The sequence below is a fragment of the Euleptes europaea genome, chromosome 5, assembly GCF_029931775.1.
Source record: "Euleptes europaea isolate rEulEur1 chromosome 5, rEulEur1.hap1, whole genome shotgun sequence".
Lineage (NCBI taxonomy): Eukaryota > Metazoa > Chordata > Lepidosauria > Squamata > Sphaerodactylidae > Euleptes > Euleptes europaea.
Genome location: NC_079316.1, coordinates 5299519 through 5371196, shown reverse-complemented (window position 1 = coordinate 5371196; position 71678 = coordinate 5299519). Strand labels below are relative to the sequence as shown.

The following is a 71678-nucleotide window of genomic DNA, read 5'->3' as shown; positions in this document are numbered from 1 at the left end:
GTCAAACCTTGAAACATTGGCTTGCCAGAGTGGAAAGGCAAATAGATTTGCAAGTGGGAGCCATTCAAAGCGACAGAGGCGGTGAGTTTATGTCTCAGGCCCTGATCCAATGGCTGGAGAGTAAGGGGACTGAGCACCGTCTAACTAACCCCTGTGTGCCACAAGAAAATGGGATTGCTGAAAGGAGAGGAGGGTACCTATGAAGCGGGTCGTGCTGTTCAGATGACAGGCTCTTAGAATATTGTCGAAGGCTTTCACGGTCAGAGTTCATTGGTTCTTGTAGGTTATCCAGGCTGTGTAACCGTGGTCTTCGAAAATTCCAAGACCACGGTTACACAGCCCGGATAACCTACAAGAACCAATGGCTCTTAGAATGTTTCACTTACTGAGAAGTGAAGGTATCTTATTCAGCCAGTCATTGTTTAAGCAGGACTGAACAACTTTACTTACTTTTAAAAAGCAAGTCTTTTTATTGATATACTTCTAGTAGAATATATGTATAAATGCAGATTATCAAGTCTTTAACACTTCTATAAAAACTCTTGTCAAAATACAATGTATGTATTTCAATGTATGCAGTAAAAGCAAGCAAGTCTTACATACTATTCAGTTTCAAAATCCAACTTCTAAAATATAACAGTCAAATTATTCTGATTCAGTTCAAAGTATCTAATTCACAAAGTCTAGAGTAAAGTATTTAAGCCATACATACCAGTCAGACTTTTCTGAGAGCCTTTTGGAAGGTTCTAATTCTCTAGCTGTACTGTGGCTGTATTTATACTGTTTCAGACTCATTAAGAGTGATGAGAAATCTTTTATCCCCACTTTCAGACAACATTTTCATCCATCAAAAGGAATACCTTTTATTCCCTCTATCAGATATCATGAGCAGTGCAGTAATGCCATAGTTACAGCTGCTCAGCTCCCCATGACCATATATGGGCTTCCTTTCCTTTCAGTCTATTTTGCTTAAAGTATAAACACTCATTTCTGAGTTTCATGATCACATTATATACTTAATTTTTATACCATTCTCTTCATTAGGACAATACACATTAAATAAGACTACTTAGAAATCTGTAGCACAATATTTAATTATATATAACTCATAAAACACAAGTATTGCTTACATTGTCACTTTGTGACCATCTGGTTAGTAGCACATAGCCTTGAGCAAGGTTACAGAAAGCAAGGAAGCATATTACTCATATCCTTGATAGGACTGCAGGAATCTTTAATGCCTTTAAGTTATAAAAAGCAAAGTTTAAGCTATTAATGCACTCTCAGTACATTAAGATATCTTCAGTAGACCTTGAGGAGGGCAAAACTGTTCTGCCTTCAAGCCTTAATGATATTCCCTACAGGGTACTTTATGGGAAGAATCCTTCTTTAAAACACCCGAAAGTGTTTGGAACCAAAGCGTGGGTCAATATTCCACTTAAGCATAGAAGGAAAGGTGGCAAAAAGTCAAAGTAAATGCTGTTCCTTGGGTACCAGAACGCAGCTAAATCCTACAGACTTGCAAATGACCAAAATAGAATTTTTTTCAGTAGGTCTGCAAGCTTTGTAGAAGCTCAGAATTGGCAAAGGCTGCATGGTGTAGAAAAGGGAAATGAAATGGTTACCTTGCCAATTAGTGAACAGCCTGAAGTTAAGACAGAGAATGTTTCCCCACAAAGGTCTTTCAGAAGAGAAGCTAGCAGGCTTGAAACTTCAGAAGGAGGGGAGTCAAGTGGAACACCTGTTAGGCTTTCAGAGAGAGCTACCAAGGGCATTGGTTATGATACGTGTTTGGTTATGAGGTTTGGTTTGGTTATGATACGTGTGGTCGAATTTGCAATGTGAGTTTGTGAACCAGAAAGCTATGAACAAATGTTAACCTTATGTGAAAAGGAAAAACAGGGATGGTTCCAAGCTACGGGAGTAGAAATGAAAGCTCTGAAGGAGCACAAGGTATTCACTCCCACCAATCTACCAGATGGGAAGCAGGTGATAGGCTGCAGATGGGTTTATAAAATCAAGAAGCTTACAGATGGCTCAATACAACTTAAGGCCAGACTAGTTTGCAAGGGTTTTGCTCAAAGGAAATTTCAGCATTTTGATGAGACCTTTTCTCCCACAGTCCGGGCTGAATCTGTGAAATCCAGTCTGGCAGTAGCAGGTTTGAAAGGTTTGGTAGTTTACCACTATGATATTCAAACTGCCTACTTAAATGCTCCCTTGAAAGAACAAATTTATATGACTCAGGTACCTGGTTTTGAACTGAATAAAGGAAAGACAGTTCTAAAACTGAACAAGGCTTTGTATGGGCTTCATCAGTCAGACAAAGAATGGAACAATTGCCTAGAGAATGCAGTAAAGCAGTTAGGCTTTAAGCAATGTGTATCTGATTCATGTTTGTACACAAGGGGAGAGGGTAATAAACTCATTTACCTTCTGATTTATGTTGATGACCTGATGGTGATGACAAGCAGTAAATGGGAACAGGAGCAGTTCCAGAAGGAGTTGGGTGAACGATTTAAACTCAAGTGCTTGGGAGAGATTACTAATTACCTAGGGGTGGAGGTAAGGAGAGACACTGATGGAATGTTCTCCCTATCACAACAAAACAAAATTCAGCTGTTGTTAGAAAAGTATAACATGCTGGAAGCAAATGTTGTGGACTCCCCTATGATAACTGGCTATGCAAAAGATGAAACAGAGAGCAAAGGTTGTGATAAAACGTTGTACCAATCTTTGATTGGAAGTTTGTTGTATCAGGCATGTTGGACTAGACCTGAAATTTATCAGTCTGTACACTGTCTGAGTAAACACAATGTTGATCCCAAAGACAGGAACTGGAAAGCAGCAAAGAGAGTGCTGAGGTATTTAAAGCGTACCATAAACAAAAGGTTGTATTTGAAGGCCTAGTGGAAACTTGGAAGGATATGCAGATGCTTCCTGGGCTGATGAGAGACAAGCCAGGTCTACCACAGGGTATGTAATCTATTTAGACAAGACACCAATACACTGGAAGTCACAGAAGCAATCGTTTGTGGCTACTAGCACCTGTGAAGCGGAGTACAGTGCTATCAGTGAATGCAGTACTCAGATTGAATGGTTTGTGTATCTGCTAAAGGAATTAGGTGTAAGTGTGCCACTGCCTGTAGTGATATACACGGATAATGAGGCAGCGAAACAATTAGCCAACGAGCAATGTTTTAGAAATAAGAGTAAACACATCAGGATACGATATGAAAATGTATCAGATGCTGTGGAGAGAAACCTGATAAGAGTAAAAAAATGTTCAGGTGTGGAAAATGTGGCGGATCTATTCACCAAAACAATAGACTGTCAGAGGTTTGGAAAATTGACAGACCTGATATGCATGGCTTGAGAAGGAATGTCAAGATAGCAAGTCATTGCACATCAGGAACTGTGAGGTGAGGAACACATTGCACTGTGGAAACTGGCAGACGTTTTCCTCCTTCACTTGTTTAATGAGGTCTAATTTTACTTTAAATGCTTTCACATGTGAATGCATATCACAGATGAGCTTCCCCTTTCCTTGAAGTTGAACATTGAAACTGTTGAGTAGCTCTGTTATATCTGTCAGAAAGGCAAGGTGCCATTTCCATTCTGCATCTTTGAGCTCTGATACTTCTTTGTTTTTTGAAAGCATAAAAGCAGAAACCTGTGGAAGTAAATTATAAAAATGTTTCAAAACTCTCCCTCTACTCAGCCAACGGACTTCTGTGTGGTACAGAATATCTTCATAGGCAACATTCAGCTCAGATAGAAATTCCTGAAACTGTCTCTGGTTTAGTGCATGAGCTCTAAAGAAGATAACACGATACCACAATTTTCATGACAGAGTTCAACTTCAGTGATTTACAACACAGTGCTTGTTGGTGAATGAGGCAGTGTATGGCTATTGGATGTGAATAGTTGTGTTTGTCCATCTCTTTGTTAATGCGTGCAACCACTCCTTACATAGACCCCACCATTCTAGGAGCACCATCAGTTGTCACACTGGCTAGTTTTGCCCAGTCCAGCTCCAAATCATTCACAGTTTGGCAAACTTTTTCATAGATATCCTCTCCTGTTCCTTTGATGCTTTTCAGTGCAGCAAGCTCCTCTGTGACTTCGAAATAATCATTTGTCCCACGAATGAAAATTAGAAGTTGTGCAGAATCACGAACATCATTGCTTTTGTCAAGTGCCAATGAAAAATAGCAAAGTTTTTTGAGGAGTTTTGCAAATGCAGATGCAAATCTCTCCCCATTTCTTCAATCCTTCATGGAATTGTAGGTCCTGAAAGACTCACTGTACTAAATAAATCAACCTTCTCTGGACACATCTCTTTGGCAACAGAAAGAAGGCATTCTTTAACAAATTCTCCCTCTACAAATGGTCTGCCAGTGCGCGCTATGAGCTTGGAAACTTGAAAACTTGCTCGCGATGATGATATATTTAGCTGCTTTTGCTTCACAAAATTATTTTGCTAAGTTGTCAATCCATTTTTCAGTTTTAATATTTTGTCTTTTCTCACTTGTCCGACCAAACAATCATATTTATCTTTATGTTGAGTTTCGTAGTGTCGACGCAAATTGTATTCCTTGAACACAGACACTAAATTCTGGCATATTAGACAAACAGCTCTTTCTTTGTACTGCATGAAAAAGTAATCATAAGTCCACTGTTCTTTGAATACCCTGCACTCAGAGTCAATGTTTATTTTTTTGACATAATGATTTCCTAGGGATTGAAAATTGCTATTAGTAAAATACCAATACACAGCTACAGCTACAAAAACAATATACCAGCAATAATGACGAAAATAAAATAAAAATTGTCAGCATTCAGCAATAGTGCAAATGATTAGTGCTTAGCAGTGACGTAAATGGTCAGTGCTCAGCAGTAACACACAAGCTCACTCACTAGCAAACACACACACAAGCTCACTCACTAGCAAACACACACATACACAAGCTCACTCACTAGCAAAAACACACATACACAAGCCCACTCTGGGGGAACAGGTGGGGGGAACGTGCCTTTGGAGAGCGGTGACCCCAAGGCCAAACCTCCTGTGCGCCTTCGCCCTCAGGAAGCCTTCCTACCCATCTCACGCTCGCCCACGATCCCACTCCCCCACCCCCCAAAGTCCCCAGCCGAGCCTCAGCGGCGGCAAGAGGAAGTCCCTCTTACCTGCCGCGGCGGGCCAGGTGTTGCGCCAAGCCCCGGCCAGAGTGCGTCAAGGCGCTTCACAGCAGTAGCAGCGGCGGTGGCAGCAGCAACCACCAGGCGTCCGCCTCCTCCTCCTCCCCTCTCCCTCCCTCCTCTGCCTTGGCGAGGCTGCCAGCGTGCTGCTGAAATATTCATAAGAACCCCCTGCTTGGAGGAGGAGGAGGAGGAACAGGAGCCGCCAGCTGGGGGCGCCTTCCTTGCGGAAAGGTGACCGGTCTCTCTTCCCTCCCATGTTTAGGGAGCAGGGAGAAAGTGACCGGTCGTCACTTCCTCCCAGCATTACCTTGAGGCTGCAATTTTTGAAAGGGGCCGGGTTCAGGACCCTGACGGGACGGATCCGGCCTGCGGGCCGTAGTTTGAGGACCCCTGCTCTAAGCAAAGGCAGTAGATTATAGCAATCTGCCTATCACTGTTTTTAAACCTATACTTATATCTCTATGATATAATTAATTAAACCATTCAATTCGTTCAAACCTAACATAACATAGGAATTAAAGTACAGAAACCCTTAAAGACCTGTCTAGAACCAAGAGCTGTTTAAAACAGGATCCCTCCTTATCTCAGGCTAACCGTTTCACCTTTGTTTTCTGTTTTTGAGACCGAGGTTTGGCTTGGTATTATAAGCTTAGTGCCTTGTGTTGCAGGCATAAGGTGTGGTGTTGCCGTCGACCGGCTTTGGGATGATAGGAACTGTGGTGTTATGACTTGATGTAACTTATTGGCGGTACGCCCTGATTAGGAGGTATTATATCCTAAATCATTAATACAGAGTATCAAACACAACTTACATGAAGAAATGCTTTTCCCTTTTTATTCAAAGATAGGAAAAGACCATGTAAAAGTAAGGCTGAATCAAAAATGCTGAATATGTGCACAAAAAACATCATTTTGAATAACTGAGAAACAGAATGAAGAGCAGGTGAAGGGAATAAATGGCTGTCATATCTATGAGGCCCTAACACACCCATTTCAGAAAGAGGAAAAAGATTAGTTGTATAAACAGTCATTGGTTACAAAAGGCAATGCATGCAGTGGAGAGCAAAAACATATATATAAACACAGTACTACTGAGCAAAGGGGAAAAAATCGGGAGGTGAAGGGCATCCTCTCTGCTTGGATCGAAACGTATCCCTGTAATGTCGAAAAGACAGGCAGAAATATCTTATTGGTTTCCTGCTTAGGCTCCATTCTCATCTTTTAAGCTCTTTGATACTCATATTCTCTAATAGCTGCTGATTGGCCTACCCTCCGTGATTTCTCTAACACCCCTTTAAAGCCATTTCAAGCAGTGAAGGTCACATCTTGGGGCACTGAAATCTATACATTAAGTACAATTAAAGTAGATTTACTTCAAATGTCTCTGCTTGTAAGTAACTCCAAGCACCCTGGAAAGGTTTTGCCCTTGTTTTTATGAAAATTACCCTTTTCAGCTCTTCTTTGCGCTTCTGAATGGCTGCAGTCTGCTGTTTAAAATGACTGGAGCGCTTCCAAAAGGTCAGCATTTCCCGCCCCCACTGCCTTTTTTCATGGCACATTCGACTTTGGAAGCATCTTAAGATTTGCACTGTAGAGCCAGAAGCAAAGGAAGAGTTGGTTTTTATATGCCGACTTTCTCTAACACTTAAGGGAGTCTCAAACTGGCTTACAATCTCCTTCCCCTCCCCACAACAGACACCCTGTGAGGTAAGTGGGGCTGAGAGAGCTCTTAATAGAACTGTAACTTGCCCAAGGTCACTCAGCTAGCTTTGTGTGTGGGTGTGGGGAAACAAATCCAGTTCACCAGATTAGCCTCCGTCGCTCATGTGGAGGAGTAGGGAATCAAACCTGGTTCTCCAGATCAGAATTCACTGCTCCAAACCACTGCTCGTAATCACTACACCATGCTGACAGTCCAATGCTGTAATGGCACCATTGACATGCCTGCAGCTGTTGTTAGGTGGAAACAAAAGGTCCTTTTCAAGATCATTAATTCATAAGGTCGCCATGAGTCGGAAATAACTTGATGGCACATAACACACACACACACATATGGATTGGCTGTGGGGTCATCAAATAAATTGTTAAAATGTGCCCTTGGCCATTTTTAGTTTTAAATTAAAATGTTTTTAAGTATTAATGTACAATGCTTGAACCGCAAGGGAAAGCACAATAAAGAAGTTTTAAAAAAGCAAACAAAGAAATATAGAAGGAAGTCCTGAGATTTCCACACTTGTACACATTTCTTCTAAGAATGCCCCCACCAACACTGAATCCTCACAACTTCTTGCCGAAAGGCTTCCAGGCCTAGTGTGGATTTGAACCTAGATCCACACAGTCAAAAATCAACACTCTGGTTCTTGAACTCAACTGACCACCATCATGAATGTGAGCAAAGTGGGTCGGGTTCAATCCTGGGCACCAGTTGTGAAACGAGGCGCCTGTCACCAGCGTCTGCAAGAGGATTGCTTTCTTACAGCTTTATACACAATTTAAAAGAGACATGCCACACTAATATAAATGTAGCCCAACTCATTAAAAAAAACCCGCCACAAACTACAGACAACACAAAGTGTGAATTATCTCCCTATGAGAATGTGGGAGTGGGGGGGAACAAATGTGACTGGGAACTGGCAGCTCATGACAGTCACCTGCCAACTTTTCTCTAGTCTGAGGTTGTCTTTGAGATTTGAAATAAGAAAAAAGCTCTTTTCCCAGACTAAGCAGTTACATGGTTTCTCCTTGTGTGGGTTCTTGGCTGCTCTGAAGATTGTCATGCTGAATGAATCTTTTCCCACACTCTGAGCATTCTTCCCAGTGTGGGATCTTAGATGCTTTCCAAGGTTGCCCCTCTGAATCTCTTTCTATCCTCTGCTTCTGAAGAGAGCCATTACAACTGAATGTCTTTCCATACCGTGAGCTTTGGAAATGTTTCTACCCTAGATGGGTTCCTAAATGCTTCCGAAGAGAGTCACTCCGACTGTATCTCTTTCCACACTCTGAGCATTCAAAAGGCTTCTCCCCTGTGTGGGTTTTTCGATGCTCTGCAAGATTGCAACTCTGACTGAATCTCTTTCCACACACTGAACATTCAAATGGTTTCTCCCCTGTGTGGGTTCTTATATGCTGTTGAAAAGAGCTACTGTAACTGAATCTCTTTCCACACTCTGAGCATTCAAAAGGTTTCTCCCCTGTGTGGGTTCTTCGATGAACTGCAAGACTCACACTCTGACTGAATCTCTTTCCACACTCTGAGCATTCAAAAGGCTTCTCCCCTGTGTGGGTTCTTAGGTGCTGTTGAAGATTGCCACTGTGACGGAATCTCTTTCCACACTCTGAGCATTCAAAAGGCTTCTCCACTGTGTGGATTTTTTGATGAACTACAAGTTTGTCACTCTGACGGAATCTCTTTCCACACTCTGAGCATTCAAAAAGCTTCTCCTCTGTGTGGGTTTTTTGATGGACTGCAAGACTGTCACTCCGACTGAATTTCTTTCCACACTCTGAGCATCCAAAAGGTTTCTCTCCTGTGTGGGTTCTTTGATGTACCACAAGATGGCTGCTACAACTGTAACTCTTTCCACACTCTGAGCATTCAAAAGGTTTTTCCCCTGTGTGGGTTCTTAGATGCTTTTGAAGATAGCCACTCCGACTGAATTTCTTCCCACACTCTGAGCATTCAAAAGGTTTCTCTCCTGTGTGGGTTCTTTGATGTACCACAAGTTGGCTGCTACAACTATATCTCTTTCCACATTCTGAGCATTCAAAAGTCTTCTCCCCTGTGTGGGTTTTTTGATGGACTGCAAGACTGTCACTCCGACTGAATCTCTTTCCACACTCTGAGCATTCAAAAGGCTTCTCCCCTGTGTGGGTTTTTCGATGGACTGCAAGACTGTCACTCCGACTGAATCTCTTTCCACACTCTGAGCAGTCAAAAGGCTTCTCCCCCGTGTGGGTTCTTATATGTGTTTGAAGAGAGCTACTGCAACTGAATCTCTTTTCACACTCGGAACATTCAAAGGGTTTCTCCCCTGTGTAGGATCTTAGATGCCATTGAAGACCGCCACTCCCACTGAATTTCTTTCCACACTCAGAGCATTCAAAAGGTTTCTCTCCTGTGTGGGTTCTTTGATGTACCACAAGATGGCTGCTACAACTATATCTCTTTCCACACTCTGAGCATTCAAAAGGTTTTTCCCCTGTGTGGGTTCTTAGATGCTTTTGAACATTGTCACTCCGACTGAATTTCTTCCCACACTCTGAACATTCAAAAGGTTTCTCTCCTGTGTGGGTTCTTTGATGTACCACAAGATGGCTGCTACAACTATATCTCTTTCCACACACTGAGCACGGAAAAGGTTTCTCCCTTGTGTGTGTTCTTTGGTGCATGAAGAGTTGTGATCCGTATTTGAAGTACTTTCCACAATGGAAGCATTTATGTGACCTCCTTCTATTGTGCTTTGGGGAACGTGCCTTACTCTTTCTTCCATGTGACAACATTCTTCCACTCTCTGAGCAGATCAATGGCTTCTCTCTTGAATGAATCCTTTGGTGTTGAAAGAGGTCTGACTTCTGTGAAAAGCTCTTGCCGCAGCCTGAACAGCTAGGTTTCTCTCCTGCATGTGTTCTTCGATGTCTATGGAGCTCTGCTCTGCAAAGGAAGCTCTTTCCACACTCTGAACATTCATGGGTCTTCTTTCCTCTGTGCGTTTGCAAATGGATATCATATCGGGTGTGATCTGAGAAGTTCATTCCACACTCCAAGCACTTATATGCTTCCTCCACCATGGGGATTAGCTCACTCAAATCCCGCCCTTGGCCAGGAATGGGTTCATCTCTCTTCTCAGCCATGTGACTTCCTTTCTGCCTCTTAGGTCTGCCTTCATTCTTTAGGTTTCCTTTCACATCTTCATTCTGGACGTTATCTGGCAATACCTGATGCAGTTCCTCATCGTTTTCATTCCACTGATCATCCCCTGCTGGAATAAAAAGAGACATCCCATTAGCACACACACAAGGAGGTCTTACCTTCCCTTGAAGAAGTTCCATCCGCAATCAACACATTGCAGTGGCTTTTCCCTGCTGTATATTGAAGTGTACATTAATAGACACTTGGAAAAGACATGAAAGACTGCTGCCTCAGTAAGGCTGGGTTTGCAGTCTAACAATTTATACATTTCCAAGTGGCTGAGCAGGCCTCAAAATGATATATTGTTGTTCAAGACTTTGATCCATGCTTCATCCCAATGGCAGCCATTTGCATGTACAGCACCTAGGAAAGAGCCTTACCCAGAGAGGCCACATTCCCATAGTTCTCCTGCGTGACTTCCTTGTAAAGAGCTCTTTGGCCCGGATCCAGCAGGGCCCACTCTGCCTCGGTGAAATGCACGGTTACCTCCTCAAAGGAAACCGGAGACTGAAAGAAAAAGCAGATGCCCTCGTCAGAGATCAAGCCAGGCAGACTTGGCACTCTGGAAGGGGGCATTCTGGGAGGGTGCAGGATGGAGAGCTTGGCATGGGTAAAGAGAGCTTGGCATGGGTTCAGGCCTCTGTCACTTGCACATCCAAGCAGCAACTGCAGGGGAACACCCCCCCCCCAAAGAAAGGAAGGGGCATTCAGGCGTCCCCCATTCACCTCCCCTACCTGGACCAGAGGGGAAGCAGCCGCTTCCTCACCTCCGCAAAGACGATGGCTTAATAGCATCTCTCCACTGCCTGCGAGGGAGACAACAGAGGAAGGAAGAATGTTAATCTAGAGTTCCTATTTCATTTACTTGTTTGAATCCTGCTTCACACACACCCATTTCCACGGTGGATGTATTACTTGGCTTTTGTGCCATCAAGTCACAGCAGACTTATGGCGACCCCGTAGGGTTTTCATGGCAAGAGACATTTGGAGGTCATTTGCCATTGCCTGACTCTGTGTCATTCCCCTGGTGTTATTTGGAGGTTGCCCATCAAAATACTAACTAGGGCTAATCCTGCTTAGCTTCGGAGATATGACGAGATCAGGCTAGCCTGGGACATGCATTATATACATTCGAATCATAAAATCATAGAATCCTAGAGCTGGAAGGGACCACCAGGGTCATCTAGTCCAACCCCCTGCAAAATGCAGGAAATTTACGACTACCTCCCTCCCCTACCCCCAGTGACCCCTACTCCATGCCCAGAAGATGGCCATGATGCCCTCCCTCTCATCATCTGTTTAAGGTCAGAGAATCACCATTGCTGACCAATGGCCATCTAAAGGTAAAGGTCCCCTGAGCAAGCACCGGGTCATTCCTGACCCATGGGGTGACGTCACATCCCGACGTTTACTAGGGAGAATTTGTTTACAAGGTGGTTTGCCAGTGCCTACAGGGAAGGAGAGCTGACCACCTCCCAAGGAAGCCCGTTCCACTGAGGAACTGCTCGGTTAGAAAATTCTTCTTAATGCCTAGACGGAAACTCTTTTTATTTAATTTAAACTCTTTTTATTTAATTTCAACCCGCTGGTTCTGGTCCAACCTTCTGGGGCAACAGAAAACAACTCGGAACCTCCTCTATATGACAGCCCTTCAAGTGCTTGAATATGGTTATCATATCACCTCTCAGTCTTCTCCTCTTCAGGCTAATATTCACAATGATTTTTTACTAAATAGTGGGAGAGGTGGGAGAGAAGCACCAGATACCCATAAGTCTTGGGCTGCTCTTAAATGCTGCTGATTCTTTTCAGACTTCTGTGAGAGTTGAAATTTGCCCTGTGAACTGTGGAGTTCAAAAACATGACAGCAATCCTGCTGGATCAGACTAAAGGCCCAGACAACTCATTCTCCTGATGAGTCTAGGCTGATGGGAGAAAAAGGGGGGACAGAAATGAGGTTGCACGATACGTCTTTGTCATTTTTGTCCAAAAATGCACATGTGACTTTAGTGCATCTCAAAACTACAGGGTAGAACGTAGGTTCCAATTATTCACCATGGCGACCCAAATTTGTCTAACTACTTTTTGGAGATGCCTGGAGTCCCTCTAACGGAAGGAAGGAGAGAGAAGAATATTTTAATTAAGGTGAATAATAATGTGATTGCTTTCCATGAATCTGTCTAATCCCCCTTCAACTGAATGACCATCACTACATCCTGTGGCACCGAGCCCCACAAGCTCACTCTGCGTTGTGTGCAGACTAGGGCTGTTGAAAAAAAAAATCGGTATAGTTCGGATTCGGCCGAATTCGGCCTGTCTGGATTCAGGATATGCCGAAGTTCGAACTCCCAAGCTTCAGGTCCGTGCAATTCTGCGCAAATTCAAAGTTCGGGGAAAAAATTTGGCCGAATAAAGCCATTAAAAACACAACCGCGCCTTTCCGTGGCTCCAGGGAGGGCATTTTTTGGGGGTAAAGGTCCCAAACTTTCAGCAAGGACCCTTCTTGCAAGACCCCCCAAGTTTTGTAAAGATTGGGTCAGGGGGGGCTGAGATATGGGCCCCGAAAGGGGTCCCCCCACCCTTAATGTGCATCTCTGAGCAGAGCTTGCCGCCCACGCACAAAGCTCCCAGCCCCAACAAACAGCTGAGAGCAAGGGCGGGGCAGGTGCTAAGACGTTTGCAAAGCAACACAACTGCAAAGCAACACTGCAAAGCAACACAACTGCAAAGCAACACCTGACACCTGGGAGTTTGCAAACCATGGAAAGGGACAGAGGCAGCTAGCTATGCATAATGAGCAGGAGGGGGTGGAATTTCCCCTTTTGCATGGGACTCGGGACCAGGCAAATGCATTCTTTAAGTCACCATTTGAAAAACAGTTTTGAACAAGCATCAAAATAGACCTAACCGATCTTATGAATGAGGGAAAACCCGAGGACACACAACTGAAGCCCCCGCTCAAACCAGGGAGAGAGAGACTCGAGGGGGCACACACACCCCAGGCAGAACAGGCGAAAGCCCCCTTTGCTTCCCCCCCCACCCACAGAAACTGCTCCCTCCCCACACACACACACAGGAGAAAAATTATTGATTAAAGCCCCCAAAGGGGTCTTACTGTGGCTGTCTTCTGTTCCATCAGGAGGGGCTTGGAGGACTGGGTAATCCAATATGATTCTATTTAAGCATGGGAGGTTTGCCTTGGATGTGCCACTCTGGAGATGCATACAGGATCGTGTGATCCATTCATCCCAATAAGGAAAAGGGGAAAGCCCATATCTCGGGACCCCCTAACCCAATGTTTACAAAACTTGGAGGGTCTCTTAAGAAGGCTCGTCTGAAGCTATGCTGAATGTTTGGGGGCTGCACCCCAAAAATGCACCCCCTGCAGCCACGGAAAGAGAAAAGGGGGGAGCCCATATTTCTGCCCCCACTGAACCCATCTTTACAAAACTTGTGGGGTCTCTTAAGAAGGCTCGTCTGAAGCTATGTTGAAAGTTTGGGGGCTGCACCCCCAAAAAAGCACCCCCTGCAGCCACAGAAATGGAAAAGGGGGGAGGGAAAAGGGTGGAGCCCATATCTTGGGACCCCCTCACCCAATGTTTACAAAACTTGGGGGGTCTCTTAAGAAGGCTCGTCTGAAGCTCTGCTGAAAATTTGGGGTCTCTGCCCCCAAAAATTCACCCCCTGCATCCACGGAAAGGAGCGAATGTGAACAAGCACTCCCCCACGAGGATTTCTCTCACTCTCTCTCTCTCCCCGGCTGGGCTGCGCAGCAGCTGATTCCTCCAGTACTCAATCCTGACTGATTGGCCAGAAGAAGACCCAGCTTGGCCACTGATTGGCCGGGGGAGGAGAATGCTGCTTACTGACAGTTATGCTGCTTACCGACGCCCCAAATTTGCCGAATTTATTTGTGAACTCCCGAACTCGCTGAATTCGGCTCCCCCGTTTTCCCGCCATTTTTGAGTTCGGTTCGTCCCGAACTAAAAACCGCCGAATCAGGGGAAATTCGGCTGGTTTGGGCCGAACCGAATCAACAGCCCTAGTGCAGACCCACTTTCTTTTTCTACCCCACAGCTTCACCATGTGCCCCAATCCCAACCAGCCACAAAGCACCTTTACCACGTGAGATGGCATCCTGTGCCCGCTCCTGGGCCTCAGCCCACAGCCCTTCCTCTGACAGAGCTCCTTCTGCTTCAGAAAACTTTGCTTCCATCTTTAGGGATGGTCCCCACATCTGAAAGAACAGCAAGGGAGACAGGTGAGGTAAGAATCTTCACCCCTGCATCGACCATTGAGTGTATTCTCGAGAGGTATCAATATCTAGCAGAGAAGCCCTATGATAAAGACATTGCTTGAAGGGTGTGAAGGAAACCCCCTCACCTGCTCTGCCTGCCTCTTCTCCTCTGCTTGACTCAGGAGGAAACCTTCGGCCAGGGCCACCGCCTGGGAACTGGTCTCCGGCCCGCATCCTCTGACCCAGCACTGCATTTCCTGGGGCAGGATGGTCAGGAACTGCTCCAGGATCACCAGGTCCAGCATCTGCTTCTTGGAGCGCCTCTCCGGCTTCAGCCACTGCTTGCAAAGTCCATGAAGCTGGCTGCAAACCGCTCGGGGCCCATCGGCCTCATGGTAAAGGAACTGCCAAAAATGTTGACTATCTGCTGTCCTCTTTTCCTCAGCCAGGTTCTCCAGCACAGCTCTTTCCCAGAATTCAACACCACTCTCCGATTGGATGAAATGGGGACCTTCCCTTGATCTCTTGCCAATTCCAGGTCCTTCTGGGTCCTGCTGTTCCATCTCTTTCTCTATCCTCGGGTGGCCTCTGACTGAAAGATGCTCTTAATCTTGTGGCTATGAAGAGGGAGAGAAAAAGAAAGAACACCTACATCATCTACCCTCCTTGTCAAGAGGCACCTAAGGATTGTCCTCGTGGATCAAAAAGGAGCATCATTATCATCATTTGTGGATCAGGATTAATGATTAATCATGGTGGTATAATATATTGCATCTTAGGCTTTAGATACCTGTTTGGTCCTTCAGGAAAGTAAGTTTCTGTTGTGGAAGCTATGAGCTTAGCCAACATGGTGTAGTGGTTAAGAGTGGTGGTTTGGAGCACTGGATTCTAATGTGGAGAACCAGGTTTGATTCCCTGCTCCTCCACATGAGTGGCGGACTCTAATCTGGTGAACCGGGTTGGTTTCCCCACTAATACACATCAAGCCAGCTGGGGACACCCTGGGCAATCACAGTTCTCTTAGAGCTCTCTCAGCCCCACAGACCTCACATGGTGTCTATTGTGGGGAGGGGAAGGGAAGGTGGTTGTAAGCCGGTTGGATTCTTCCTTAAGTGGTAGAGAAAGTCGGGGAACTTCCGCTAGGGTGCTGAACTGAGTGCCACGTCTCTTGAGGGCTCTCAAGAGAACCAAGATTCATTCAAATCTGGGGTGTAATCCTGCACCCCTACCCGATCCTAAACAGTGGATTGGGAAACAGGATTTCTCCTGCTGCCCACGAAGTACGGTTTGACCCCCAGTTTTGCCGAGAGAGCCATCATGCGACTCTTGGAATCCTGGAGGAGGTCCCGTCTGGCTGAGGGGGAATCATTGCCGTGAATGTTTTCTTTGGAATTTAGGCTCAGCTCTCCCCTATCTATTACCATCTAAGCAACGATATTTGAGCAAGAATACTTGCTCTTCTAAAATCTGAGTAAGTAACAAGAACTCTTTTGTTTTACTTGGAATTGGAAGCTTTAAAGGAGTGGAAAAAATATCTATAGAATCCGAATCCTCCCATCTGAGATTTGGTTGACTCTTTGACATTTAAAAACATTCGTTAAGCCGACAGGATCTTAATCAAATTGATCGGTGGATAGACACAACAATCGGGACTATTCGAATGACGGTATAGCCACCAATCAGAACTCTTGAAGTGCAAGGAGGAGGGACGAGCAGATTCCCCCCTATTTCCGGGAGGAGGCTTTTCTGAGTAAACAAATTCCTTTGCCACGTGTTACCAGGAAGTATCAGCTATCATCTGCCATCGTGAGAACACTATGGGATTTGAGACCGGATGTGTGGCATTGTGTAACTGGCAAATACTTCCCCAGTTCCTAGGCAAAAGGAAGGAGGCAGACGTGCAACTTTTTACTCTACCCCCTGCAACATCATTCTACAGCTCAACATATTCCTGTCTGGATTTTACAAATTAAACTTCAATTAACCACCAGAAGTGGCAACCATGGAAAGTGAGATTAAATACATGGATCGTCTCTTCTCTCTGACAAACAACACCTATGAACTTGCTGTTCGGAAATTGGATGAAATTCTGGGAGATCTTAAGGACATTAAAGTCCAGATTATGACAATGAGATCTGAGATGAGAGAAGGAAGCTCCCCAAATGATAAACCATTAAATGAAGAATTAAATACTGCAAAGAAGATGGAGAGCTACAAAGGATTTCCGAAGGATATATATCTGCAAGAAGAAACTGAATCAACCCGACTGACAACTATGGAGATGAATGTAAGTGACTTGGATTTTTGGTTGTATGTACTACCTGATGAACTTTTCAAAGTTAACTGGGATAACTTAAAAGGGCAAATAGCTGGAAATACCGGGATTTTTCTCTTCGCCTTGGGGACTGAAGAAAATCTGTTGCAGATTGATGCAAGAATTCTGCAAATTCTCTCCCTTGAGCTCTTTATTTTTTTTTGTCTCCTCTGCCTGCTACTTACCAAGCAAAGCCAGAGAGTGTAACAGGGAAACACAAACCATATACTTAGGACAGTCTCAGACCACATACATATAACAGTAAAGCATATAGGTTTATTGAACTTAAAGAGGTTGTAAGGCAAAGAGAAAAATAATACTTAGACAGATTTAACAACATCCCACATAGAGACTGATACACAGACAGACAGACAATCAGAGCTGCTCTGGGTCATTCCAAAGGAGAGAGAGAATAATTTCTCCCTGGGAAGGACAAAGGATGGACATTTGGACTGCCCTTTTATAAGCTGGACCGTGAGGAGAGGGTCTCAAATGACCCCTCCCTGTCACATTCTTTAGGAAATGAGTTTCCACAAATCATGACTAAAATTGTTTAGAAATATCTTGTTCCATAATAAATTTGCCATGTTCAGGTCTCCGATAAATCTTGTTCCGTCCGTCACCCAATGTTCCAAAAACAATCTCCCCCCTACGTGAGCACACAATTTGCCGCCTGCTTGAACGGCCTTGATTTGGAGCACGTAATGTGCTTTGGGTGACTAGCTCCTATGCCCCTTAGGGTCAAGAGCCTAATTGTAGCTGATGTCAGCTAAAAGTCAGGTCTTCACATTGCTTCTAAGTTATAGGTTAATAAGCTACAGATTAATAAAATTGGTTTTTCTTAACCCAAATCAATATTGTCTATAGACTAATATATTCAATTAATGTTCAATACAAAAATTTTCTCACCACACAGATTCACTATCTTACATCAATTTTCACAGAGGGAACTACATTAACAATTTCCATGGATGCCCTTTAATGTTTAAAGCTTCTGGGAAAGAGAGGAAGATGTTGGAAATTTAAAATAAAGAGACTGGGTCAAAGGGATTAGTTTTTTGGGGGGATTTAACTAAAAAGGTCTGATTAAACGGTTTGGCTTTGATAAAAACAGAATAATTAATGACATTAATATAATTGACAGTCATTAGATATGTGAGAGAAACGGAGAAATTAGGATATTCATTTCTAAAGGAGGTTAAAAATGTTACATATTATCTAATCCATTTTTATTTCTATTTTTATATCTCTGTTCTTTTTCCCTTTCTGTTTTTTATTTTGTCTTTCTTTTCTCTTTATTTCAAAATAGGTAAATGAAATAGTAAATGTTTATAAATGTTTGTAATAATATTAGGATTAGAATCTTAAACAAAGGAGATAGCAAATAAATAAGATTGAGGGAGGTGTAGGGGAAGTTTTTATATTTTATTTTTTATTATCTATATATGGATGTATTTTCAACAATTATTAATTAGAATCTATATTTTGATGTTTACTTATATTGATTGTTGAATACTCTGTTTGATTACATTAGAAAATAATAAAAACTTTATTAAAAAAAAGAAGAGAAAGTCGGCATACAAAAACCAACTTCTCTTCTTCTCCCATGTCTGGGGATCAGTCTCTCTAGAGGCAACAGCTCAAGGTCAACAGGAGCCTGGGACAGAAGGAATGGTGAAGGCTTAACCATGGCACATGTCAATCGGCATGAAGCATTGGGCAATAGCTCTGTCCAGCAGAGGGTCAGGGGCAGAGGTGCGTCTGACCTCCCGAGGTGAGGGCAAAACGCCTGCTGGGATGAACAGGAGCAGGGGGAGGCCATGAACACTCAGGTAAACGACAGATGTGTGGGGGTGGAGCACCGGCCACAATGCACAGCATTTGGGGCAGGCAGTCAGCATGGATGACTCATCCCATGTGATCACACCTGGGATGCCTTTCTGGGCCTACCGACAACCACTGTGGCTGAGAATTTATTTTTAATTCGCAAAATTCACACCCTGCCTTTCAGGCCCCACAACTGCCCCCAATTTAGCTAACAAATTAAAGAATACATTTTTTTCAATTTCCCTTACCTCTAGTCTGCTTTGCTCCCTGGGAGTCTCCCAGGTGGATTACACCAAGTGAGTCTACACAATCAACAGAATGGGACATTCAATAAACCAGTAAATAGGGTTTGGGTTGTAGAATCAACCCGAAATCTAAAAACCAGAACTGAAGCAAAGCATAAATGTTAAACGGACACAGCAAATGATGCAAAATTGCAGCGTAGGATCTAACTTACAGCAATCTATACACAGTAGTATAGAGCGCAATTTCCAATTATTTGCCCAAGTAGTCTTGGGAATCATTTTGTACAGTGCAACCCTACAGCGGAAAGCCAGGAGAGTGGGTGTCTTCCTGACCTCCTCAGGCAGGCCGTTGGGGTGATACAACAGAGAAGGCACATGCACCAGCAGTTGTTGATTCTGCCCATTTGCAGGTTGGCACCTGTTGAAGACCCTGCTCAGGTGAGGGAAGCCGTCGTTGTGGAGTATAGGGGGAGAGACGGTCATGCAGATATCAGGGTCCAAGTACCATGAACGGTTTTCTATGAGATAGACAATACTTTTAATTGAGCCGGGAGGGTCTGGGAATAATATGCAGGCTCCCTCCAGCTGCCGATAACAGTCGAACACCAGCATGGTCTGTGCATTATAGTTGTCTAGTCTCAATGTCACCACAGCATGAGTCCAGGGACCAGACCAGCAGTATCAAGGTAAGGGGCCATTTCCCCAGCTAGGCTGAGTTGGAAGAAAGCCTTTTTTTGCAACTGCGTTAACTCGATCCTCTAGCAATAATGCTGGGTGCAGTATAACCCTGAGGCTGTGAACTGTGCCAGCAAGGGTCAGCTGAACCCCAACAAAAGCGGGCAGCATTACATCCTTCAAGACCTGACCTTTGAGTACTTTCAGACAGAGGGCATCGACTGGATCCAGCAGAGCCATCTCCCTCCCGTAGCCAGCCGAGGTGGTCTGCCATCGCCTGTCTCTGCATAGAGACCCTGGGCTTACTGGGGGGGTCTCCCATCCAAGGACTATCCAGGCCCGACCCTGCTGAGCTACCCAGATCTGATGAGATCCTGAGCCATCCAGGACCACCCAGGTCGGGGCTCCAGTTTTCTGCAGGGGTGGGATATTTTTGGGAGCAGAGGGGCTACATTTTGAAACGATTTAAAACTGACCCCCCCCCCCAACACTGGTGAGAGCAGCGTTTCTCCTGGCAAGATGGGAAAGCTTATCCTGCTCCCTTGCAATGCCTTACTAGTGAGTAGACCGACCCAGGATCCGGTTGCAAGGCTCTTGCCCGCTGATGCATCTCTGAAGCCCCTCTCGTGGTCTCCTTTGCCATTCAGAAGCAGAGCCTCGCTTCTCTCCCCCGCCCACACCCCGGGAAAGGAGCCCTTCCTCTTTGCCTCCCCCCGCCCCATTGCTCGCCCGCTCTAGCAAACAGTTCCGTCGGTTTAACCCCTTCGGTGCTGCAGACGAGCGAAAAAAGGGCCTCCTGCTCTTTGCAATGAGGAATCTGCGGCCAGAGCCGGGTGGTGGGAGCGGATTTCGGCCAGGCTGCAGCTCGGAGATTCCCCGTGCAGCTCAGCGGGATTCCTCGGGACTCGCAGTGCCGGATTTGCGTATAAGCTATATAGCTTAGGGCCCCACTCTCCTGGGGGCTCCCAAAAAATTGAAAGGAAAAAAACAACTGGATGCACATTTCCAAAATATAAGATGAAAAACAAATAAAATAAAACCTACATACAGTAACACAGTTTGCATTATTAAGTTTGTTATGAATAAAAAATCATTTTAAGTTAGAGCTTAATAATTATTTCACTATTAATATACTTCCTCTTGATTGTATTTCAGTTCAGCAACTACTTTGATAAAATACATATTTTGGTATGTGCAAATGGCTTTAGATACCTATTAGGTCCATGCATTGCCATATAGCATATATTCAACACAAAAAAAACAAACAGCGACAATTGGTGGCGCTTCTGGGGAATCCCCTGGCTGTTCAGACAACAACACAGCTGAGCTGGGAAAAATAAAATTAAAGCCGTATCAAGCAAGACCGCGCTAAGGGATCCGGAGCAGGTCACCTTCCTCAAGTCTATTCAAGTGGCCTGACTCCCTGCAAAGTGGCTTTAGGATTGCATTTGAAATCTGTGTTCCTGTAACATGTTCCCTGTTTCTCAAATCAAAATGCCACCCTAGGCCGCTTCCTGGAGACTGAGGGTTTTACCGCACCGAGTGTTGTGACGTGTTTTTAAAGCATCTCGCTAGGTTTTATTTATCTTGAACGCACTCCCCCGCCCCCGTTTCGTGTTGAAACCATTTCTGAACCTTTTTTAGCAGTCTCTTCCCCAAACCCTTATATTCTGCCCTGTTGGACGGGGTCGCCATCCCTGGCTGGGGAAATTCCTGGAGATGGAAGAACGTCAGAAGAGCCCTGCTTAATCTGACCAGTGCTGGGTTGCCAACTTCCAGGTGGTACAACTGATCTCCAGGCGACAAAGATCGGTTCACCTGGAGAGAATGGCCGCTTTGGAGGGTGGGCTCTGTGGCATTATCCCCCACTGAAGACCCTCCCACCCCCATCCCACCCTCCACAGGCTCCACTCCCAAAATCTCCAGGTATTTCCCAACCCTGAGCTGGCAACCCTAGGCCAGTGAGGGTCCATCTACTCCAGCATCCTGTCTTACACAATGGCCAACCACTGACTCTGGAGGGCTAACAACACGGCATAGAGGCTGAGGCCTTCCCCTGGCATTGCCTCCTGGCACTGGGATTTAGAGGCTGACTGCATCTGTACGTGGAGGTTCCCTTTCATCAACACTGATAGACTTCTCTTCCATTAATCTATCTGATCCCCTTTTAAAACTGTCTAGGCCTGCGGCCATCACTACATCCTCTGACAGCGCATCCCACATTTTAACCACCCGCTGGGTAAAGAAGATACCTTTTGTCCATCCTGAATCTACTGCCCGTCAGCTTCGTTCATTGCTCTTGAGTTTTCATAAAGTGGGAGTGGGAGAGAAAGTTCCTGTGGTCAACTCTCTCCACCCGGTGCGTAATGTTATAAACCTCTCTCATGGCCCCCTGAAGTTGTTTCTTTTCTCACTGAAAAGTCCTACCATCAACCAAAAGGGAGACTGCAGCCAAGAAACCAGAAGGAGATTGAGACTAGGAAGGGCAGCCATGAAGGAGCTAGAAAAGATTTTGAAGTGTAAGGATGTGTCACTGGCCACCAAGACTAGATTAATTCATGCCATCGTATTTCCTATTACTATGTATGGGTGTGAAAGATGGACACTGAAGAAAGCTGATAGGAAGAAAATAGATTCCTTTGAAATGTGGTGTGGGAGGAGAGTATTATGGATACCGTGGACTGCCAAAAAAAATATCAGTGGGTTATAGATCAAATCAAGCTTGAAATGACCCTAGAGGCTAAAATGACTAAAGTGAGGCTGTCGTATTTTGGCCACATTATGAGAAGACAAGAGTCACTGGAAAAGACAGTCATGCTAGGAAAAGTTGAGGGCAGCAGGAAAAGAGAAAGACCCAACAAGAGATGGACTGACTCAATAAAGGAAGTCACAACCCTCAATTTGCAAGATCTGAGCAAGGCTATCAAAGATAGGACATTTTGGAGGACTTTCATTCATAAGGTCGCCATGAGTCGGAAGCAACTTGACGGCACTTAACACACACACAAACTGCTCTTGCACTGTTTCAGAGGGTAGTAGTGTTGGTCTTCAGAACAGCTAGATTCAAAGACAGGTTTCTGGTTGGTCTCTAAGAGGCTACTAGACTTGAATTTAGCTGATTTTTTTCTACTTCCACAAAGACAAGTTTTTGAAGCATCCACATGACCTCATCCCCAAATCATGAATGTTCCGTGGGAGGCCCTTCCAATTTTACTGCGATGTGGGCAAGGAAACACACACTTTTGCAAGCCCTGCCTGAATTGGGGCCATTTTTCTTGCCTCAGCCCCCTCCCCACAGCAAGCCTTCTGCCCCCGCCCACTACACTAATGGTTACAAAAACATCACTCCATGAAATATTTAAGATGACTTAGTGTTGTTGATATTGAAAGTCAACCACTAACGTTACCAGGATTTGAGTGTTATGGAGTTTGGAAATGTTTGAAAACAGACAATGCAGCCACCCGTGACGTACCACAGGAACGGGCAATTTGCTTAACCATCCCAGAACTTAAGCTGCTAGATCTCACCGAGGAGTCCACTGCTTCAGCTTGATGCCAGCATTCCCCAGGACATCTGGGGCCGACTCTATGCTGCCACCACCAGGCCAAGAGTGAGAGGTGCATCTGTCTGGTGCTAGCCTGGTGTCCAGAGGCTCTACTGCAGGTCTTTAAGAAACTTTTCTCCAGATCTCACTCGCCCCTCCCAAACTGCCATGGAAGCAGGGAATCCTTGGGACTCAAACTGGTTAGAAAGATGCCCAACTCGGCAACTCCTGCTGTTTTCGCTGGTACTTTGCTAAGCTCGATCGAAGGTACTGCAGAGATGCAAACACACTCACACCTGAAGTGGTCTGTTCTGTTCAGTGATTAAGCTCTTAGAATCAACCCCTTCCTAAGAAGAGACATCTTATCTTATTCAGCTTAATCACCTACAATAAGCAGGACACAACTTGAACTTGAACTAAATATTTTTTATTGTACAAGCTTCAAACAGAATATATGTGCTGTGTAAATATATGTATATAAGTCTTGGAAATAATGTAACAGAATACAAGCAAGCTCTATATAATAAAGTTTTTAAAACTAAGTATAAAACAGGTAAAGAGATCTGATTCAAATGTATATCATAACATATAAGAATTTAAACACACATACATACCAATCTCAGTTTTTGAGACCCTCTAATCTAACACAATAGATTAGAGAAACCTGCCTATCAATGTTTTTAAGCCTATATTTATATCTCTATATAATTAATTAAACCATTCAATTCATTAAAACCTACATAACATAGGAATCAAAGCACACAGACCCTTTAAGACAGGGGTGTCAAACTTGTTTGTGAGGAGGGCTGGATATAACATAAATGTCACTTGGCTGGGCTATGTGTACCAAATAATTTAATAAAATACCGTAAATTGCCTGTGTCTTCTATAAAGTTAGGATCCCTAGTTGCTCGCATTAATTTTATTTTTACGTTTTAAACTGGGGAGGGGGCTGCCTTGGCTGGTGTGCCTACAGCTGACTCGCCAGCCCGGATCTGGACTGCGGAGGGTGGCTTCCTTGGCAGGGAAGCGCTCAGTGGGCTCACCAGCCTGGATCTGGAGGGGGAGTGATGCCTTGGCTGGCAAGCCTGCAGTCCTCCCCCAGTCCAGAAAGACAGAGTGAGAGAGAGAGGCAGAAGGAGAGACAGAAAGAGTGAAACAGATAAGAGAGAAAGGGAGAGAGGAAGAGGGAAAGAAAGAGGAAGAGAGAAAGAAACAGTGATAGAGAAAGAGAAAGAAACAGAATAAAAGAGAGGGGGAGAGAGGAAGAAAAAAAACAAAGAGGGACAGGGAGGGTAGCTGGATGGGCTCACGCAGCATTGCGGCCCCGCTGCACCCAGAACAGGATGGAAGGGTTGCTGGGTGGGCGAGCGAGTCCCAAGCTGCCTTGCTGTGCCCAGAAAGGGATGGGGGTGGCTGGGTGGGTGGGCATGTCGCTGTGCCCGGGAAAGGTGGGGAAGGGTGGGTTGGACCTGTCTAGAATCAGGAGCTGTTTTAAACAGGGCTCCTCCTTATCTCCTCCAAATCAGTGGGTTATAGATCAAATCAAGCCTGAACTGACCCTAGAAGCTAAAATGACAAAACTGAGGCTGTTGTATTTTGGTCACGTCATGAGACGACAAGAGTCACTGGAAAAGACCGTCATGATAGGAAAAGTTGAGGGCAGCAGGAAAAGAGGAAGACCCAACAAGAGATGGATTGACTCAATAAAGGAAGCCACAGCCTTCAATTTGCAAGATCTGAGCAAGGCTGTCAAAGATAGGACATTTTGGAGGACTTTCATTCATAGGGTCGCCATGAGTCGGAAGCGACTTGACGGCACTTAACACACACACACACACCTCCTTATCTCAGGCTGACCATTTCACCTTTGTTTTCTGTTTGTGAGACTGACGTCTGGCTTGGTTTCATAAGCTTAGTGCCTTGTGTCACAGGCGTAAGGTCTGGTGTTGCCGTTGACGAGCTTTGTGATGACGAGAACCGTGGTGTTATGACTTGATGTAACTTATTGGCGGTAAGGCCACATTAGGAGGTGTTTTATCCTAAATCATTAATACAGAGTATCAAACACAACTTAAATGAGGAAATGCTTTTCCCTTTTCATTAAAAGACAGGAACAGACTTTGTAAAAGTAAGGCTGAATCAAAAATGCTCAGTATGTGCACAAAAAACATCATTTTGAATAACTGAGAAACAGAATAAAGAGCAGGTGAAGGGAATAAATGGCTGTCATATCTATGGGGCCCTAACACACCCATTTCAGAAAGAGGGAAAAGATTAGTTGTATAAACAGTCACTGTTTACAAAAGGCAATGCATGCAGTGGAAAGCAAAAACATACATATAAATACAGAACTAGTGAGCAAAGGGAAGAAAATTGGGAGGTGGGTGGGGAGGACGACTGGGACTGGGAACTGGTGTTCTACAGCGGTCACCTGCCAACTAAAAGGAGACTTGCTCATTTCCACAATACTGGATGTTGCTGGAGGTAAGCGGGGGGGTGGGGTCTGAGCCCTTTGAACTTACTGAGTAATCGGGATGGGGGACAAAACCTTTTTCACTCAACCCAAATTAATCCTACTGCCAGAACTCTGTGGTGAGACCCCAAAAAGTGTGCAGCAGGCTGGACTGGGGAGGAATTGGGGTGGCAGAATGTCGCTCTAGAACTCCTTGTAAGATGAAGATGTTTGTAAATTAAGGATGCTGGCTGCTCACACTAGGTTTATTCCAGTACTGAGAAACTGTAGATATCTACTATCCTCAACCTGTCTATTTCTTCACAGGATTTGGAAAACAGAAATGTTTTTGCCAGTTTTGCAGATGTCAGAAAGAGTCTGTTGGCAGTTACCCAATGTAGTGAGTTTCACAGAGGAGGGCGACCACTAAAAAGGCACTTCTTTGCTTAACCACTTTCTGAGCCTCCAGCACCCAGAAGTTTGAAGAAGATCCTCATCAGAACCAACTTAGGTGGATTCTCTGAGGAACGTGAAGGTCAGATGATAGAATCATAGAGTTGGAAGGGACCACCAGGGTCATCTAGTCCAACTCCCTGCACAATGCAGGAAATTTACACCTACCTCCCCCACACACACACCCAGTGAACCCTACTCCATGCCCAGGAGATGGCCAAGATGCCCTCCCTCTCATCATCTGCTTAAGGTTATAGAATCAGCATTGCTGACAGATGGCCATCTAACCTCTTCTTAAAAACCTCCAGGGAAGGAGAGCTCACCATCTCCCGAGGAAGCCTGTTCCACTGAGGTACCGCTCTGTTAGAAAATTCTTCCTAATGTCTAGACAGAAACTCTTTGGATTTAATTTTAACCTACTGTTTCTGGTCCGACCTTCTGGGGCAGCAGAAAACAACTTGGCACCCTCCTCTATGTGACAGCCCTTCAAGTACTTTAAGATGGTTATCATATCCCCTCTCAGCTTTCTCCTCTTCAGGCTAAACATACCCAGCTCCTTCAACCTTTCCTCATAGGACTAGATCTCCAGACCCCTCACCATCTTTGTTGCCCTCCTCTGGACCTGTTCCAGCTTGTCTACATCTTTCTTAAATTGCGGTGCCCAAAACTGAACACAGTACTCTAGGTGAGGCCTAACCAGATGAGAGTAAAGCGATACTAGCACTTTGCGTGATCTGGATACTATACTTCTGTTGACACAGCCCAAAATCGCATTTGCCTTCTTAGCTACTGCATCACACTGCTGATTCACGTTCTGTTTTTGGTCTACTAAGACCCCCAAGATCCTTTTCACACACACTACTGCTCAGACAAGTCTCCCCATCCTATAATTATGCATTTGATTTTTCCTACCTAAATGTAGAACTTTACATTTATCTGTGTTGAAGTGCATTTTATTAGTTTTAGCCCAATTTTCCAGCCTGTCAAGATCATCCTGTATCCTGGCTCTGTCTTCTACGGTATTTGCTACCCCTCCCAATTTAGTATTATCTGCAAATTTAATAAGCATCCCCTCTATTCCTTCATCCAAATCATTTATAAAGATGTTGAACAACACAGGGCCCAGGACAGATCCCTAAGGAACTCCACTAGTCACTCCTCTCCAAGTGGATGAGGAACCATTAACAAGCACTCTTTGGGTGCGATCTGATAGGGTCTAAACCACCTTTGGTGGGCGTCCTAAACTGCGTGTGTGGAGCATAAATGGCCACAAAGTAGAACAATTGACCAAATTTAAGTGTCTTGGAGTGGTCCTGCATGCCTCTGGTTCAAGGAGACCCCACAGCGACTATGCAGCAGACCTAGGGCACAAATCCACTTTTAATATAATTAAATTTTTAAGAACCAAGGGAGGGCATTTTTTTCCAGCTGCTCTCAAACTATACCAAGCAAAAACACTGGCCCAACTGTTGTATGGGACCACATCATCCTGTTTTGCCCCACTTGAACGAATCCAATCAAAAATTTTAAGAGCGGCCCTCCACTTATCCTGTTGCGTATCAAATACAACTGTACAACTGGAGACAGGAACGGTGAAGGTGGAGGCAAAGGTATGTCTTGCTTCCATTACCCTGTGGCTCAAATGAAATCTTAACCCTCAAGGCTGGTCGCCTTTGATATTGCAGGACAACTTCCAGTCCTTATGGCCTAAGGCAGTTTACAACAAAATAGAAGGGCTGGGCTTCTCTCCACTTTGCTTGTTGGCTCATGGTAAAGATCACACAATATGCCTTCTGAAGCAAAGGGTGAATGACATAGAACGTCAGGCAGATCTCGGGAGATCACCACTTTTCCTATCACCTGAAAAATCTAGGTACATAGTCTCCCCCGCAGCATACTTCTCCCAGTTAGAACTTATCAATCATAGGAAAGCTTTCACCCTCACTAGTTGCCAGGCCTTACCATCGGTGGTATTGGAGGGAAGATATAAGGTCCCTATAGCAGAAAGCCTTTGTCCTTGTGAGTCAGGGGATATAGAAACTTCAGAACATGTAGAACATGTAGAAAGAACAGCGGATTGAGTCCGCACAAGGGTTCTTTACCCTTTGCTCAACACTTTCCCTGACCAACCAGATGACTTTCTGGCTACGAACTGATGACAAATCAGTTTACCTCTTGACTGCTAAATTCTGCACTGCAGCTATTAAAATACGTTGTACCCTGACAGGATAAGAGTAACAGAAATACCTTATTACTCAAAATATTAGGGGGTCACCCCAAGTTATACGATGTTTATATAAATTTTTATTCATACATGTAATGTGTAATTTTTAGGCTTAGATTATTTGTAGTAGCAGTAGTGAGCCCCATGGCAAGCTGCAGTAATGTAGTCCAAGCTTTGCTCAAGACCTGATGAGTTCGATCCCAATGGAAGTTGGTTTCAGGTAGCCTGCTCAAGGTTGACTCAGCCTTCCATCCTTCCGAGGTCGGTAAAATGAGTACCCAGCTTGCTGGGGTAAAGGGAAGATGTCTGGGGAAGGCACTGGCAAACCACTCCGTAAACAAAGTCTGCCTAGAAAACATCAGGGTGTGATGTCACCCCATGGGTCAGGAATGACCCGGTGCTTGCACAGGGGACCTTTACCTTAGTAGCAGTAGTAGATGTTGATGTGGTTTTCTTATTATCTGTTGTGGCTGTTGTTGTTTTTGCTGGTCAGTGACCATATTAATAAATTATTATATTATTAGATAAGGTTTCTGTGCCGAATAAAGCTCTTTACAAGAGGTTACATGTTTCAGCTCCTTCTCTGGTTGTCTTTGAGATTTGAAATAAGAGAAAAGTTCTTTTCCCAGACTAAGCAGTTACATGGTTTCTCGTGGTATGGGTTCTTGGATGCTCCTGAAGATTGTTACGCTGAATTAATCTTTTCCCACACTGAGCATTCTTCCCATCTTAGATGCTTTCCGAGGTTGCCACTCTAAATCTATTTCTACACTGTGCTTCTGAAGAGAGCCACTGCAACTGAATGTCTTTCCATTCTCTGAAAAAGTTTCTACCCTGTGTGGGTTCTTAAATGCAGTGCAAGACTGCCACTCCGACTGAATCTCTTTCCACACATCGAGCATTCAAAAGGTTTCTCTCCTGTGTGGGTTCTTTGATGTACTACAAGATGGCTGCTATAAGTATATTTCTTTCCACACTCTGAGCATTGGAAAGGCTTCTCCCCAGTGTGGGTTCTTCGATGGTCTGCAAGATTGCCACTCTGACTGAATCTCTTTCCACACACTGAGCATTCAAAAGGCTTCTCCCCTGTGTGGGTTCTTTGATGCGTTTGAAGAGAGCTACTGCAACTGAATCTCTTTCCACACTCGGAGCATTCAAAAGGCTTTTCCCCTGTGTGGGTTCTTAGATGCTGTTTAAGATGGCTACTGCAACTGAATCTCTTTCCACACTCTGAACATTCAAAAGGCTTCTCCCCTGTGTGGACTTTTTGATGGACTGCAAGATTGCCACTATGACTGAATCTCTTTCCACACTCTGTGCATTCAAAAGGCTTCTCCCCTGTGTGGATTTTTTGATGGACTGCAAGATTGCCACTCCGACTGAATCTCTTTCCACACTCAGAACATTCAAAAGGCTTCTCCCCTGTGTGGGTTATTAGGTGCTGTTGAAGATGGCGACTGTGACAGAATCTCTTTCCACACTCTGAGCATTCAAAAGGCTTTTCCCCTGTGTGGGTTCTTAAGTGCTGTTGAAGATTGCCATTCTGACGGAATCTCTTTCCACACTCGGAGCATTCAAAACTTTTCTCCCCTGTGTGGGATCTTACATGTTTTGCAAGACTGCTACTGTCAATGAATCTCTTTCCACACTCTGGGCATTCAAAACGTTTCTCCCCTGTATGGGTTCTCATATGTGTTTGAAGAGAGCTACTGCAACTAAATCTCTTTCCACACTTTGAGCATTCAAAAGGCTTCTCCCCTGTGTGGGTTCTTAAATGCAGTGCAAGACTGCCACTCTGACTGTATCTCTTTCCACACTCTGAGCATTCAAAAGGCTTCTCCCCAGTGTGGATTCTTAGGTGCCGTTGAAGAATGCCACTCCGACTGAATTTCTTTCCACACTCTGAGCATTCAAAAGGTTTCTCTCCTGTGTGGGTTCTTTGATGTACTACAAGACGGCTGCTATAACTATATCTCTTTCCACACTCTGAGCATTGGAAAGGCTTCTCCCCAGTGTGGGTTCTTAGGTGGACTGCAAGATGGCCACTCTGACCAAATCTCTTTCCACACACAGAGCATTCAAATGGCTTCTCCCCTTTGTGGGTTCTTAGGTGCTGTTGAAGATTGCCACTGCAACTGAATCTCTTTCCACACTCTGAGCACGGAAAAGGTTTCTCCCTTGTGTGTGTTCTTTGGTGCATGAAGAGCTGTGATCTGTATTTGAAGTACTTTCCACAATGAAAGCATTTATGCGCCCTCATTATACTTTGCTTTGGGGAAATGGCCTTACTCCTTCTTCCATGTGAGAACATTCTTCCACTCTCCAAGCAGATCAATGGCTTCTCTCCTGAATGTATCCTTTGGTGTTGAAAGATGTCTGACTTCTGTGAAAAGCTCTTGCCACAGGCTGAGCAGCTAGAAGGTTTCTCTCCTGTTCTTCGATGTCTATGGAGCTCTGCTCTGCAAAGGAAACTCTTTCCACACTCCAAGCATTCATGGGTCTTCTTTCCTCTATGCATTTGCAAATGGATATCATATTGGGTGGGATCTGAGAAGTTCATTCCACACTCCAAGCACTTATATGCTTCCTCTACCGTGGGGATTAGTTCACAGAAATCTCGCCCTTGGCCAGGAATGGGTTGATCCCTCTCTGTGACTATGTGACTTCCTTTCTGCCTCTTAAGTCTGATTTGATTCTTGAGGTTTCCTTTCAAGTCTTCTTTCAGGACTTTATCTGGTAATAGCTGATGTGGTTCCTCACTGCCCTCATTCCACTGATCATCCCCTGCTGGAATAAAAAGAGAGATCCCATTAGCACACACACAACGAGGTCGGACCTTCCCTTGAAGAAGTGCCATCCATGCTCAACACATTGCAGTGGCTTTTTCCTGCTGTATATTGAAGTGTACATTAATAGACACTTGGAAAAGACAAGAATCCTGCTGCATCAGAAGGCTTGCTTTGCAAGTCTAACAATTTATACAGTTCCTCACCTGAGTGAATTCTTTGATGTGAAGCAAGGGCTGATTTCTGACTCAAGGTCTTTCTACATTCACCGCCAGCATATGGTTTCTCTCCTGTAGGAATTTGTTGCTTGAAAACAACACTCATGTTCTTACTGAAGGTCTTTTCATTTTCCCTGGAGCAGATTCTATGGTTAGCATGGAGGCATTTGTTCCTTCTTGTTTTGGTTGACTTTTCTGTGTGGACTGGGATTTCACGGAAGCCCCCTCCTTGGGATGGAATGGGCTTATCCCTTCTCTTGTCTGTGTGGCTTCCCTCCTGCCTCTCATGTCCATCTCCAAAGTTTCCTTTGGAGTCTTCATTCTTGGCGTCTTCCAGACAGAACCCCTGGAATCCCCCAAGCATCTCCTCTACATGTGATGCTGGAAGAAAACAAGATTTCCAGTCAGCACTTATGCAAGAAGCCAAGCCACCCATCAGGCACTGATCATTAATGGGTGTCCTTCATCAGACCTTCTTCCTCTCCCAACTGAGGTGCTGGTCACAACTTCTCCCAGCCAGGCTCCCCAAGGGAGCAGTTTTTATATTCTGCCTACCCCTCCCATCCCCAAACTCCGCATACGTACTTTAAAGAAAAAAGTGGAAAAGAATCTTTCCCCCACCGGTCATATCTGATTTATCATGCATCTCTTTTGATTCTCTACAATTGATGGTTAAATAGAAAACAAGAAGAATGCAAGTTTTTATACCCCACTTTTCTCTACCCTCAATAGTCTCTAAGCAGCTTATAAATCACATTTCTTCCCCCCCCCCAACAGTAACCTTGTGAGATAGGTGGGGCTGAGAGAGTTCTGATGGAGCTGTGACTGGCCCAAGGCTACCCAGCAGGCTTCAGGTGGAGGAGTGGGGAATCAAACCCAGTTCCCCAGATTAGAGTCCTCCACTTCTAGCCACTACACCATGCTGCCTCTCCACAAGAAGTTACCATGATATCCACTCATGCAAATGATATCCACTTCTACTTGGGATGAAAGCCAAGAAGAGCTGGATTTCAGCCTTTGCTGGGGGGAGGGGAGGGAGAATCCAGGACTTAACCAAGTGAACCCCACAGTTCAAAGCCCCCCCCCCCACAGTTTTTGGAAGAGGTGCCAATTGTTGAGAGGGCAGGTAAGGCCCAAAGGGATCTGGGTGACAGCTGTAGGAAAGGGCCTTTTTGGACTCCTCCTGCTTGGCTGTCCTTAAGTAACCCCTCCCCCAAACGTTTCCTGAAATATCCAATACTTAAGGATACAGCAGCCCCCTCAAGAGCCACACCTGAGCTCAGCAACAGAAAGAGCTTCTGAGCATCCCAGATTTCAGGACCCAGAAGGCCTCCCTCCCTCCTCTCCCAGCAGGCTTTATGATTCTACCAAATTACGAGTTGCTGAGAAGTGAAGCACAAATCCTCCAGGGCGATTCCTTGCTCATTCACTGGACATAAATGTGAAGGATACTCATACAATCATAGAGTTGGAAGGGATGACCAGGGTCATCTAGTCCAACCCCCTTCACAATGCAGGAAACTCACAACCACCCCTTCCACACAACCCCAGTGACCCCTACTCCATGCCCAGGAGATGGTCAAGATGCCCTCCCTCCCATGAACTGCCCAAGGTCACAGAATCAGCATTGCTGATAGATGGCCATCTAGCCTCTAATTAAAACCTCCAGGGAAGGAGAGCTTACCACCTCTCGAGGAAGGCTGTTCCACTGAGGAACTGCTCTAACTGTTAGAAAATTCTTCCTGTTGTCGAGTTGCAAACTCTTTTGATTTAATTTCAACCTGTTGGTTCTGGTCCGACCTTCTGGGGCAACAGAAAACAACTCGGCACCCTCCTCTATATGACAGCTCTTCAAGTACTTGAAGATGGTTATCATATCCCCTCTGAGTCTTCTCCTCTTCAGGCTAAATATACCCAGCTCCTTCAACTTTTCCTCATAGGACTTGGTCTCCAGATCCCTCACCATCTTTGTTGCCCTCCTCTGGACACGTTCCAGCTTGTCTACATCCTTCTTAAACTGTGGTGCCCAAAACTGAACACAATTTCTATTTGAGGTCTAACCACAGCAGAGTAAAGCAATACCATCAGAGTAAAGCAATACTTTGCATGATCTGAGCGCTATACTTCTGATGATGCAGCCCAAGACTGCAATTGCCTTTTTAGCTACCGCATCACACTGCTGACTCATGTTCAGTGTTTGGTCTACTAAGACCCCAAGATCCTTTTCGCACACGCTACTACTAAGACAAGTCTCCCCATCCTATAATTATGCATTTGATTTTTCAGAATGTTTGCAGAATTTTACATTTATCTCTGTTGAAATGCATTTTATTGGTTTTAGCCCAATTTTCCAGCCTGTCAAGATCATCATTATCCTGGCTCTGTCTTCTACCGTATTTGCTACCCCTCCCAATTTAGTATCATCTGCAAATTTAATAAGCATCCCCTCTATTCCTTCATCCAAATCATTTATAAAGATACTGAACAACACAGGGCCCAGGGCAGATCCCCGGGGTACTCTACTAGTCACTCCTTTCCAAGAGGATGAGGAACCATTAACAAGCACTCTTTGGGTGTGGTCTGTCAACCAATTACAGATCCACCTAACTGTAACAGGATCTAAATCACATTTTCCCAATTTGTCAACAAGAATATTGTGGGGAACCTTATCAAAAGCCTTACTGAAATCTAGATAAACTATGTTTACTGCCGAAGGCTTTCACGCTCAGAGTTCATTGGTTCTTGTAGGTTATCCGGGCTGTGTGACCGTGGTCTTGGTATTTTCTTTCCTGACGTTTCGCCAGCAGCTGTAGCCGGCATCTTCAGAGGAGTAACACTGAAGGACAGTGATGCCGGCCACAGCTGCTGGCGAAACGTCAGGAAAGAAAATACTAAGACCACGGTCACACAGCCTGGATAACCTACAAGAACCTATGTTTACTGCATTCCCCTGATCCAGCAAGGTAGTAACTTTCTCAAAGAAGGAGATAAGATTAGTCTGACACGACTTGTTCTTGAGAAACCCATGCTGGCTCTTAGTAATCAGATCCATCCTTTCTGAATGCTCATGGACTGACTGTTCAATGATTTCTTAAAAAACTTTTCCTGGTATAGAAGTCAAGCTGATGGGTCGGTAGTTACCCGGGTCCTCCTTTTTTCCCTTCTTGAAGATGGGGACAACATTTGCCCGCCTCCAGTCTTCTCCAGGAATTCTAAAAATAATGGATAGAGGCTCAGAAATTACACCTGCAAGTTCTTTACCCTTGGATGCAATTCATCTGTCCCTGAGGGCTTTGTTTCATTTAAAGAAACTAGGTGTTTGTGTATTACCCCAATGCCAATCCTAGGCTGCAACTCCCTTCCCTCGTCATGTGTTCTACTTATGCCTTGTTGAGCACCATTTCCCTCGCAAGAAAAGACTGAGGAAAAGTAGGAATCGAGCATTTCTGCCCTCTCTTCATCTCCTGTTACAATTTCACTTTCCGGTCCCCGCAGTGAGCTTATCATGGGCTTGTTCTTATTCTTACTCTGTACATAGGAAAAGAACCCTTTTTTGTTGTGTTTAACATGTCTTGCTAGCCTAAGCTTATACTGAGCTTTATCTTTCCCAGCACTCTCCCTACAAGCACTAGTTATTTGTTTATATTCTTCTTTGGTTATAAGGCCCTCCTTCTACTTCCTAAATGAGTCTTTTTTATTTCTCAAATCTTTAAAAAGCTATTTATGGAGCCACCCTGGCCTCTTTAGGCTCCTCCTATTTTTCCTTCTTATAGGAATGGTTTGTGATTGCACCTTCGGTATTTCATTTTTAAGAAACTCCCACCCTTCTTGAACTCCCTTCTCTTGCTGTATTTCTGACCATGGGATTCTACCCAGCATAAGTTTCAGCTTGTTAAAATTAGCTTTCCTAAAGTCCATTCTATATGTCTGATTACGTACAGTTTTTCCTTTCTCCAAGATTGTAAATTCCAAGATTACATGGTCACTACTACCCAGGGTGCCTACTACTTTAACCTCATCAACCAGTTCTTCCGTTGGTGAGAATCAAGTGTAAGATAGCAGATCTCCTTGTTTCCCTGTCCACTTTCTGGAATACGAAGTTGTCAGCACAACAAGTCAGGAATTTATTAGACCTTGCATTTTTAGCAGAATTGGACTTCCAACAGATATCCGGTAATTAAAATCTCCCATGACCACCATGTCCCGTTTCTTTGAGAACTTTGTAATCTACCAAAGTAAGAGTTCCTGAGAAGCAAAGCAGAAATCTTCTAGGGCGAGTCCTTGCTTATTCCCTTCACATAACCATGAAGGATACTCACTTGCAGCCAGCTCATCTGGGAAGGAAGTACTCTCTTGAGATCCTCTTGAGAAACTCTCCAGCCTTTCTTCAGATGCAAGGCTTCTGTCTGTCTCCACTGTAGTCTCTCTTACAATCCTGGCTTCGTTGGCACAGAGGGAGAGACAACATGATCTTTCTTATATGGGTAAGGAAAGAAATCCAAGGAAGGGGAAATATTTTTCTGGAAGAATGGAAAGCTGGTCAAGATTAAAGCCCACAATTCCAACCAGTGTAAGGTGGGGGGGGGGGGTGAATCCATTCCATATCACAACCAGAGGTGATGATTGTAATCCCATCTGGGGGACAAGTATGTTGTAATGGTTGGCAACTGAGCAATTGGGAGGTGGGCCCTTCCAGAGTCGTCCTGAGGTCCTCTCAGTCCCACCTTGACCTCAGGCCAGGACAACCTCTCTGGCCTGCATGATGGCCACAACACTGGCCTCAGTTGCCTCTGGGTCAGCTAGGTGTCTTGAGTCACTCTGCCTGCCCATGCTGAATATTGCTTTCGCTACCACACCACCACCTCGAGGCTCCCAGAGGGAAACAAGTGGCTGAGCAGGACTCAAAATGATATATTGCTGTTCAAGACTTTGATTCCTGCATCATCCCCATGGCAGCCATTTGCACATGCAGCACCTATGAAAGAGCCTTACCCAGAGAGGCCACGCTCCCATAGTTCTCCAGCATGACTTCCTTGTAAAGAGCTCTTTGGCCCGGATCCAGCAGGACCCACTCTTCCTCGGTGAAATGCACAACCACCTCCTCAAAGGAAAAGTGAGACTGAAAGAAAAAGAGGATTCCCTCATCAGTGATCAAGCCAGGCAGAGATGGCACTCTGGAAAGGGGCATTCTGTGGGAATGCAGGATGGAGAGCTTGGCATGGGTAATGGGAGTGGCATTTAGGGCCTCTCTCACTTGGACACTGAAGCAGCAACTGCAGGAGCAAACCTCCACCCCCACCCCTGAGAAAGGAATGGGGACTCAGGCATCCTCCGCTCATTTCCCCTACCTGGACCAGAGGTGAAGCAGCCGCTTCCACACCTCCGCAAAGATGACGGCTTACTAGCATCTCTCCACTGCCTGTGAGAAAGGAAGAATGTTAGCCTAGACCCCCTATTTTATTTACATGTTTGAATTCTCCTTCGCACACACCCATTTCCAGGGTGTTTGTATTACTTGGTTTTTGTGCCATTGAGTCACAGCAGACTTATGGCGACCCGAAGGGCGGGAGACATTGGGAGGTGGTTTGCCACTGCTTGCCTCTGGGTCATGCTCCTGGTGTTCCTTGGAGGTTCCCCATCCAAATACCAACCAGGGCCAACCCTGCTTAGCTTCTGAGATCCGACGAGATCAGGTTAGCCTGGGGCTATCCAAGTCAGGGCATGTATTACATACACTCAATAAAATTCACAATCATTTTTTAGTAAATGGTGGGAGAGGTGGAAGAGAAGCACCAGATACCCATGAGCCTTGGGATACTCTTAAATGCTGCTGATACTTTTCAGACTTCTGTGAGATTTGACATTTGCCCTGTGAACTCTGGTGCTCAAAAACGTGACAGCAATCCTGATGGATCAGACCGAAGGCCCAGAAATGCCATTCTCCCAATGAGTCTGGGCTGGTGGGAGAAAAAGAGGGGACAGTAATGACGTTGCATCACACATCTCCGTCATGCCTGTCCAAAAACCAAGACGTGACTTTGGCCCATCTGAAAACTCTAGAGTAAAACCAATGGGTTCCCAGGGCATCTACATCCAGGTTTACAGCTAGCCTTGACATCAACATGACATCCTGTCCACCCCAAGATCTACCCCCAAAGCTCCCAGGGGTGCCAGCCCACATCTTGGCATCCCCAGTCCAGCATTCAGTTTCCCACACTGGCCCACCAAATGTCCCTGGAAAGCCTCTAAGTGGGGGGTACAGAAGCCAAATTATTGGGCCCTGGGTTTTCAGAGGTATGCTGTCCCAGAAAATGTAGGTTCCATTTATTCACTGTCTAACTACTTTTTTGAGATGCTTGGAGTCCCTCTAACGGAAGGAGAGAGAAGAATATTTTAATTAATATGAATAAAAATGCAGTTGCTTGCCATGAATCTGTCTAATCCCCCACAGCTTCACCATGTGCCCCAATCCCATCCAGCCAAAAAGCACCCTTACCACGTGAGAGGGCATACTGGGTCCACTCCTGGGCCTCAGCCCACAGCCCTTCCTGAGACAGAGCTCCTTCCGCCTCAGAAAACTTTGCTTCCATCTTCAGGGATGGTCCCCACATCTGAAAGAACAGCAAGGGAGACAGGTAAGGAAGGCATGGAACAGGTGGAGGAGATGGATCCTGCCCCACTCCCAAAATCTTCACCCCTGCATCGTCCAACAGAGCTGCTTCAAGCACAAGCATAAGAATCAGGGTTGGTTGTTTTCCCAGCTGAGTGAATTGTATAGGGTATCAATATCTAACAGAGAAGCCCTATGATAAAGTCATTGCTTGAAGTGAGTGAAGGAAGCCCCCTCACCTGCTCCGCCTGCCTCTGCTCCTCTGCCTGACTCAGGAGGAAACCTTCGGCCAGGGCCACCGCCTGGGAACTGGTCTCTGGCCCGCATCCTCTGACCCAGCACTGCATTTCCTGGGGCAGGATGGTCAGGAACTGCTCCAGGATCACCAGGTCCAGCATCTGCTTCTTGGAGTGCCTCTCCGGCTTCAGCCAGTGCTTGCAAAGTCCATGAAGCTGGCTGCAAACCGCTCGGGGCCCATCGGCCTCATGGTAAAGGAACTGCCAAAAACGTTGCCTATCTGCTGTCCTTGTTTCCTGAGCTCTGTCCCAGAATTCAACACCACTCTCTGCTTGGATGGGATGGGGACCTTCCCTTGATCTCTTGCCAATTCCAGGTCCTTCTGGGTCCTGCTGTTCCATCTCCATCCCCTACTCTTGGTTAGCCTCTGACTGTGGAAAGATGCTCTTACTCTCGTGGCTATCAAGAGGGAGAGGAAAAATTATAAAAAGGGGAGAAAGAGACCAAAATAAAGTACACCTACATCATCATCTACCCTCCTTTTCAAGAAGCACCTAAGGATTGCCCCAGTGGATCAGAAGGAGCATCATTGTCCTCATTTGTGGGATTAATGTCATGGTACTTTTTATGAGCTTTGAGCTTAGCCAGCAGTGGTTTGGTGCGGTGATCTCTAATCTGGAGAACCGGGTTTGATTCCCCACTCCTTCATATGAGTGGTGGACTCTAATCTGGTGAACTGGATTGGTTTTCCCACTCCTACACATGAAGCCAGCTGGGTGACCTTGGGCTAGTCACAGCTCTCTTAGAGCTCTCTCAGCCCCACCTACCTCACAGGGTGTCTGTTGTAGGGATGGGAAGGGAAGGTGATGGTAAGCTGTTTGATTCTTCCTTAAGTGGTAGAGAAAGTCGACATATAAAAATCAACTCCTCCCATGTCTGGGGATCAGTCTGTCTGGAGGCAACAGCTCAAGGTCAACTGGAGCCCGGGACAGAAGGAATAGTGACTGCTTAGCCATGGCAGATCTCTCCTCAATCTGTCCAGCAAAGGGTCAGGGCAGAGGTGTATCTGTCCTCTCAAAGTGAGGGCAAAATGGCTGCTGGGAGGAACAGGAGGAGGGGGAGGCTGTGAACACCCAGGTAAATGGCAGGTGGGCAGGGGGTAGAGCATCAGTCGGCATGAAGCATTCGGCAACAGCTCTGTCCAGCAGAAGGCAGCTTCATGTGTTCATCCCATGTGATCATATCTGGGACACTTTTCTGGGCCTCCCGACGACCACCGTGGCTAAGTATTTATTTTCATTCACGAAATTCAGACCCTGCATTTCAGCCCCCACAACTGGCCCCTATTTAGCTAACAACATAAAGCATACTTAAAAAAAAATCCCTTATCTCTGGTCTGCCTTGCTCCCTGGGAGTCCAGTTGGATTACACCAAGTGAGTCTACACAATCAACAGAATGGGACGTTCAATAATACATTATATTGTGTTTGGGTTGTAGAACCAACCCAAAATCTAAAAAACGGGACTGAAGCAAAGAATAAATGTTAACACGACGCAGCAAATGATGCAAAACACCAGCATAGGATCCAACTTACAGCAAGGTACACACAGTAGTATAGAAGACAATTGCTAACCATTTGGCCAAGTAACTTGGGGAATTGTTTTGTACAGTGCCACCCTACTGCGGAAAGCCAGGAGAGTGGGTGTCTTCCTGGCCTCCACAGGCAGGCTGATCCACATTGTGGGGGCCACAACAGTGAAGGCACTGTGACAGCAGGTTATCAGCACCTTGGCAACTGCTGAAGGCAAGTTGCAGCCGACGTATGGCAACCTCCCAGCAGGGTTTTCAAGGCAAGAGACTAGCAGAGGTGGTCTGCCATCGCCTGCCTTTGCACAGAGACCCTGGGCTTCCTGGGGGGTCTCCCATCCCAGTACTCACCAGGGCTGACCCTGCTGAGCTTCCGAGATCTGATGAGATCCTGGGCCACCCAGGTCGGGGCTCCGTTTTCTGCAGGGATGGATATTTTTAGTGGCAGAGGGACTACATTTGAAAGCGATTTAAAACTAACCCCCCCCCCCCATGAGAACACTGGTGAGAGCAGCATTGCTCCCTTCCAAGATGGGAAAGCTTATCCCACTCCCTTGCAATGACTTACTTGTGAGTAGACCGACCCAGGATCTGGTTGCAAGGCTCTTGCCTGCTGATGCCTCTCTGAAGCCCCTCGAGGTCTCCTTTGCAATTCGGTAGCAAAGACCCCCTTGACCCCCCCCCAAGGAGCCTTTCTTCTTTGCCCCCCCCCCTTGCTCGGCCGCTCTAGCAAACAGCTCCGGCGGTTTAACCCCTTCGGTGCTGCAGAGGAGTGAAAAAAGGGGCTCCCTGCTCTTTGCATGAGGATCGGCGGCCGGAGCCGGGTGCTCGGAGTGGATTTCGGCCGGGCTGCCGCCAGAAAAGCCCCGTGCAGCTCAGTGGGATTGCTCGGGAGTAACTGCACCCAGGGTTGCACTTCTGGGGTATCCTAGGCTGTTCGGACCACAGCACGGCTGAGCTGGGGGGGAAACTAAAGCAAAGTCGAGCCAGATCACGCTGAAGGATCCAAAGCTGGTCTAACCGGAATTCTCCACCGGTCTATCCAACGGGGCTTATTACTCCCAGCAAAGTTGCTTTAGGATTGCATTGGAAATCTGCGTTCCTGCAACATCTTCCCTGTTTCTCACATCAAAATGCCAGCTCGATGGCTGCCTGGAGGCTGATGTGATTCTGCCCCATCGGGCCAGGTCTCCATCTCTGGCTTGGGAAATTCCATTGATTTATACAGGAGCATTATAATATCAGCCTTTCCTCATATACCCAGCACAGAATTTGGCTTTTTCACCACTGCAGCACACTGGGCTGACACATTCATGGAGCGATCTGCTACGACCCAAAGATCTTTCCCCCTCTCAGTCTCAGCAATTTCAGACCTCATCAGCCCATACCTGAAGTTGGGATTCTTCCTCCCAATGTGCATCACCTTTCACTTACCAGCATGGAACTTCTTTTGACACCTTGCCACCCACTCACCCAGTTTTTGGAGATCCTCCTGGAGCCCTTCGCAGTCATCCTCGGTTTCCACCACCCTGAATAATTGTGCGTCATCTGCAAACTTGGTCACTACACAACTCACCTCATGTTCCAGATCATTTATGAACAAATCAAATAGTACCAGCTCCGATACCAATCCTTGTAGGACTCCACTGCTTACTTCCCTCCCTTGTGAGAAATGTCCATTTATTCCTACTTATGGATTGAGAGTTGGCTGAAAAATAGGAAGCAGAGAGTAGGAATCAATGGTCAGTTCTCACAATGGAGGGATGTGAGCAGTGGGGTCCCTCAGGGATCTGTGTTGGGATCGATGCTTTTTAACCTTTTCAGTCAATGACTTGGAGTTGGGAGTTAAACAGTGAAGTAGCCAAGTTTGCAGATGACACCAAATTATTTAGGCTGATTAAAACAAAATCAGACTGTGAAGAGCTCCAGAAGGATCTCTACATACTGGAAGAATGGGCATTAAAATGGCAAATGAGATTCAATGTGAGCAAGTGTAAAGTGATGCATATTGGGACAAAAAATCCCAACTTCACATATACACTGATGGGATCTGTGCTGGCAGTGACAAACCAAGAAAGGGATCTTGGGGTGGTAGTGGATAGCTCGAAGATGTCAACCCAGTGTGTGGCTGCTGTAAAAAAGGCAAATTCCATGCTGGCCATAATTATACGAGGAATAGAGAATAAAACTGCTGATATCATACTGCCCTTGTACAAATCTATGGTGAGACCACACTTGGAATACTGTGTACTGTTCCGGTCACCACACCTAAAAAAGGTCTGATCCAACAGGGCTCTCCCTATGTTCTTTTGCTCATCTCCTGAATAAACATTGGCTTTCAACTGTGCATGTTACATTCCAACCCTCAAAACTGTCCTGCTTTCTGAACAACTTTGAAACTTTAATTTAACGAGAGCAGCTCCTATCCATGATTTTCCCCAGTTCATTGTCTGCTTCAAAGGACATCATTTTTTTTGTTTAGCACAGGGGTTTTCAAATCTCACCAGCCCTTTGTCAGGAGCAGAGATGGCATCGAAATTATGACCACAAAGCATTTGTGAGTTTGCCCCAGAACTCTAAATGTGCATGACAAAACTCAGAAACATCCTTGACCGAGAAATATTTATTTAGCAAAAACAGATGAGAATAAACAATCAAGTAAATGAACATAAAATATTGCATGCTAGTTTAACAGAGCACTAAGAATCCTGAACCAGAACTCCAAATTCTGGTATGGCTGAAAAATTCAGGGGCAGGTAGCTGTTTTCTCCCTAAGGTTGTCGACCTCCAAGTGTTAGCTGGAGATCTCCCGCTGTTATAACTGATCCCCAGGCAACGGTATTCACTTCACCTGCAGAAAATGGCCACTTTCGAAGGTGGACTCTATGGCATTATACCCCATTTAAGTCCCTCCCCTCCCCAAACCCCTCCTCAAACTCCTCAGGCTTCCCCCCCCCCAAATTTCCAGGCATTTCCCAACCCAGAGCTGGCAACCCTATTCCTCCCTGCCAAAACTGTATTCAGTGATAAATTGGCAATTGAGTTTTGCCAATATTGATTTGTTGACTCATCACCTTTATTGGGTTCAGCAAGGAATTTTTCTCTAGGTAAGGTTGGCTAGTGATGATATGCCCCACTCTGGTGGCCCACCAGGGTCTGAAGTACCCAGGAGGATCAGGAAAGGGATTGTCTGAAGGATAGATGGCCATAAAAACTGACATAATTGCATGGAACTTCACATATCAAGGCCTGGACTGAAGCAATTCATTATTATCTTTGTTAAGGGAAAAGCTTGTATCAAGACATTGGTTGGGGTGGGGAAAGACATTGGTTAGGGTGCTGGGAAAAAGAAGAAGCAACAATTCTGTATGCCAAATTTTCCTCTACTTCTTTTGGAAGAAGAATGCAAAGAATGCAAAGAAAAACATCAACAACAACACAAGAAGGAGAAAACCAAAGATGTTCTGATATTCCTCCTGCTGTGTAGGCTGAGCAGTGGAAGCAAGTCTTGCCAAGCAGATCCCCTCCTTACATGCCTCACAGTTGTCTCTGTCATGTGGACCCTCCACATTTTCCTCAACATCAGGTTTCAAGAAGTAAAAGCTTTTTTGGGATTGTCCATAGCATTTCTCCAGGATCTTCAGAGACAAGTTGTGGAGGAGTTTCTGAACAGCCTCCTCACTGAAGATAGGCTCCTCGTACTTGGCCTTCGTACATCGGCGACATTTCTGGCTGAATATCCTCACCTTCACCTGGCCTTGGCTCTGACCCCACCTGCTCTTGTCCAGGCGCATGTGGAAGCGAATGACCACCTGGATAGATTTCCACTCTCTCAAACAAATGGAACACTCAAACCTGTTGGGAGAAAAGAAGTGGGGGGGTTTAGGCATGGGCAGTTCTGAGCACGGAGAAGTCCGCAAGTCCAGTTGTGAGTCCCTGGTTGCCATAACTGCAGTCTCTTAATCAAGCTCGTACCACTCTCGTGGTGTTGGAATACTTTGCAATATAAACCGTTTAAGAAAATATTCTTAAACTGAGGTAAAGAAGGGCCCTGCCTCAGTGGCAGAGTGCCTGTGTAGCATGCAGAAAACTCCAGGTTCCGTGCACTATAATCACAGGGAGAGGCACTCCTGACTGTCCCACCAATCTAAGAGGTGGGTACACAAGATTTGGTGGCAGCCCCATGATTATGGAACAACCTCCCCTGGGAGGTGCACCTGGCCCCCTCACTATCGATCTTCAGGAGGGAGCTGAAGATGGTTTTATTTAGGACTGCATTTGACTGATTTACGTAGTTTTTAAATAGTGTCACTGTTGATTCACTTCTTCTGAGCACAGTTTAAAGAGCTGATTATTACTTTTGAAGCCCTAAAGACCTCGAGGTTGGGATACTGAAAGGGCCATAGAGCCCTGCAAGTCCATTCAGATTCTGTCTTCCCACCTTCAGAGGTTGGGGAAGGGCTGTAGCTCAGTGGTAGAGCATCTGCTTGGTGTGCAGAAGGTCCAAGGTTCAATCCCCAGCATCTCCCGTTAAAGGGACTAGGCAAGTAGGTGATGTGAAAAACCTCTCTACCTGATACCCTGGAGAGCCGCTGCTGGTCTGAGTAGACAATACTGACTTTGATGGACCAAGGGTCTGATTCAGTATAAGGCAACTTCATGAGTTAATGTGTATGACTACCATAGAGATTTTCCTTGCACTTAGTTTTATCACACTAATTTAATTATTTTCAGGATTTTCTGTGGCTGCTTTACGGTTTATTTCAATAATTTGCTTGTTCACTGTTCTTTTCAAACATTATTTTCATGCTCACATTGGGGGGTATCTCAGGAGTAATTAGGGGACTACGATCACTGGTTAGAAATTGCACAAGCAAAAGTAACTAGAATACTTTTCTTCTCTAGAAAGAGATAAACTGAACCCATTCCCTTTTTTTGTTACAGAGTTTATGATAGTTCATATAAGGGTCTGTTGACACCTGACAGTTTTCTCAAGAATAAACTCTTTGCTACAAGAGGTGGAGACACTTTCAGACTAGAAAACTACAGCTCTAAAGACAATGGTTTTATCCTGTGCATTTTATATGATAGTCCTTCTCTGAAGCAAATGGCAAAGAAAAGAATAACCAAAAATTAACTTGTTTCTTTTGAAGGGGTTAATTTTTACAGCAGTAGATCCTAGAAAATTTAATACAATAAGAAAGACATGTTGACATATACTCTATCCGGCAGTGAGGATGACAGTAATCTTCATCTTAAAATGCAGACGTATATTGTAGGGTTGCCATCCTCCAGGTGGTGGCTTGAGATCTCTATTACAACTGATTGCAGAGATCAGTTCCCCTGGAGAAAATGGTCACTTTGGAAGGTGGGCTATGGCATGACACCACATTGAAGCCCTCCCCAAACCCACCCTCCTCAGGTTCCACCCCCAAAATCTCCAGGTATTTCCCAACCTGGAGCTGGCAACCCTAATATATTGTTACACTCAATCCACTTCTCCGGAAAGTCTGAGGGGGTACCCTTTGTACGAAAGATGGTGCACTGGAGCCTTCTAACCTTTTTATAATATTTGCTTTATTTACAAATGCACGGGGAGAGGTCAGATGAAGGCACAGAAGCATGGAGTAGTGGTTATAATGTCGGTCTAGGACATGGGATAACTGGGTCTGAATCCCTCGCTGGACCTTGGAAGCCTGCCAGGTGAACTTGGGCACGTCACAATCCCTCAGCCTAACCTACCTCACAGAGTTATTATTGTGAGGATTAAATGGAGGAAGGGGGAGCAATGTGAAAAGCCCCTCTGAGTCCCTGATCAGGGAGAAACGCGGGATATAAATAAAAATTAGCAACACTTATAGGGCAGCTCATTCACTACCCCAGATCAGAGTCAGAGATCCCGTTGCCCACCAGGTTGCTTCAGCCCTCTCTTCACTGTCATCTTGAAGAGGATAGATAGGCCAAAGCATTTCCACGGTCAAACCTATACGTTCACCAAAAACCACAGCCGTCATTGGTGGTACATGGGTCTGGGAACATATTGTTTGTTGGGGATGTAATCAGAATTTATTGTCGTTTGGAATGTAAGAGAACAAGCAGATCTAAGAGTGGGAACTGATGTCTGAGGGTCTATGAGTTGTGATACCAGAGTGATAAGATGTGCTGATTTCCGGCCAGGCAATAAAGTTCAGATAAACAGGATAAAATAAATATCCTTAACTGATACCCAGGCCAAATGGCCACATTCCAGGGAAAGGTTACCCCAAAGGACTGATTATAATACTAAAAATCATACCCACAGGGTGGAGAGTAGTATTATAATGAGCATCCCCAGTGACTATTATGGGATGGCAATCTCAGTAAGCATTAGGGTTGCCAACTGCCAGGTAGTAGCAGGAGATCTCCTGCTAATTCAACTGATCTCCAGCCAAAAGAGGTCAGATCACCTGGAGAAAAATGGCCGCTTTGGCCATTGAACTCTATGGCATTGAAGTCCCTCCCCTCCCCAAACCCCGCCCTCCTCAGGCTCCGCCCCCAAAATCTCCCGCCTATTGAGAAGAGGGACCTGGCAACCCTAGTAATCATGTGTAGTGTATTCAAAATGATGTAATGTGATGTCAACATGAATGTGACCAGTGATGTACTGTTATGCAATGAATACCTTATATGAAGTGTAATTAATAGGGTTGCCAGGTCCCTCTTCATCACCAGAAGGAGAGTTTTGTTGAGGAGCCTGAAGAGGGCGTGGTTTGGGGAGGGACTTCAATGCCATAGAGCCCAATTGCTAAAGCGGCCATTTTCTCCAGGTCTACTGATCTCTATCGGCTGCAGATCAGTTGTAATAGCAGGAGATCTCCAGCTACTACCTAGAGGTTGGCAACCCTATAAGTGCCAAATAAACTTTGAATTTTGTTTCACTCCTAGTGTTGCTTATTGGAAACCTGTTTACTGAAAACTGTCAGTAACAATCTTTGACTTGTCGGGTTGCCAACTCCAGGATGGGAAATTCCTACAGATTTAGGGATTGTGGAGCCTGGCAAGGGAATTCAGCAGGGTATAATGCCATAGAGTCCACCCTCCAAAGCTGCCATTTTTTTTCAGGGGAATTTATTTCTGTTGTCTGGAAACCAGTTGTAATTCTGAGAGATCTCCAGGTCCCACCAGGAGGTTGGCAACCCTAGGGGCACAGCCATTAAGGGGAATTAACATTTCCTTTATGGGAAGAGATGCCCGCCTCCAGGTGGGACCTTGGGTTCCCCAGGAATAACAGTTCATCATCTCCAGACTACAGAGATCCATTCCCCTGGAGAAAATGGATGCTTTGGAGGGTGGACTCCATGGAATTGTACCCCACTGAGGTCCCTCCCCAGACCACGCCCTCTGCAGGCTCCATCCCCCAAATCTCCAGGAGTTTCCCAGTCTGGAGCTGGCAACCCTACCCTCCATCCCCTTCCAGTGGCCATGGGTGACTGGGTAACCCTATTTGAGGGGCAGATTGTTCCCCAGCTCTTTACAATATTTTGAGGTTGTAATCCCACTGGGGTAGGAGTAGAAAACTTGAAACGCACTGGGTGACTTTCTAAATCAGGTGTAGCACTGTTGGATATTTTCCTCCTTTTTCTTCTGCTCTGACAGTTTGTAACTACATAACATAACTAAGGGGATAGATCTGTACTTAGGGTTGCCAACCTCCAGGTACTAGCTGGAGATGTACTGCTATTACAACTGATCTCCACCCCAAAAACCTTCCACCAGTGGTAAAGAGGGGACTGGCAGCCCTATCCGTACTTCATACTGCAAGGAGGTTATCACTGGTTTAGGCTCATCTTTCACCTACTGTTTATAGCTTCCCGGATCACAAGTGCAGTTCTGAAAGACCTGAGAAACAAGAGTTTACCGCTCCCCATAGCTGAACATACTGGGGATTAGGATTAGGGATTAGGTTTGCCAACCTCCAGATGGAGTCTGGAGTTCTCCTGGAATTACAACCGATTTCCAGACTGCAGAGAGATCAGTTCCCCTGGAAGAAGTGGCAGCTTCCGTGGATGGATTTTAATGGAATCACATACCTGTAGGGTTGCCAACCTCCAGGTACCACCTGGAGATCTCCTGCTATTACCATTGATCTCCAGGCGACTAAGATCAGTCCCCTGCAGAAAATGGCTGCATTGGAAGGTGTCCCTATAGCATTATACCCTGCGGAAGTCCTTCCCCTCCCAAAACCTCGTCCTCCCCAGGCTCCACCCCATAACCTCCAGGTACTTCTCAACCCAGGATAGGCAACTTTACATACCGGGTGAGCTCCCTCCCCAAACTCTGCCCTCCCCAGATCTCCCCCCCCCCCAAAAAAATCGCCAGGATTTTCTCAAGCCAAAATTAGCATCCCTGCTGGGGATTCATCCTGGGGCTGAAAGGCATGGGTTCTGTCACTAAGATAGTGATACTAAGCACCACTGGGGCTTTGCAGCCAAGGATATTTTCCTGTCTTGAGCCACTGGACAACTTACCTGGCAAAAAGCTGCTTCTGATCATACGTGTACCACCCAGACTGTAAATGCCTGGCACTGAGGTCTTCAAATAAATCCAAAGTCCACTTATCCTGTGGTTTATGATCCTTCATCAGCTCAACAAACCTTTCCTTCCAACTCTGCAAATTGTTACATCCCCCTCTTCTATACATGGCTGCTTTCGGAAATGCCGCTGCAGTTGTCTCTGCTAGGAAAAGTATGGGGACACCCAGACTGGAGATTGCCTGGCTGACTTCTTTCCTTGGGTTGATTCACTGCTGGTGCCTCTTTGCTTGAATCTGTTCTACGCTCCCAAGGGTCAGAATTAAAAGCTGGTGAAACATGAAACCAAAGAGCAACCGTGCCCTGTTTGCATATATATATATAAAAGTTCTTCCTGTTCTTCACAAGACCTTGGATCTGCCACACCCTTTCTTACAGTTCAGGGCTTGGCTGCCTGTGGGAGGGTCTGGGGAAAAAGAAACCTTCCAGCTCCATTCATCCCCAATAGAAGCAAGAATTGAGGCTCCACAGACACCTGCTAAGAATCAGTGACTGGTTTGCCTGTTTAGTGTGCATGTGAACATACATGAAGCTGCCTTGTGCTAAATCAGACCATCGGTACATCAGGGGCAATCTTGTCTACTCAAGCTGGCAGCAGCTCTCCAGGGTCTCAGGCAATGGTATTTAACATCACCTATGGCTAGGGTTGCCAACCTCCAGGTATTCAGTACAGGAGCAACAATATATGCAAAAGTGAAAACAGTATTTATATAATAATAATATTACAATACACATACAAAGTGACTACACAAAGAGGATGATGTTTCAAAAATTGCAAAAATTGGCAAAGGTCGAAATTCAAAGTCTCATGTGAGTATTTTTGAAGAAAGTCAGTCTCCAATTGTGATGAGTTAAAAAAGGCGAAGAGGAGTTGGCAACGATGAGACGATCATTTCGAGCTCCAAAAGAGACTCTTCCTCAGTCTTTCAAAGACCTCTTCTATCTTGTCATATTTAAGCATTCCCATATAGGGTAAAAGCTCCAAATGTCGGATCTCCCACGTAGGGTAGGGTAGAAAAACGGCTTCCCACTTGGGGTAAGAAATGAAGTGTGACTTTCCTTTCATTTAGGATTTGAGTAGTCAGCCTTCTTGGGTTCAGGACAGGGTTTTTCTGGCTAGCTTAACACCATGTCTGGGCTGCTAAAAAATCCTGTGTCTTGATGTACGCTTGCTTTGTAAATTGAAAGCGCATGGGTTCTGCCCACACGGCAGCCGTTTTCCCTGTCCCTATCCCAATGGTAATCGATCCCCCCCCCTTCCGCCAACGGGACCCCGTGTGAGACGAAGGCAGCCCACACGGCTGTAGGACACCACAGAGGCCAGCTTGCACCAGCGGAGGAAATGGAGCCAGCGCTTCCTGTGGTGTAACAGCACAACCGCTTCCAACCACCGGCGCCTCAGATGTGTTATGTTAGTCAGAGCAAGGCTTAGCGAGGCATGCTCAGTGCTGACCTAGCGCCAGTGTTGGAGTCTGCCCACACAGACCTCTGGATCAGGGCCATCTTAACGCATGGGCACGCTGGGCAGTTGCCTGGGGGCCCCACGACCATAGGGGCCCCATGCTAATCTATGTATGTTGGGACTTGCTGTCAATGAATAAATAAATACTATACTAAACTATAAATATTTGTTATTGGAAAATGCATATTTAGCAAGTGTTTTACTAAAGATAATGAACAATGTTAATGTTAATTTGGGTTTGGATTAAGAATAAATACTGAAGCATAATGTAAGAAAGGACTTGTTCATTATGGAAGCACCAATAGATATAGCTTTAATTTTATCGACCATTTTTATTCCTATGAGTGGTTGTGTAGGTAGGGGCCTCAGTGCACTGCTTTACCCCGGGGGCCTATAATGCTGTTAAGACGGCCCTGCTCTGGACTTGTTTGCATGTGCAGGTGAGAAGGGGAAGGGCTGTAGCTCAGTGGTAGAGCATCTGCTTGGCATGCAGAAGGTCCCAGGTTCAATCCCCGGTATCTGCAGATAAAGGGACTAGGCAAGGAGGTGATGTGAAAGACCTCTGCCTGAGACCCTGGAGAACTGCTGCTGGTCTGAGTAGACAATACTGACTTTGATGGACCCAAGGGTCTGATTCAGTATAAGGCAGCTTCATGGTTCAGAGTAACAGGTCAACTCCCCCCCCCCCAATTTCCTTGGCATCCCCAACATGCCGGGTTATTCAGCTGCCTCAGCATATTGCAAAAGGCATGAGGACTAGAAACTAGCATGAAATAAAGATATGGTGGGCTGAAGAAAAAAACCAGTTCGTGTTAAGTGAATGTGCATATATCTATTTGTGTGGATCTGTCTGTTTCTTCAACTCATGGAGTTTGTTTACTGTCTGAACATTGGAGCTTGCTGAAGAGGCAGGCAATGGCAAACCATCTCCAAACGACTCTTGCCTTGAAAACCCTGTGGGGGTCACCATAAATCAGCATGGAGTTGAAGAAGCCCTTGGCTTCTATAAGCCCCCTTTCTGCCTACACACAGTTTGTGTGTTTTCGAGCTTATTTTTGGAGCCAAGAGGACTGGAAACTTGTTTTAAATAAATTAAAAAGAGGCTCAGGATACGGTATTCTGTCCCCTGCATCAGTTTCCCCTCTCGTTACCTGATTGCAGGTGTGCAGAATACCCAGACTGCTCCCAGTCTTGTACCATACCCTGGAGAAATCCACATGTCTCCCTGTTTGCTCTGCAGCAGGTGGTCAGGGGGTTAATCTAGTGCACTGGGTCAAGCACAGGATCTGGCAGAAGTCCATTTTAATGTCTTTCAGATAATCGTTCGTTGCTTGGATCTTACAAAGCTCCCCTTGATTTAGCGACATCTACTTTGCTGGTATCATCATCTCAGCTGATTTGTTCCCCAGTTCAACTGTCTGAAGTAGCTCAGCGTGGGGGGAACCAAGGGGGCACACCGGCTGGCCCCATCCATGTAGTGGGGGCCTCGGGCAACAGTCCTTGGCCTCCATCAAATGAAAACGGGAGGGAAGGTGAAGCAACACCAGCAGAGAGCAGCTGAGTGGTGACAGGAAACTGGGAGAAGAAAGGGCAACAGGCCAAAAACAGTCTGGGGAAATAGGGTTGCCGTCCTCCAGGTGGTGGCTGGAGATCTTCCAGAATTACAACTGGTCTCCAGGCTACTGAGAGAAGTTCCCCTGGCAGAAATAGCTGCTTTGGAGGGGGGACTCCATGGCATTGTATCCTGCTGAGGTCCCTCCCTACCTCAAACCCCACCCTTCCTAGATTCCATCCTCAAAATTTCCAGGTATTTCCCAACCTAGAGCTGGCAACCCTATGAGCTTTAGTTCTGAGGAGGAGCGCAGCTAGGAGAGGTTTTTAAAGACTAGGAGGGGAAATGGCAGGCTGGAGAAGGTGGATGGGGGAGGATGACAGCCCATTGGCAGGGAGTCCAGTCACTGAAGGGGCTTTGGTGGGAGCCCAGGGGAAATCCCGCCCCAGGTACTCCTTTATAAGGCTCTGCCAAGGAGGAAGGAGATCAGGTATTGTCCTCAAAGCCAGAGGGCAGGTAGAGACCAGGGAGGTAGAGGGAACCAGGGTGGATGAATACCCTCCCATCCCCATTGCTGGGGCATTGCTCACAGTAGGGATGTGTGCATACCAGCTGTCTGAATCAAGTGGTAGTAAGGAGGCCAGCCTCCAGGTGGGACCTGGGGATCCCCTGGAATTACAGCTCATCTCCAGACTATAGAGATCAGCTCCCCTGGAGAAAATGGATGCTTTGGAAGGTGGATTCTATGGCATTGTACCTCACTGAGGTCCCTCCTCTCCTCGGGCTAAATTCCCAACTTTACAGGAGTTTCCCAACCTGGATCTAGCAACCCTATCCCCCCCCCCCCATCCTTCACTGGTGGGCAGCGGGTATCTGGCAACTCTAGGTCACAGGCATTCTGGAAAACTCTCTCCGAATCCAGCCCCCAACTGATGGGAGTCTGACACTCAGCACCTGACCCTGCAGTCTGAACCTCAGCAGAGTATAATGCCATAGAGTCCACCTTCCAAAGCTGCCATTTTCTCCAGGTGAGCTGATCTCTGTTGCCTGGAGATCAGTTGTAATCCCAGGAGATCTCCAGCCACCACATGGAGGTTGGCAACTCTATCCATGGTAGCATGCCCAAGGAGGAGGTACCCTCCTTGAGCAGGTACCCCACTGAGGTCCCTGTCCTCCACAGGCTCCATTCCCAAATTGCCAGGAGTTTCCCGGCCTGGATCTGGCGATCCTTTTCCCCATCCTCCACCGGTGGCCTGGGGGACCTGGCAACCCCTACCCCCCAAGAAGTGGCTTCTGGAAAGTGTTGCCACCTTTATATTGGGAAATTCATTGAGATTTGGGGGTGGAGCCTGGGGAGGGGAGGGTTTGGGGAGGGGAGGGACCTCAGCAGGGATATAATACAATAGGGCCCGCACTCCAAAGTTGTCAGTTGTAATTCTGGGAGATGTCCAGGCCTCACCCTAGGAAGAGGGAGGCAATGCATCTCTGGTACATTGCCTCCCCCCACATCTGTCTCTCTCCATCTTCAAGAAGTTAAGAAGAAAAGCCATGCTGGATCAGACCAAGGCCCATCAAGCCCAGCAGTCTGTTCACACAATGGCCAACTAGGTGCCTCCATAAACAAGACAACTGCAGCAGCAATATCCTGCCTGTGTTCCATAGCACCTAATATATTTGGCATGCTTCTCTGATCCCGGAGAGAATATATATGCATCATGACTAGTATCCATTTTGACTAGTAGCCATGAATACCCCTTTCTTCCATGAACATGTCCACTCCCCTCTTCAAGCCTTCGAAGTTGGCAGTCATCACCACATCCTGGGGCAGGGAGTTCCCCAATTTAACTATGCATTGTGTGAAGAAATACTTCCTTTTATCGGTTTTGAATCTCACCCTCCAGCTTTAGCAGATTACCCCGTGTTCTAGTATTAAGTTGCTAGGAACTGGCTCTTGTGAAAGGCTAGGGCACTTCCACAACACATGTACACAGTGTGCACCCAAGGTGCTGACATTTTGTTGCACTTTTAACAACTCAGAGCTGCATCAGGAAGCATTTGTTGCAAGTGTGATAGCATAGCACGGACTCCAGACCGCACACACAGCACTTCTTTGGTTCTCAGTCGTAGTGGCAGCAAAATAGGAAAACCTGACTTGTGTGTGTTGCTGTTTATGGGAAAGCCAGAACAAGGGTGATAGAAAGCCTCTACCTTGCTGGTTCGACACAAAAGTTGACACAGCCCACCCTTTGTTCACTTGGCTTTATTTTTGTTTTTATGTTACCCTAACAATAAATTACTGTTCCTCGCAGAAACAAATAGCACCTCTGATAACCAAAATAAAGTACTTTTAGATGCATACACAGAAAGGTGCATGAACACTGAATTAAAACTTCCATATAATACAGTATATTCATAATAAAATATGCTCCCTCTCCCAAGAAATAATATCCTGCTGCAATCAGAACAGCTTCCAGTAGTCCCCCAAAACACCACAAAGCCCCTTTTTCACTTCTTTTAAATAACTGTCACAATAGACAGGTTTTCTGGAGCATCTTTCAAGTGGGAGTCCCAGTCCAGAACTGGGGTGCAAAAAGCAAGAAAGACCGCCACTGTTCCAGGCCTTCTCAAGCATCCCTTTGGGGGCAACACAGATGCCAGATTTCAAGAGAGGAGAAGGGGGATTTGGGAAACCAGTACCTCCTGGGGCAAGGATGGGCAAGTGTTAGCCTTGCACGGCCTGGTCCTTTAAAAAAAAAATTAGAATCCACATGGTCCACAGATTAGTTGATATTTACAAAACAAAAATGTACTCTCAAAAATTATGTTTTAAGTGGTCACCCTAGCAGCCTAACTGTGCGTGTGTTAAGTGGCTTCACATTGCCTCTGACCTGTAGCGACCCTATGCCCCCAGGAAGTGCAGCTTCATGGGATTGCCATAAATTGGTTGCAACTCAAAGGCACTTAATTGTTTATTATTAAGCATGCACTGAGTGCCTTGTTGGCATGGACCGGAGTCCACCTAATCCAGCATTTTATTTCCAGAATCCAGGTGGTCCACCAGAAATGGACTGATGCTCTGCCAGAGAAGGGTGACGTGCCTTTTGCCCAGGCCTGCTCTCAGGTGACCCTACAGGGCTTGCTACGTAATCCACAGCACCTTGAATTGAGTGCCCAGAGACTGTAGCACCAGGTGGAAACTTCTCCCTGCCCCAGTCCATTGGAAGGTAGACTGAGGTACGTTGTACCAGTTTTGCAGATAATTTTCTAGGGTAAGTGCCCAGACTTGCAGAAATGGATTGCATCCATCTGAAATCTGCAAGTGAAATGAACTAAAATACTCCCAGAATCTGTACTGATAAATTATAATATGCCTCTAACAGATGGCTTCATTTGAACCAAAAATTGTTTGAGCCCATTGGTCATAAACGCCCACGTTAGCATGCAAAGAAGGAGAGGAAAGCCTACAGAAGATATTGGAGGTCCACCATCAGTCAGAATAGATGGTGTTGGCCTAGAAGGACCACCCAAGTATAGAATGAGGCAGCTTTCCCCGTGAGGGTTCACAGTGCTAGAAGATCTTAAAAAAAGAAAGATGTGCCTCTGTGCGAGCACAGTACTGTTCTCCTCTCGCCACAGCCAGCCTCTGCTCTTCTGTGACTGAGAGGCCAGACTTCCAATTCAGAAGCAGGGGGTTGTCCATCACTTCTCATTTTGCAAATGAATCACTGGCACCATCGCCAGGCCTCAGTCATTCTGTCCCAAGATTTCCAAGCAAAGAAGTTGGCAAAGGGAGCCTCTTTCCTCTAGCGCTTCAGTGCAGCTGTGCTCTGCTCATGCAGTACTGGTGATTTGGTGGCTTCTTGCAGGCGGGGAACACAATGGTGGCATATTCAGTCTTCTCCTCTGGAGGGCGCTTGGGTGGGGGTTTGGCCGGGAATTCCAGGATCCCGTAATCCACAGTGAAAATGTTCACTGCAGGGGGTTCTTCTTCCTTCAAACAAAACAAGAGAGGAAGATCTTCATGGAGGCTCACAAGAATTATGTGAATTGGTTCTCGTAGGTTATCCGGGCTGTGTAACTGTGGTCTTGGTATTTTCTTTCCTGACGTTTCACCAGCAGCTGTGGCCGGCATCTTCAGAGGAGTAATACTCCTCTGAAGATGCCGGCCACAGCTGCTGGCGAAACGTCAGGAAAGAAAATACCATGACCACGGTTACACAGCCCGGATAACCTACGAGAACCAATGAACTCTGACCGTGAAAGCCTTCAACAATATTATGTGAATTGTTTATAAAAGGAATTTTGGGGAGGGACCATGGCTCAGTGGAAGAGCAGCTGCTTGGCAAGTAGAGGGTCCCAGGTTCAATCCCCAGCATCTCCAGTTTAGGATCGGGTTGTAGGTGATGTGAAAGACCTCTATCTGAGATGCCCTGGAGTGTGTCTGCCAGTCAGAATTGGTAATACTAACCTTGATAGGTATTACTCAGATAGTCTGACTCAGTCTAAGGCAACTTCACATGTTCATGTGGAATTTCTTACAAAGGATTAGACACGGAAATGGAAAAAAAGATCTATCAATATATCTAATACTCAACATGGTGCCATTTGTGGATATTTAAATCCACAGATTGGGGTCATATAGAGAGAAGGGAGATTTTTCTACAAACTTGAGGGAATCCCCCAGATTTGCAGGAAAATCTGATAACATTCAAAAAGGAGGGGGTGTTAAATTTCAACAGAGGAATACTTAATGGTGGCAGGGACAAGAGAGGGAGTTGGCCGAGCCCTTGCATCGTGACATAGCTGGAGTCCCTGTTCGGGTACAGTTACCCATCGACAACACCAGCCCCGCTACCACCACCTCTCCTCTGCAGGTTTGTGGGCAGGTGGAGGAGCAGGAACAGCTGCTGCCCCCATGCCACCAAGGCAACTGTGTCATGGTTGGGCAGAAGAAAAGGTTAATGAGCTGCTGCCACCATCCCCTTCCTGATGCTACTTCCCGCAGAGTGACAGAAAGATGAGCAGAGAGACAGGGGGAGAGACAGACTGGGGAAATGGCAAGCAGGCAGGCAGAGCAGCAGGAAGGCAGAGTGAGGGTTGCATAAGAGAAGAAGAGTTGGTTTTTTTATGCCGACTTTCTCTACCACTTAAGGGAGAATCAAACCAGCTTACAATCGCCTTCCCTTCCCCACAACAGACACCCTGTGAGGTAGGTGGGGCTGCGAGAGAGTGACTGGCCCAAAAAAGAGTCCCCCTTCCTAGGGAGAAGGAGTGGGAGCCCAAGCCACAGCAGAAGAGTAAGTGGAAGAAGGGATCCCCACCCTACAAGTCTTGCTGCTCCCGGCTTGTCAATATCTATTAGCCAAGGTTGTTCAGCCCTGACCTGGATAGCCCCAGGGTATCTCTGATCTCATCAGTAGGGCTGTTGATTCGGTTCGGCCCGAACTGAAAATCAGCTGAATTTCCCTTGATTCGGCTGTTTTTAGTTCGGGACGAACCGAACTCAAAACTGGGGGGGCAACCGGGGAGCCGAATTCAACGAGTTCGGGAGTTCACGAATAAATCCGGCCAATTCGGGGCCATCAGTAAGCAGCATAACCCTCAGTAAGCAGCATTCTCCTCCCCCGGCCAATCGGTGGCCAAGCTGGGTCTTCTTCTGGCCAATCAGTCAGGATTGAATACTGGAGGAATCAGCTGATATGCGGCCCGGCCGGGGGGGGGGAGGGAGGGAGGGAGGGAGGGAGGGAAGGGGGGAGAGAGAGAGGAGAGAGAGAGGAGAGAGAGAGAGGAGAGAGAGAGAGAGAGGGGTGGGTGGGAAATCCTCGTGTGTGTGTGTGTGCGGGGGTGCTTGTGCACATTCGCTCCTTTCCGTGGCTGCAGGGGGCGCATTTTTTAGGGTACAGACCCCAAACTTTCAGGGGATATTCAGACAAGCCTTCTTAAGAGACCACCCAAGTTTTGTAAACATTGGGTCAGGGGGTCCCGAGATATGGGCTCCCCCCTTTTTTCTTTCCATGGCTGCAGGGGGCGCATTTTTGGGTGTGCCGACCCCAAACTTTCAGCGGAGCATCAGACAAGGCTTCTTAAGAGACCCCCCAAGTTTTGTAAACATTGGGTCAGGGTGCCCCGAGATATGGGCTCCACCCCTTTTTCCTCTCCCCCCTTTCCATTTCCGTGGCTGCAGGGGGCGCTTTTTTGGGGGTGCAGCCCCCAAACTTTTATCATAGCTTCAGACAATCCTTCTTAAAAGACCACCCAAGTTTTGTAAAGATGGGTTCAGTGGGGGCAGAAATATCGGCTCCCCCCTTTTCTCTTTCCGTGGCTGCAGGGGGTGCATTTTTGGGTGTGCCGACTCCAAACTTTCAGCGGAGCTTCAGACAAGGCTTCTTAAGAGACCACCCAAGTTTTGTAAACATTGGGTCAGGGGCCCCCGAGATATGGGCTTTCCCCTTTTCCCAATTGGGATGAATGGATCACCCTCGAGAGATGCATACATATGGATCTCATATTGGATACAAATGGAATCATATTGGATTACCCAGCCTCCCAGCCCCTCCTGATGGAACAGAAGACAGCCACAGTAAGACCCCTTTGGGGGCTTTAATCTATAATCTTTCTTTTCTGTGTGTGTGTGTGTGGGGGGAAAGCAGAGTCTGTATGTGTGGGGAGGGAGCAGTTTCTGTGGGTGGGGGGGAAGCCAAAGGGGGCTTTTGCCGGTTCTGCCTGGGGGGTGTGTTCCCCTCCAGTCTCTCTCTCTCCCTGGTTTGAGGGGGGGCTTCATTTTTATGTCTTCAGGTTTTCCCTCATTCATAAGATCAGTTAGGTTATTTTGATGCTTGCTCAAAATTGGTTTTCAAATGGTGACTTAAAGAATGTATCTGCCTGGTCCCAAGTCCAATGCAAAAGAAGAAATTCCACCCCCTCCTGCTCATTATGCATAGCTAGCTGCCTCTGTCCCTGTCCATGGTTTGCAAACTCCCAGGTGTCAGGTGTTGCTTTGCACTGTTGCAAAGGTGTTGCATTGCGTGCTTGTGTTGCTTTGCAGTTGTATTGTATTGCAAAATTCTTCACACCTGCCCCACCCTTTGCATGTTTGCAAAGGTGTTGCTTTGCAGTTGTGTTGCTTTGCAAAGTTCTTAGCACCTGCCCCGCCCTTGCTCTCATCAGCTGTTTGTCGGGGCTGGGAGCTTTGTGCCTGGGCGGCAAGCTCTGCTCAGAGATGCACATTAAGGGTGGGGGGGACCCCTTTCGGGGCCCATATCTCAGCCCCTCCTGACCCAATCTTTACAAAACTTGGGGGGGTCTGGCAAGAAGGGTCCTTTGAAGCTCCTCTGAAAGTTGGGACCTCTACCCCCAAAAATGCCCCCCCAGAGTCACGGAAAAGCGCGGTTGTGTTTTTAATGGCTTTATTCGGCCGAATTTTTTCCCGAACTTTGAATTCCCGCAGAATTACACAGACCTGAAGTGGGGGAGTTCGGACTTCGGCATATCCCGAATCTAAACGGGCCGAATTCAGCCGAATCCGAACTATACCGATTTTTTTTTAATTCAACAGCCCTACTCATCAGATCTCAGAAGCTAAGCAGGGTCCGCCCTGGTTATTATTTGGATGGGAGACCTCCAAGGAATACCAGGGTTGTGACATGGAGGCAGGCAATGGCAAACTACCTCTGAACGTCTCTCGCCTTGAAAACTCCACCATAAGTGAGGTGTGACTTGATGCCACTTTCCACCACCACCAAGGTAGTTCAATGTAGTTTCCAGTTATAGAAGCAGCATATTGCAGAGCACAAGGTATTACAGACAAATGGACAGGGGAAGATAGTCTCCTTTGTGCTCTCCTTCTGAGTATCTGACCAGATGTTCCTGGAGATAGACTGTTAGATGGATGGACCTTGCTGTGATTCCTATCCCATATTTTAAAAGCTCACTGCAAATAAAAATGTAGTGCATAAGGACAAATGGTTTTGTATCGTCATCTCTCTGGTGGGGGAGTTTACTTTACATGCAGGCAGCTTTCTCTGTGGAGGAGCAATTAAAAATATCATTCTTCCTGTACTTGATAGTCATTCCCAAGCAGGTAGCAACACCAACATTAAACAGGAGACTGGTGGCACCTTGAAGACAAACAAGATTTTATTCCAGCATTGGTTCCCATGAAAACGTATGCTGGAATAAAACATTGTTTGTCTTCAGGGTCTCACCAGACTCCTGTTTGTACCAAACCAAGTTTGAGAAAGATCTCAGCAAAGCAGGGGCAAACACATTATGTCATACAGAGGCTCCCAAAAACAATGGTGCAGTCAAACTTGCTTTTACTAGTCTCTGGTGGTGACTAAAGTCCAACTCTCCTGCTTCCTAATGCTGCAGACTAGGGTTACCAACCTCCAGGTACTAGCTGGAGATCTCCTGCTATTACAACTGATCTCCATCTGATAGAGATCAGTTCACCAGGAGAAAATGGCTGCTGTGGCAATTGGACTCTATGGCATTGAAGTCCCCTACCCTCCCCAAACCACACCCTCCTCAGATTCCACCCCCGAAACCTCCCGCCAGTGGTGAAGGGGGACCTGACGAACTTACTGCAGACGGACACCAGGTAACAAAGCTTTGAGCAAAAGGAAACTCACCAGGGGGGCGTTTTCAGAAGGCCGCGTCACTTCCTCTGCAAAATAGGTGATTAGCATTAATTAATTGCTTAAGCAACATGCTGCAATGGCAATAAAATATCTCATCAGCAATGCACCATTAGTTCTCTGTGTGTGTATTTTACTGTGTATTTAAACCAGGGGTACCCAACATGGTACCTGTGGGCACTGTGGCACCCGTTGACACCTTTCCTGGTGCCCACCAAGTGTTTTTAGAAAGTGGGCAGAGCCAGGTGGAGCATTTGCCCAGCAGGGCTTCTGATTAGCCACTGGAGATTTGATTGACTCTGCAGTTTTTAAAAAAAATTGCTTTGGCCACCACTGCACAAGGATCTTCACTGTGTGACTGAAGGTAAGTTGCAGCAGCCATTTTGTAGCTGCGGCCGCCAAGCTGTGTCAAAATTCCAAAGGTGCCCACAGGCTCAGAAAGGTTGGGGGGCCCTGATTTAAACATTCAGTGCAATCCTCATAGTAACATTTGCATTCTTGGACCATACAACTGTTTGCTTCAATAAGGCAAAGAGTTTATACACAACTATATGCAGAAAAGAGCAACCAAAATGATTAGGGGACTAGAGCAACTGTCCTATGGGGAGCGGTTAAGACACTTAGGGCTGTTTAGCTTGGAAAGAAGGCGGCTAAGGGGTGACATGATAGAGGTCTATAAAATTATGCATGGTTTGGAGAGAGTGGACAGGGAGAGGTTTTTCTCCCTCTCCCATAATACTAGAATGCGAGGTCATCTGTTGAAGCTGGAGGGTGACAGATTCAAAACAAATGAAAGGAAGTATTTTTTCACACAACGCATAGTTAAATTGTGGAACTCCCTGCCCCAGGATGTGGTGATGGCTGCCAACTTGGAAGGCTTTAAGAGGGGAGTAGGCATATTCATGGAGGAAAGGGGTATTCATGGCTATTAGTTAAAATGGATACTAGTCATGCTGCATACCTATTCTCTCTAGTATCACAGGAGCATGCCTATTATTTTGGGTGCGGTGGAACACAGGCAGGATGGTGCTGCTGCAGTCGTCTTGTTTGCGGGCTTCCTAGAGGCCCCTGGTTGGCCCCTATGTGAACAGACTGCTGGACTTGATGGGCCTTGGTCTGATCTAGCAGCGCCTTTGTTATGTTCTTATGTTCTTAACTATCTCCTTGACAGCAGATCACCTAACGTACAAATAATCTCTTCTACAACAGCCAAAATAAACACCTTAAGTACTACTTCATACAATGTGCCGTTGAGTTGTGGAGCTCACTGGTGGGTAGGGTTGCCAACTCCAGCTTGCGAAATTCCTGAAAATATGGGGATGGAGCCTGGGGAGGGTGGGGTTTTGGGAGAGGAGGGATTTCAGTAGGGTATAATGCCATAGAGTCCACCTTCCAAAGCAGCCATTTTATCCAGGGGAACTGATCTCTGCAATCTGGAGATCAGTTGTAATTCTGGGAGATACCCAAACCCTTCCTGGAGGCTAGCATTCCTAGGTGAAGACCACTCATGAGAATTTAAAAGGGTGATGGGCAGATTTTGGGAGGATATGTCCCTGCTGAATCAGATCTCTGATCCATATAGTTAATCTGCATCCTGTTTCAAAAAAAAAAAAAAATGCCAGTCAAAGCCACTTTACCTTTCGTTCGCACGTTTTCATGTGTTTCCCGTAGCCACACAGCAGCTGTGCAGAACTGCTTATAAAAAAGGAGACCTCAAAAGGGTTTGGAACAATGCAGCAGAGGGAAGAAGGACCCCTGCCTCGCCCCCAAGCAAGTTTCTTGCGCAAAAACAGTGGAGGGGGAGTTATTTCACTTATTTTGCTGCTCAGCATGCAGAGATAATTCATGTAGAGCAGCAACATTGGTGAAATAACTCCCCAAGTGTGGTGTTCGAGAGAGAAAACTGCCTGTGGGGGGAGGCACAGGAAACACATGGAAATGTGTGAATACCCGTGAAAACCCGTTAAAAAGGTAACGTGTAGTTTGGCTCTCAGATGCTGAAGGGAAGCCCACAGTTTGCTGTTTGTCTTTCTGCAGTGCCCTGACCTAGATGGCCCCGGCTAGCCCGATCTTGTCAGAAGCTCAGCAAGGTCGGTCCTGGTTAGAATTTTGATGGGTGACCTCCAAGGACTACCAGGGTCGTGACATGTAGGCAGGCGATAGAAAGCCACCTCTGAAAGTATCTTGCCTTGAAAACCCTACGGGTCACCGTAAGTCAGCTGTGACTTGATGGCATGCACACACACACACAGACACACCTTCTGCAGTAGCTGACGTTAGGGTTGCTTTTTCACCACCGGCGGGAGGTTTTTTGGGGTGAAACCTGAGGAGGGTGGGGTTTGGGGAGGGGAGGGACTTCAATGCCATAGAGTCCAATTGCCAAAGCGGCCATTTTCTCCAGGTGAACTGATCTCTATCGGCTGGAGATCAGGTGTAATAGCAGGTGATCTCCAGCTAGTACCTGGAGGTTGACAACCTTAGCTGACATGTCGAGATCATTTCACATGCAACCGCAAACAGGGGAAACAGCAACTTCCTGAACCTGCTTCAGGATAGGAAAATGGTGCAAGGGGGTGAAGCTCAGGACCCCTCTCATAGCTTGCCAGGGTCTCTATCTGAATCAGGCCCTCCTGCAACTAGGAAGGATGGAGCTCCAGAGCACATATGTGAGCCAACCTGGGAACATACTGAGTGAGACAGCAGCCAAGAAATCGGAAGGATACTGAGTCTGGGAAGGTCAGCCATGAAGTGTCTAGAAAAGATTCTTAAGTGTAAGGATGTATCGGTGGTGACCAAGATCAAGAAAATGCATGCTATAGTATTCCCCATTATTATGTACGGGTGTGAAAGCTGGACAATGACAAAAGCTGACAGGAAGAAAGTAGATTCCTTTGAAAAATGGTGTTGGGGGAGATTTATGGATATCGTAAGACAAATCAGTGGGTTCTAGATCAAATCCAGCCTGAGCTCACCCTAGAAGCACAAACTACTAAACTGAGACTTTGGTCACATTATGAGAAGACAAGAGTCACTAGAAAAAACAATAATGTTAGGAACAGTCAAAGGCAACAGGAAAAGAAGAAGACCCAACATGACATCAATGGATTCAGTCAAGGAAGCCACAGCCCTCTGTTTGCAAGACCTGAGCAAGCAGGGTTGCCAGGTTCTCCCTGGCCACTGGTAGGAGATGGGGGGTAGGGGTGCCATGTGCAGGTTGAGAAATTCCTGGAGATTTGGGGATGGAGCCTGGGGAGGACAGGGACCTTAGTGGGGTATGTTGCCATAGAGCCAACCCTCCAAAGCAGCCATTTTCTCCAGGGGAAAGGATCTTTGTAGCCTGGAGATAAGCTGTAATTCTGGGGGATCCCCAGGTCCCACCTGGAGGCTGGCATCCTTATGAGCAAGGCTGTTAACAATAGGACATTTGGAAGGAGACTACGGTAATTCATAGAGTCGCCATGAGTCGAAAGTGACTTGACGGCACTCAACACACACAGGCAGCTCCTAAGCCACTGGTTATGACTGTGTATCCTGGTACTGAGCATCACAAATGAACTACCCATGGTATTAAGTCATCATAGTTCTGATTGAATCCATAATCGACAGCCTCAGACAAATCAACCACCCGTTGTGAGAAGTCATAACACTGCCTATTCAATCCACAATCGACAATCTCAAATGCATGTGGATCCTGGTGAACACACATATAACCCCACAAAGGAAGGAGCAGAGCAGTTAATAACAGATCCCCTGATCCGTACCTTTTTTTCTCCTGACGGCCTTAAAGAGCAAGAACCCCAAAAATGCAAGACCCAAAAACAGCCCAGCGCCACCAATGAAAGCAAGAGGGATTTCCTTGCCATTTCTTTCCCCATTCTCCTCCTCCTCTTCCTCCTCCTGCAAGTCAGGCTCCGCTGTAGCGTTAGCTTTTTCTGGGGAAGAGAAGCAAAAAGCAGGTGGTTATGTCCAAAACTTCAGTCATGCTCTCAAATGGAATCCCACTGGAAATCCGAAGCATGCCCCAATTCCCCCAAGGAGAGGCTTGGATGGGAGACCACCAAGGAATACCAGGATTGCTATGCAGAGACAGGAAATGGCAAAACTACCTCTGAACATCTCTTGCCTTGAAAACCCTACTGGGTCGCCATAACTCAGCTGCCACGTAATGGCATTTTCCACCACCATATTTTAAAGTTTTTTTTAAAAGTATTGATTGATCACCATCTTGGGGAACCTATGTGGCATAAAAGTGTTTAAATAAAATACATATTTGCCACAGCTCCAAAATCTCAAACTGCTTCCTTCTGTCTGACTGACTCTCTCCTCCTGTCCTTCCTTCTTCGTCAAATCCTTTCCTTTTATCCCTTAGAAGCTCCTTGATCAGTTGATCTTGAGCAGCATATACTCAAATGCAACTTGCATAAATTATTCCATTCAGACCTCATCCAGGAGGGAAGTTTGGTTTCAAGATCTTTTCCAGCAGGTTTTTAGGACGAAGGCAGCAATCCTAAACACATTTTCGGGTGTGCGTCTGCAAATTCTACAGAACAGAATGGGATTTACTTTTGAGCAAACATATAAAGTTCGGGCTGCACAAATACCATGGTACCTCAAGGGAAAGATGGTCTACAGATACATTTAAGAAATATCTATCTACCTGTCTTATTTTTTCATTCTGGCCTCCCTCTAAAGAGCCTAGGGCACCCTCACAATAACCCTGTGAGGTAGGATAGGCTTTGAGAGAGAAAGAGAGAGGTTGGCTTAAGGTCACCTAGGGAGCTTCATGGATGAATAAGGGTTTGAACCCAGGTCTCCTCAAGGCCTAGCCTGACACTCTAACCCAGGGGTGTCAAACATAAGGCCCATGGGCCGGATCCAGCCCCTTGAGAGCTCATCTGGCCTGCGAGCCAGCAGAGGCAGCCCCCCCCCCCATCCCGATATGGGCTGGTGAGGCATGGCCCAGCCCGACCAAGTGACATTTATGTCATATCCGACCCTTGTAACAATTGAGTTTGACACCCCTGCTCTAACCACTACAGCACAGATGATAATTCAGCCATTCTAAGGAGGCTAATAAAAAAAATCTAACCGGCCAAATTTTTCATGGCATAACACAATAGCAAATGGAGTAGAAGACCAGCAGCTGATATAGCCTGGCAAATTATTTATGAAAAGAAAAGCACGCTGGGAACATTCATCATCAAGATGACCACAACTTCCATGTAAATATATATTCCAATAAATCACCTCCTGCAATTGATCTTAAATCGCCCACGTTTGAGCTAAACTTCTAGTCTCATCGAAGAACACACAGCAAACAAAAAGATAAGTAAAAAAAAAACGGCAGAGGTGATATTTGAGTAAATGACTCCACTTCTTCATGGGTGACATCACAAGCAGGTACTTTCCCCCGATGCAGTTTCTTTTCCTATCTGACTTTCCGGAAAACAATCTATTTGCCTATTACATTTTTTAAATCCTGCCCTTCTTCTAAGGAGTTCAGAAGAACAAACCAAGTTCTCCTCTCCTCCAATTTGCCCTCACAAGAACCCTGTGAGGTGGACCAGCCAGGGTGATAAGGCCTCGTGCAGGGAGCAGGACTGAGTGAGGACTCTATGGCAATATACCCTGCTGAGGTCTCTCCCTTCTCCAAGTCCTGCTCTCCTCAATCTCCACCCCAAAATCTCCAGGTATTTCCCAATCCAGAGCTGACAACCCTAGCAACGTGAGATGACCCAGACTATGTTGGTGGAGCCAGGATAGTGTTCCCATGTGTTCATGTGTTTACACTGCAGATGGAAGACTTGGAAGAATCAAATTTTGGTATGATCCCCTGTGTTCAAAACTCGTGAGTAGAAAACCAACCTGCAAAGGGAATAGGTAGAACATTTATCCCTGCTATGTTGGGTTTCTGTTTGCAGGGCATTTTATGCAAATTACAATTCAGAATAGGAATCCACACCTTCCTGTCTCAAGTGGTGCAGTCCAAGCCTACTCAATATTATACTATCTCATTCTCCAGAATATTTATTTGTCATTTTTTCCTTTTCCTTTTTCCTTTTGGTAAGAACTATAGAAGAGACATTCCCAACAAGAGGCATGAAAAAGGAATCACCTAGCTAACTGGCAAGATAGAAGTATTTTAAATATAAGCATATCTCGGAGATATTGCGGGTTCGGTTCCTCAATAAAGTGAATATTGCAACAAAGCAAGTCGCAGAATTTTTTTTTGTTTCCCAGGGCATATAAAAGTTATGTTTATACTATACTATATATTAAGTGTGCAATAGCTTCATATCTTTAAATACATGTATACTGTAAAAATAATGAAAAAGTTAGAAATATTGTGAGAATGACCAAAATGAACACAGAGAGACGAAGTGAGCTGCTGGGAAAATGGTGCTAATAGACTTGCTCGAAAACGCAGCGTCTGAGAAGCACAATAAAGTGAAGCACAATAAAACAAGGTATGCCTGTAAATAAATAATAAAGGGAGAAACTGAATCAAAGCAGGCAAAGAAAAGTAGGAGCACAAAGGCACGAGTGCGATAGAATGAAATGTAGCTGCTGTTTGGAATATGGAAAGTACTGGAACAATTCTATCAGACCTGTCACCATGAGGATAGATCTGTTGCTTTCAATCACTGGCCGTGTGGATGATATTGCTATAAGCCCGCAGTAATACTTCCCCGCGTCCGTCTTCTCTAGGTTCAGGATTTTCACCTCAAATGTGTGTGAGTCCACACGAGTAACACTGTACTTTCCGCTGTACTTTCCGCTGTCGTGTTTTTCTTTGAGCTCAGTGATTTTCCTTGTCTGACTTTCGTTATATTCCCTGTACCAATTATGCTTGTATTCAGAAGCAATCACGTTGGGGAATTTACACGTGAATACGGCAGTGTCTCCTACAGGTTTCGTTAGCTGGGATGGTAAGTAGGTCACTGACGAGACAAACAAAAAGCAAACCACAATTAGCTCAGCAAATTTGACCCCATGATTAATCTGAATAGTTTAATTCATAATTCATCAATTAAAACAAAAATTATTTGTCAGCTAGAACAGGAAGGGATATCTGGTGGCTGATGAGATGGATCTGGCCACCAAAATAATCATGTCAGCTTTTTAAAAAATCTAAATAAAGGTCTGATATATAAGGTTGACCTTGGCCTTTGATGCGGGGACATTTCCCTGCGGTAACCCCTGCCGACTAATTCAGGGATTCCTTTTGATTATGCATGCCTTTTCCGACTGTCAGAGGTTGCCTATCTCTCCCCAAGCATTTTGCCCGCATTTGCCAGATTCTGGCTAAAACAGCATCTGGAAAACACAGGCAAAATGCGTGAGGAGGGCGAGGTGACCTCTGTCTGTCAGACAAGGCATGCATAATCAAAAGAAAGCCCCAAAGCAGTCGGCAGGGGTTACCGCAGGGAAACATCCCTGCATAACATTCGCTCATTTTCCATCAGAGGAAACAAAAACATTTTAAAGTTCTAAGCTACTGACCAGGGCCCATTTGGTGTGTGTGTGTGTGTGTGTGTGTGTGTGTATTGACCTCTTCCTAATAAATAATTTTATATCTCTGGGTATTCCTCCCCCCCCCAATATTTTCATTAGAGTGTGCCCATGTATGTTAGAGTGAAGTACCGGTAACTTTGCTTCGCATCTCTTGCTTCCATCATCTTTGAGTCAGGCACAAAATGCTTCTGGAAGTGACTCGAACCTTGTAGAACAGGGGAAAGGGCCAAATGATCAATGCTGTAAGATGATTCACTTGAATTGGAAAATGTGGGGTAAGTATGTACAGAGCCACAGGTATCTGTGGCCATGGTTTTGGAGAGAGCAGCGGACATTGGATGGAGGAGAGGGGAAAGGGGTCAGGGAACAGCGAGAGAAACCAGGAATACTTCTCAGGGAGGCACTAAATAGCTTGTCCTTGGTGTTGGCCCAGTGGCTGGTATCTGTAGATATAGTGCCATTGAACAGGGAGGTTCCATTTAGCCACCGTGGTTCCTGGTTGTTGATAGAAGCTGCTGTGGTGTAGTGGTTAACAGTGGTGGTTTGGAGCAGTGGACTCTGATTTGGAGAACCAGGTTTGAATCCCCATGAGTGGCAGAGGCTAATCTGGTGAACTAGATTCCCCCCCTCCCCACTCCTACACATGAAGCCAGCTGGGTGACCTTGGGCTAGTCACACTCTCTCAGCCCCACCTACCTCACAGGGTGTCTGTTGTGGGGAGGGGAGGGGAAGGTGACTGTAAGCTGGTTTGATTCTTCCTCAAGTGGTAGAGAAAGTTGGCATGTAAAAACCAACTCTTCTTCTTCTGGAGACAAGGCTGACCCTGAGAGACCAAGGGACTGACTCAATAAAAGACAGTTTCACCAGATTGTTTTTAGGGTAAAATTATGTAATGTTTGGAAGAAGGGTGTGATAAAAATGTATTTGGTCAGTTGCGGGGATTAACCACAGAGGTGGTCTTTTGCAAGAGAAGCTAAGGCCCCAGAGATAAGGTGGATGAAGGAAAGAGGAAATGGCTGGGCATTAACAGTGTGTTCATTTAAATTATTTTATGCTTCTTTATGATTTTTATCATGCATTATTTTTTGAGCCACCTCAAGCAGATTTCTGAAAAGGTGGCATATGGATTTTCTAAATAAATAAGTGAGGCCACAGCTAGGGCTGCCAGGTCCTCCCGGCCACCAGTGAGGGATGGGAGATATGATTGCCAGATCCAGATTGGGAAACTTCTGGAGATTTGGGGATGGAGCCTGTGGAGGACAGGGACCTCAGTGGGGTACAATGCCGTAGAGTCCACCATTCACAGCATCCGTTTTCTCCAGGAGAAGTGGAATAAATGTTTTAAAATAAATACATAATAAATAAGCCTTTTATGTAGTCCAGAGATCAGTTGTAATTCTGAGAGATTACCAGCCCCCACCCAGAGGCTGGACACCCTAGGAGGGAGGCATAAGCACCCTGTCCCCATGAACAATGGCCCTGATTCAAATTGGGGCCCGGGCACGTGGGAATCAAGTTCCCAAGAGTGAACTTGCAAGCATGTGCGTGAATGACAGTCTTCACGGCGAACCTGGACCCAGACAGGAGGGCCCATGTACCAGGCAATTAGGCCTTTAATTATAGCCGTTCCGGTTAGTATGGAAGCAGCTGACACTCCATTCCCAGAATGAGCGACAGCTCTATAGCAACCACCTTATCGGTGTTGCATCCTTACATTTTGGGATATTGCACTACCATAATGCACCACAGCAGTCATTTGCAACTGGACCGTCCTGCTCAACCAGAGAAATCCAGTTGTGAATGACTGCAATATCAAGGTGATGGATTCGGTCCTGCGGAGCAAATATAGCAACCTGGGGGAGGGGGATCTAAATCAGGAAAATGCCAGGGAAGAAACAGTTAAGCTCCCCCTCCCTGGAACCCCAGACACAATTCTATTTGGCCTTCCCAACGACTGCTCTTGGCATTAAAAAAGGGGAGATCTAATGATGGCCCCCCTCCTGCCATCAGTTTAAGCAAATTCGCACAGTGCACCTTCAAGCAGTTTTCATCTCCCCTTCCTCTGCACATGAGAGAAATGGGCAGTTATCAATGCATGCATAACAGCTGTCTGAATCAATGGGTACTAAGGATGCCAGCCTCCAGATGGGAACTGGGGATCCCTCAGAATTTCAGCTCATCTTCAGACTACTGAGATTAGCATTCCTGGACCATACAACTGTTTGCTTCAATAAGGCAAAGAGTTTATATGCGACCATCTCGACAGCAGATCACCTACATATAATCTCTTCTACAACAGCCAAAACAAACACCTTAAGTACTACTTCATACAATGTGCAGTTGACCTGTGGAACTCATTGGTGGTTAGAGTTGCCAACTCCAGCTTGGGAAATTCCTGGAAATATGGGGGATCTTGGGGAGGGTGAGGGTTGGGGGAGAGGAGGGACTTTCAGCAGGGTATAATGCCATGGAGTCCGTCTTCCAAAGTAGCCTATTTCTCTAGGGGAACGGATCTCTGCAACCTGGAGATCAGTTGTAATTCTGGGAGATACCCAGACCCTACCTGGAGGCTAGCAATCCTAGGTGAAGACCACTCATGAGGATTTAAAAGGGTGTTGGGTACCCCCCCATCCTCCCCCGGTGGGCAAAGGGGACCTGGCAATCCTCACTGGTACTTGTGCAGAAAAGCTGGTTAACAATCGCATTCCAACTTCCTGCACTTTACCAGGCATGTGATATTTTGGCCCCAATCCTGCCTGCTCAGGGCTACTCCACCAATGGCCAACAAGGGTAGTTGCCCTGGGCCCCCATGCTGGTGGGGCCAATTGTCCCCAGCCCTCTGACAACTATCACTGGATGGTAGTAGCTGCTCCTACCTGCCTCACTCAGAGCAAGGGCCACCCTTTTCTTGGACTGGGTGCCAGCGCGTAGTCATAGTGGGGTGTTGCAGCGATTCTGGCACCCCATCCTGAATTTTTGCCCAGCATCACTATTTGTTTTTTTCATTTATTATTTATTTATAATATTAATTAGCCGCTTTTCTCCCTTGCATAACTCAAGGGAGCTTACAGTAAATAAATAAAATGACTATAAAAACACAACAACAATGATAGAAATAAAACAACCATTATAAAAACACATAGAAGATCACAATTTTAAAGATCCAATTAGGATTGCCAAGAAATTAAAACGAAATCATTCAAATGCAGTCTTAAATAAAACTGTCTTCAACTGCCGCCAAAAGGTCAACTATGAGGGGGCCTGGCGCATCTCCTTGGAGAGGTTTAACCCAATATCATGGGGCTGCCACTGAAAAGGCCCTCTCTCGTATGCCCACCAGACGATCTAGAACCGTCCCATTAGGACCATCTCTGTGCCCGCTCCCAGGCTGTAAGCAGCAGAAGAATAATTCTCCAGACCTACACACCCCTGGTACATACCCGACTGGTTGACCACCTGTGCAGACCGGCAGAAAAATAGCAATGCCCATGTTTCAATCACCACAGCCAGCTGCGGACTCTCCATGGCCGCTTCTCAAAGGCTGGGAAACGCTCCTTGGTTCCTCTTTCCTCTCAACCCAACCTCAGATTCAAGATTGTCTGAGAGGCACAAGCATCAGCTGGCTGTTGTAAGGGCCATGCGCTGGCACAGGCAACCTGTGCCAAGAGCTCTCCAGTAGCTGCAGGAGAGCAGCTGATCTCCAAATGAAATGCCTCCATCTCTACCTGCGAGGGTTACCCTTCGGGCCTCCCGCCCACTTCTTCCTCTACTTCCAACCAGCCCAAGTTTCACACGCTTTGTATGCTCAAAAGGAAATTGCAGCGTCTTGGCACAAAGATTTTGAAGCATGAGACCACAAAGGGTGTGTGGTGGAGTAAGTGGCACTGATACCAACCAGTTCATATCTCGCACATGGCACATTTGCTTGGGGCAAACGGCTGGGTGAGTGCATAGGAAAGCCACGACAGGGACAGCTCACGTCAGGACTCGAGACTCGAGAAGAAAAACAGGCCCATTTTCCCTCTGGTTGTTCCTACATGACAACAAGCTAAACCGGTTAGTTGGCAAATGTGATGAAGCTACAGAACACAACAGTGTGGAGAGAATGAACAGAAATAAATTCTTCTTTCTGTTTTGCAGCACTGGAACATTGAGGTCAGAACTAAGGGATATCAAATCTATCTAGTGTACTTTTATCTTATTCTTTCTCCATGGAGCTCAGAGTGGCTTACATGGTTCTCCCTTCTTAAACCTTAAACCTTCAGATGATGGCTGGAGATCTCCTGGCATTACAACTGATTTCCAGGCAACAGAGATCAGTTCACTGGAGAAAATGGCGGCTTGGGAAGGTGGACTCTATGGCATTATATGCTGCTGAGGTCCCTCCCCTCCCCAAACTTCACCCTCCTCAGGCTCCA

At 46.1% G+C, this 71678-nt stretch overlaps 2 protein-coding genes across 2 annotated transcripts; both read right to left on the bottom strand.

The window, feature by feature from the left end:
• Positions 1 to 42908: 42908 nt before the first annotated feature.
• LOC130477846 (receptor-transporting protein 3-like) lies at positions 42909 to 48205 on the bottom strand. Its single transcript, XM_056849922.1, has 2 exons — positions 48033 to 48205; positions 42909 to 43380 (listed from the first exon to the last, which is right to left on the bottom strand). The coding sequence occupies exons 1-2, from the start codon at positions 48203 to 48205 to the stop codon at positions 42909 to 42911; spliced, it is 645 nt and encodes a 214-aa protein (XP_056705900.1).
• Positions 48206 to 54920: 6715 nt separating this feature from the next.
• On the bottom strand, positions 54921 to 70785 carry PDCD1 (programmed cell death 1). The gene is made up of 5 exons (XM_056849921.1): positions 70701 to 70785; positions 66354 to 66686; positions 63507 to 63677; positions 59740 to 59774; positions 54921 to 55100 (listed from the first exon to the last, which is right to left on the bottom strand). The coding sequence occupies exons 1-5, from the start codon at positions 70783 to 70785 to the stop codon at positions 54921 to 54923; spliced, it is 804 nt and encodes a 267-aa protein (XP_056705899.1).
• Between the last annotated feature and the right edge of the window lie 893 nt (positions 70786 to 71678).

What these genes read in the sequence shown, in the direction of transcription:
- LOC130477846 (XM_056849922.1), bottom strand. Translation starts at nt 48,205, where the DNA reads ATGTATAGAAGAGGGGGATGTAACAATTTGCAGAGTTGGAAGGAAAGG. An exon ending in CAGAAGCAGCTTTTTGCCAG is followed by an intron (nt 43,381 to 48,032) that starts GTAAGTTGTCCA and finishes TTCTCCCAACAG; the next exon opens with GTTTGAGTGTTCCATTTGTT.
- PDCD1 (XM_056849921.1), bottom strand. Translation starts at nt 70,785, where the DNA reads ATGGAGAGTCCGCAGCTGGCTGTGGTGATTGAAACATGGGCATTGCTA. An exon ending in GGCCGTCAGGAGAAAAAAAG is followed by an intron (nt 59,775 to 63,506) that starts GTACGGATCAGG and finishes CCTATTTTGCAG; the next exon opens with AGGAAGTGACGCGGCCTTCT. An exon ending in CTTCTGAAAACGCCCCCCTG is followed by an intron (nt 55,101 to 59,739) that starts GTGAGTTTCCTT and finishes TTTTGTTTGAAG; the next exon opens with GAAGAAGAACCCCCTGCAGT.